The sequence below is a fragment of the Neoarius graeffei genome, chromosome 14 (assembly GCF_027579695.1).
Source record: "Neoarius graeffei isolate fNeoGra1 chromosome 14, fNeoGra1.pri, whole genome shotgun sequence".
NCBI lineage: Eukaryota > Metazoa > Chordata > Actinopteri > Siluriformes > Ariidae > Neoarius > Neoarius graeffei.
Window position 1 is genome coordinate 5,242,199 of NC_083582.1, and position 72,089 is coordinate 5,314,287.

Below are 72,089 nucleotides of genomic sequence, written 5' to 3' on the forward strand. Positions count from 1 at the left end.
AGTACTTAGCAGTGTCCACCGGGGGGTCATGATTATTATTTCATACCCAAAGGCCAACAGCATATCCTGAAGGAGGAGATAAAACACACAGATTGGTCTAATATTCTTGAAAATAACAACATTAAGACTAGCTCAGATAGTTTTATCAAGAAAGTCAATGACATTATAATACATTTTACAAAAAAAGGTAAATCCAAGAAACAGAGAAATAATCTGCCTTGGCTGAATAGTGAGATTTTAAAATTAATGAAAAGTAGAGATAATGCTTTAAAGCAATCTCTAAAAACAAAAACTATGAGTGACAGACAGATCTTCACATCACTATGAAATAAAGTCCTAAGGATGACCCATAAATCAAAAGCAGAATTTTACATTGAGACAATTAAAGAGGCAAATGGTAATGGAAAGCTAATATGGAACAAATCTAAATAAGCTATTGGGGACAATTTTAATTATCTTAGTGATTTACAACTCCAAGTACATGGCAAGCTAACTGACAACCTAGACATCATTGTGAATGACTTTAACAGATTTTTTATTGAGTCAATACAGGAACTCACAAAACACTTAAAATGCTCACACATTCCTTATAATCCTGTCGATACAAGTAAACCAGTATTTATCATAGAAGTAACTGTCCCAGAGGTAATAAAAATAATATCTTTTAAAAGTTCAAAGGCCAAAGACACATTTGGTCTTACTAGTGATTTTTTTAAAGACCCACAAGGAGGCGCTTGCTGACCCAATTGCACATCTTGTAAATCTATCCATAAAGCATGGTATAGTACCATCAACGTGGAAGATTGCTCGGGTCACCCCAGTCTTTAAATCGGGGGATAAGACTAAATCTGAGAATTACCGACCAATAAGTATTTTACCCATCATTTCCAAAGTAGTGGAGAGATGGGTTACTACAAAACTGACAAAACATTTAAATAAAGGTTATGCCACTCTCCATCCAATGCAATTTGGGTTTAGGAAATTTCATTCCACAGAGACAGCTACTGTACCTGCTATTTCCTAGACAACTTAAAGAGCATGTTGGATCAGGGTGGCTATGTTGCCAGCGCATTTCTTGATTTAAAACGTGCTTTTGCCACAATTAAATCATGATTTGCTTATTGCAAAATTAACATATTTCAACTTCTCAAATAGCGCCCTCTGCTGGATGAAGTCATACTGGTCAGACAGAAAACAGGCAGTTCAAATTGGTGACTCATTGTCTTCATATCTTACCTGTTCTGCTGGAGTTCCGCAGGGCTCAATACTGGGTCCTGTTTTATTTAGCTTATATGTCAATGATCTACCTGATGTTTGTAGAAACATAAAAATACAACTACCTATATGCTGATGACACTGTACTATACTGTCATGCAAACTCTATGCAAGAAGCTGCTACCAGACTCACAGAAGCCATGGTGCTGGTGTCCCATTGGCACCAAAATTGTTGCCTACATTTGAATACAAAAAAAAACACTGTTTTTTTTTCACGACAACTAACAGTGGGGCAGCAACCATCAGTTATGGTAGATGGAGAGAGACTTGATGTGGTTGATCATTTTAAATATCTTGGGGTAACCTTTGACTCTTAATTTTAAGCAACATGTTAAAAAAGTAACACAAAAAGTTAAAGCTAGTTTATCTAATTTTAAACACATAAGACCTTTCCTACCCATGGAGGCTGCAAAGACCTATATGCATGCAATGATATTTACTCACATTTCCTACTGTTACACTACATGGTCACACACATCAGAGAACATTTTAAAACCAATTAAGTCTCTCTTCAATAGAACACTTAAAGTTCTTGATAAAAAGCCCATATATCACCATTACTGTAACATTGTTAAGAAATACCAAATACTGGACTTTGATAGCTACCAGTTGTTTCTAGATGTCTGTCTCATTTTTAAAGTTTTGAATGGACTAGCCCCTCCACCATTACAGGATTTCATAAAGAAAAAAATCTCCACGAGTAAATACAAGCGCACTAACAAAAGGGGACTGTGAAGTGAAATGGCGTAGAACTAAATTCAGCCAAATGGTGGTGTCCATTAGAGGAACGCAGTCCCGGAATACACTGCCAGCTTATATCAGACTGTATGACAACATCAGCACCTTCAAAATGACCCTTAAACAGTGGCTGAAAATAAGCCAGACCTGCTCCCATTAATGATCTTAATTTCCAGGTGTATATTGTGAACTTGGTTTTACTTTCTGTACTTTTGTATTTTGTGTTTGTGATGTACGAGTATAATGTCTGCATGTTTTGTGATGTTGTATTGTTTGTTTTTTGTTGCTTGGTTTATGATACCTGCCTTAGGACAACGGATGAAATTTAGCAATTATGCTAACTCCGGCATATTTATATTGATGTTTTTTTACTGATGTATTGATTAATGTGCAATGTCCTAATCAAATTAAAAAAAAAAAAGGCTCAAAACGCCACCTGCTGGTTATAATCCTGAACTGAACTTGCAAGGCTGATGCTGATGTCAATCTTTTGGGATTATTTATTTATTTATTTATTTTTAAATTAAAGTTAACGCCCTCTAACCAGAGGTGGCTGGCCCACCCGCTCCCCCCAGCCCTTGAGTGGGAGTCTGTAAACCTGCACTCTTTTTAAATATATGCTGATCGAGGACCAGGGATATTACTGATTAACTCCTGCCTCATACACCCATGCCCTTCCCTGCCCACTTTTTAGCATCTTTCAGAATGATGCAGTGGGTGGAGTTACACTTTAATTTGTTCCATCAACCTCTCTGCTGCTAAAATATATGTTAATGAACTAAATCCATGCTAATGGAACTGATGCTGCGTTCAAGATGCAGTTGTAACTGGCGCAACGTTAACTGTAAATGAGTTTAGAGCAGAATTACTTTAGATCAGTGCATGTGCAGACACCAGTACTTGGTTAAATCTAGAATACTGATTGTTTTAGACAAGGTTAGAGAAGCAGCCTTGGACCCAAAGGGTTGCTGGTTCAGTTGGGTTCCTTGAGCAAGGCACCTAACCCCAAACTGCTCCGTGTGCGCGCACGCTTGTGTCAGGTTTTGTGAAGATGATCACCATTAGAGTTATCACTAACATTAGCCAGCTAGCTTGTTGCTAATGTTAAGTCCATGAATGCTTGCCGTTTACAACAGTAGAACAGAACCAATAACCAGTCGAATTTCTCACCCTGTAACTGTAGATTTATGATAGCTCTGTCAGAGCATGTAAAGCTTATAAAAAGCTGTGTAACAGCACACGCCATGGCCTCATGATCAGAGAAGCAGCTTTGGGACCAAAAGGTCACTGGTTCAAGTCCCTGGACCAGCAGGAATGGCTGAAGTGCCCTTGAGCAAGGCACCCGGCTGCTCCCCAGGCTGCTCTGGGTCTGTGTACGTCACTCTGGATGACAGCATCTGCTAAATGCCTGTAAAGTAATGTCATGGATTTTTTTTTTCTTTTTATACTTCGCATGTCAAACTTTGAGGTTGAAAGTGACATTATTCCGACTCGCAGACTGAATTAACACTTACGAGGAGCCATGAGGGCAGCTTTATTCTCCAGTTAAAAGGGGTCCTGGCTACAAAAAGTTTAAGAACCACTGATAAAGCATTACACAGAAACAGTAGTAGTGAGGACTGAATTCAGACAACACTGTGATTAGAAAGTGCTCCAGAAACATCGTTAGATTTAAATTTGACAAATTGCGACACAAATACAAAAAAGTGTGGTTTTTTTTCCTTTCTGTATTAGGACACACCAAAACAATTATTTTGAAGTCTGCTTCTCCAGTCAAATGCCAAGCTTTCGAATAAACTACTTTAGAAATCTCTGGATTTCCAGTGCATTATGGGTAAAAACTCGACAGTGACCTATCCGTGGAACACAATACAAAATGGACAGTATTAGGATAATTTTTACTTTTTACAGATGGATTCCAGTGATTTATGGACAATAAAAAAAAAAGTTTATGCATTAGCTGATTTTGTCTAAATTCACAATCGATGGTCGTTCAGTGGCTCAATTATTTAATGTTTAATAAATACATTTTCACAATTAGACTCAAACCCGTTTGGTCTTTTACAGAATGATTCCCCCAGAATAATCCATTTGTCCTGGACAAATATCCACAAAGAATACTTACCAACCCGTTTTAGTTCGTTTTTAGTGACCGTGCACTCAGTGTCTGAACTGTATTACATTAAAATACTGTATTAATTTAAATAAGCAGTAAAACTCAACCCAACCTGAGCATCCAGTTCTTCACTTAACAGCATCCATAAAATATTTTTTAAAAACATTCATTTAGCTTTCCTATGGAAATATATAAGCTCTATAATAAAGCTTTGTTTCCAGATATGACGAGGATCTGTGATTAAAAAAAATAATCCATGTGTATATATATTAAACACTTCAAAATAGCATCGCTATTAACACGTTCTATTCTGAAGGCTTTTTTTTTTTGTCAGTATAAATTGTTCATAAATGTCTCAGTGAAGAGAACACCGTCCTTCATGAAATACCTGCACGGTGAGAGACAATGCTTTGGGAAAATTTAGACCATTATCATCACATTAAGCACATGCCCTTTGTGTTATTACATCATAAAATATAAAAGCCAATCATGTATGCAAATTAAGACATGTAAATTAGTAGAGAAATGTACAGCTGGAGGTGTGTGTGTGTGTGTGTGTGTGTGTACACACTCTAATCTGTAAAAGCGCATTGTTCCGTGACCTGTGAAATCACATCAAGTCTTGGGAAACTTCTGTCCATCTCCCACCATCCAGAGCCTTTAGTTCACGAAGGTAAAATACTCCAGTCTGGGCCCTCGGACCTCATCCCTCCTGTATCCTTCCGTAGCGCACAGAGAAGGCTATGAGTCGTCTGTACATCGCTGTGAGGAGAACGATGGCTGCCAGGACAAGCCCACAGATCAGACTGAAGGCCCAGCGAGGACCCAGGATGGTATAGACCTGAGAGACAAATACAGGACCCAGGGTCCGAGCGCCGCTGCCTGAGGCCGTCAGCCAGCCCATGTACACACCCTGCATGCGCGCGCACACACACACACGTTTATGGAAAGAGAGAAATGACTCCTTTGCTGTAAAGCACTATTCGAAAACTTCAACACTGTTTCGTGCACTGAGCAATAAAGCAACAATACTAAATTCACTGAATCTGCATCATCACCACACCTGTGGTTTGGGTCCCAGGATCTTCGAGTACAGCGTGTAGGACATGACGTTGCAGGCGGGGTAACCGACTCCTATGAGGATATAAGATGTTAGGTATTGTGCCAGGTGGATGGCGGGGGTGAACTGGCACCAAATCTGATCTGAAGGGCATCCGGTCGGTTCCACACTACTGTTCGAGACCGGAGCACGACCCAAAACTGGCATGGAGCGGTTCTGAAGATCTGTGGAGCCCAGAAAGCAACACCGTGATGTTACGACATGAAAAATATGTGCAATAACTTTAGAAATGTTATGAATGTTTCAAATATTATACATTTCGTTGTTTTATTAAATCTAGGAGGTACGTAAAGGCGGACTGGCGGGCGTTACTGATCCCCAAGGGAAAATTCAGGGAAATATTCAGATCAGATATCACAGTCACAGCCAGTTCATTTCTGAAATTCTAAAAATCAAACTTGTTTTTGATGTATTTTTTAATTGCATCCTTTTGTGTCAATGAGGCTCAAATTAAATACAGGGATGAGAATGAGAAATTGTATTTTCAGCTGAAAATTTAATTGGGGGTCTGGGGGCCATTGGCCCCCAGCCAGGTCCAGGGCGGAGCCTGGTCGGGGGTCCAGGGGGCCGAAGGCCCCCAGAAGCTAATGAGTTTTATACATTTTAGACCACTAGAAATGGTCTCAGACTGCTCAGTTGAATAATATTTTCAGTCCAAAGAAGCTTGAGTTTTGGACACTAATAAACAAAAATAGTCTCAATAATGCTCAGCTAAAAATAATTTTTAACTTCATGCTAGAATGAAAGGAATGATGAATATAAATTAAACACAAAGACAGAATATTTGACATAATCCTGTAAATGTTTCAGTTACTTTATTAAAGAATGCAGTTACCTCTTTTGCAGTGAACTTCTCAACAGAAACACAATTTCCCTGTTGAACAGTTCTCTCAGCTCCCAAAGTCACAATCACATAACTAGCAACACTACTCTAAGTTTTCAACATATTTACAAAGTACTTGTTCTTTTTCTAGGAATGCTTCATTGCAGAGATGTTTTTTTCCTTTTAGCAGCTAATCTGAATAAGCGATTCGTTTTCTTTTGTGATAATTTTCACCATTTTGAAGCTCTTATTTGCTGTTACATCCTCAATCTCCGGCCTCGTAGAGCGCCATGTTGAATGAGTAAAAAAGCGAAATGCGAAGAACCAATCAGAACGAAGCTTACATGTGACATTTTGGCCTTTCCTATCAATGCTCGTTTACCATTGGTCAAATCGCGATATTTCTCTTTCAACGGGCAATCAAATACAGTGTACGTTCTGAACTGCCGATGTAAACAGAGCCTTGTTCCCGATGGTTGACCGGGTCAACACATACCTAACCCCCCCCTAAATATTTTCTCCTCGGATTTAGACGATTCACAAAAATGACCCCTGGGTTGATAAAATCCGCGGAATTCCGCGGATCTGCAGAAAATTCCCATCCCTGTAAATATGCCTCAATTTGAATAATAATAAATATGTCAAAGCATTTCACAGTCTCAATGCTCTAACAAAAAAAAATATGAACAAATTATAAAAATAAAAGCATATTTGTTTACATATATTACAACTATGAAAAATTAAAATGAAGATTAGCATTCAAATTGTCAGGAAGTTATAATAATGGTGTAATGTAATATAATAAAAAGCGATAAATGTTCAAAATTAATAATATTGCTCAAAAAGTAGTAATGTCTTTAGACCAGTCTTGAATATGTAATTAAAATGTTTATTTCACTCTAAAGACACCTTACAAAGAAAGAGCATTGCAAAATGTTATTATTCCATCAGAACATTATATTTTAAATATTTAACAATTGTTTCTCTCTGACTGTGTTGTATAAAATCGAACACGACTCCAGCACTGATCAACAGTTGGAGAAATCCCTCGGGAATATCTTTCAAATTAGGAACAGGAATGAACATGTAAAAATCCATGAACGATAGAAATCTATAAACAGAAGAAAATGTTTGCGGAGTCTAACGGGCTTTTACAGATACACAGGGTTCCACAGGAGAGAAGCTTTTCAGGGATGCAGTTAATGGAATGATTGTGCTAAGTGGGCGGAGCTTAAAGCCTTAACTCACCGATAATACACCAAACACAGAAATAAACAATTTAGTGGCATTAACATTTTTTGACTACAGTGCAAGACAAAATACAAAAATTTCTCTGCAATGATAAAAATGTTAAGCATGAACAAAATCCTTTCTACCTGTAGAGTCTCAGCGTAATAAACTAAATGAAGGGAATTGAAATTAAAATGAGAGACAGGAGGAATTCCTCACCTGCCCACTGAATTTTTGGATACTGGTTTCCCCAAGGGAGCATGATAAAGAAGCCGATAAATATGATGGCGAGGCCACTGAAGAGCACCGGACGATCACCAAACCTGATGAAAGAGGGAAAAAGAATGAACTGCACGATCCTGTTTAACAATTAAAGAGCGCGTGCCGTCATTAAGCTTCTCTCCGGATCGTTCATGATCATTCTTTCCTAATACACACAGAGGAGCCTGCTGATGAGTGAGATGGAAAGAAATGAAAAGCAGACTTGTGTGAGAGTACATTTAATCAGTGGGACTGCAAAAAATCTGAAGGAACCACTTCCTGAACATACCGCATGGAGATCACCTTCACCAGGAGGAACACGATAATCGACTCAAAGCCAATGGCTGCCAGAATGATCCCGTTGTACAGGACAGCTTCTTTCCTTGTCCACGCAAACATGTCCATTGATAAAGGAGTGGCTATACTGTGGAGAAAAATTTCATCATGATTGACATGATTATATTACAGAGTGTGCAACTAACTGAAATCTGTAAAACCACCAGGGCTTTAAGTGATCAAAGTGTCCTGAGAACAACTTCTAAATTTATCCACAAGAACTGTACGCAATGGCTACTGATCAATCTGGTCCAAGTCCAAAGATGCTCGAGTCCAAGTCAAAATGAGTCCCAAGAGGTTCAAGTCCAAAGAGGTTTGTGTCCAAGTCAAGACAGAGTTCAAGAGGTTCAAGTCCAAGTCCCAAGAGGTTCAAGTCTATGTCAAGACAGAGTCCAAGTCCAAAGATGCTTGAGTCCAAGTCAAGACTGAGTACAAGAAGTCCAAGTCCAAAGAGGTTTGAGTCCAAGTCAAGAGGTTCAAGTCCACGTCCAAAGATGCTCGAATCCAAGTCAAGACTGAGTACAAGAAGTCCAAGTCCAAAGAGGTTTGAGTCCAAGTCAAGAGGTTCAAGTCCACGTCCAAAGATGCTCGAGTCCAAGTCAAGACTGAGTACAAGAAGTCCAAGTCCAAAGAGGTTTGAGTCCAAGTCAAGAGGTTCAAGTCCACGTCCAAAGATGCTCGAATCCAAGTCAAGACTGAGTACAAGAAGTCCAAGTCCAAAGAGGTTTGAGTCCAAGTCAAGAGGTTCAAGTCCACGTCCAAAGATGCTCGAGTCCAAGTCAAGACTGAGTACAAGAAGTCCAAGTCCAAAGAGGTTTGAGTCCAAGTCAAGAGGTTCAAGTCCACGTCCAAAGATGCTCGAATCCAAGTCAAAACTAAGCCCAAAGAGGTTGGAGTCCAAATCCAAAGATGCTCAAGCCCAAGTCAAAACCGAGTCCAAAGAGATTTGAGGACAAGTCCAAAGATGCTCGAGTCCAAAGAGTGTTGAGTCCAAGTCAAGACCGAGAAACACTCTTGGTTACCAGGCAGCCAATGTCAATGCCCATTCCAATTGGATTTTGAATGAATTAAACCAATACCAGTTTTCTGAACATGCTCAATTAATGAATTTGCTTTGAAGGAGGAGTTTCTTGAGGGGGGAAGAAGAAAAAAAAAAAAAAACACACACCACAATATTTTTTTAAAGGCAGCTGGACTCAGTCAAGATGAAGTGGAAGATCTGGTGAGACTAATGGCCAAGACAGAGACAAGCCCGAGACGATAGAAAAACCGTCTCGAGTCCAGACTCGAGTACTACAGCCCTAATGAAAACTCTACAGAGAAATATTTTACAGAAAAAAAAAATCATTTATAGTTTAATTGATGAAACAGCATGTACTGTTAATGTTTTTAAAATAATTTTGTAGTGTAAAATCTAACCCAAATCCAACAACATTTGCTGAAGTCTATGATCAATATGATGGCCTTTTTTTTTAATCAACTAACTGATATCCAAATTATTTCTTGGCTAGAATACAACCTTGAGTAAGATCTTACTTGGTTTCTAATTTACTGTTCAAAAACAAAAAAAACCCTTACGTTTCAAACACAGCAAAAATGAAGAGGACGACGAAGAAAAGGATGTTGGATGTCAGCACTGCGATCTGGTCGATATCTCCTTCCACTTCAGGAGGCACGATGAGTTGCTCTGTAAAGGTAAAAAACCACAGATTTTAGTCATGAATGACAAACGCTTTTCTAACAATCTTCCCGAAAGTCATTCTAATTTAAACACTGAGTGCAAACCCATGGTTTATGAATTAATGAAAAAGAATCCACAATGATGATGTGAGTGTATCCTGCAACAACACTGCTCAAATCATGAGTCTGAAGAAATTCTGTGTTTTATATAATGCTTCATCACCCTCTCAGTCTCCAGACCACCAGGAGGCAGTATGTATTATAATAGACAAGTTATTTGAATATGATTTATCGGTCGAGCCCATATTTGTCCAATAGATAAGCCACATGAACAGATTAACAAACATTCATGGACATGGTGAAGTTTTCTGTAAAGAAACATTTCTTTAGGAGTCTCCAGAAGGAGTCTCCAGAAGGAGTCTCCAGAAGGAGTCTCCAGAAGGAGTCTCCAGAAGGAGTCTCCAGAAGGAGTCTCCAGAAGGAGTCTCCAGTGCTTTGTACCATGAGAAAGTCTTTTGTGGGGTTTCTTGGTAACATGAAAAGCTATGTATTTTTTTTTTTTTTTTTTTTTTTAAGTCTTATAAACTTCCAAAGAGATTTAAAAAAAGAAAAAGGGAGAGGTTGGTGGGGGGGGATGACTGTTTATAACTCCGATAACAAAAGAACACATGTATGTTCCACAACATTAAATGTACAGTTGAGGTCAGAAGTTTACATACATGGACATGAGAGTGAATGTCATGGTGATATCGAGATTTCAGTGATTTCTTTGAGCCGTTCTTTTTCTGTGGCAGAATAATTGTACATCATCCATCTTTAATAGAAAAAAACAATAATTTAATGCACAAGTTTTAATTCGTTTAGGGTTTTCTAAATAAGGGTCAAAAATTTAGATCCACCCACTTAAATTATTAATTCAGTGGTGCTGAAAGTTCCAAAACATCTTAACTTGCCAAGGTCTGTTAACTTCCTGTTAGTGATTGATTGATGACATCTGGTAGCTTCTCTGTGCACAACATAAAAAGGGTTTGTTTGACAGTTTGTTTGGATTGACCAACACACAGTACAATGGGAAAGTCCAAGGAGCTCAGTGCAGATCTGAGAAAGAGGATCACAGATTTACACACTCAGGAACATCTCCTGGAACCATTTCTAAACAACTGTAGATTCCATGATCATCAGTTCAAACAACTGTACGCAAGTACAAGTTATTGTCCAGCCACTTTGCTGGAAGAAGATCCAAACTGAGCTCAAACCTCAGCTGAGAGGAAATCGGTTCAGATGGTCAGGAGCAACCCGGGAACCACCAAAACACAGACCTGCCATGAAGTAGAAGCTGCTGGAACACTACAGACCTACAGTCAAGCAAGTTTTACATCATCATGGATTGAGAGGCTGCCATTCAAGAAAAAGCCTCTGCTCCAAAATTGACACCTTCAAGTTCAACAGAAGTTCACAGCTGACCACATGGACAAAGAAAAAGCCTTCTGGAGGCAAGTTTTATTGTCAGATGAGACAAAGATTGAGTTGTTTGGCCACAATGACCAGAGGTACAGAGGAACACTGTATCAACTGTTAAACATGGTGGTGGTAGCATCAGGCTTTGGGGCTGTTTTCCTGCCAGTGGAACTGGTTCACTGCACAAAGTGGATGGAGTGTCAGCACAAACCTCAAACCATCAGAAACTTCGACAACTTGGTGTTCCAACAGGACAATGACCCCAAACACACATCAGAGCTGGTTGTGGAAGATAAAGCAGGGGAACATGAAGCTTAAAACAAGTTCTGACTGTGCTTAAAAGTAGGGTCCATGCCTGGAAACACATAAATTTAATTCAACTCGACCAATTCTGCCAAGAAGTGCAGTCAGATATCCAACCAGAATTCGACAGAAGCTCAGTGATGGAGACCAAAAGTGTCTGGTGAAGGTGAAACATTCTCAGGGACGTTTAACCAAATATTAGATGGCTATATGAATATTTTGACCCTGTGTTGATTTCAGGAAGCCCAAAATAAATTAAAATGTGTGCACCAACTTTTTTTTTTAAAGATGTTGTACAATCATTCTGATGCAAAAAAATAAATAAATAAAATAAATCTCAATATTGCCATGACATTCATATCCATGTATGTAAACTTCTGACTGCAACTATACCTACAAATGGATAAAAAAAAGGACATGTTGCTCTTTAATACATAAAATGAAATTAAATCAGGGATCCCAGCAGTAATTGAAAAAAATAAAGGAATGTAAGAAACTATCAGCAGGGGTCAAGGGCGCTGCAAGCCCCCTGAAGCTGTTGAGATTTTAACATTTAAAGAGGTTATAGAACACATTTTTTACATAGATTTAACATAGAAAAGCAACAGAATGTAACAATAATGTGTATCTATTTGATGGCATATTTTGTAATCAATGACATAAGTGGCAAAAAAAATTGTTATTTATAAAAATTAGATGAAAATGTAGCTTTGAAGAATATACTTCTTCTAACCCGGACACTGTTCCGCTATCTCTTTTATGGACGATATCTTTTTTCCACGACATATTCAGGGCTGTGAAATTGTAAATAAGAAATCCGAGGAAAAGGGGGGGTATGGGGGGCACAGCCCCCCAGCATAAGCCGGGGGTCTGGGGCCTGCAGGGCCCCAGACACCAAGCCATTTTAGGTGTTATATGGTGTATTCTGAGCATTTCCTGCAAGTAAAAAATTGATCTCAACAAGTAAATATTTGACTAGTCTTGGTCTTCATTTTGCCATATAAAATACCCATCAACAGTTTTCTCTTTTAAAATGAAAGATCCATGTAAAATATCTTGAAATATCTAATAAGTGCCTATGTATTTTATCTCTTAATCAAAAATAAAAGTAAAAAAAAAAAATGTGTAAATAACAATTTAAAGAAATGTTAATAAAAGAAAACTTTGATAGGCCTTTCAAAATGACTTTGTGAAAAATCATGCTCAATATTTAAGTGAGAGATTCCTGTTGTCTTCCAAATTACACTTAATTCTTGTATTATGTCCTGGCTTTTTCCAAGAGTCTGTCACAATGTCTCTTGTCTACAGAGCAAAAAGTTTAAAAAAACTAATGTTTCTTATCTAATATATTATTTACATCTTTTCTTTTACTTCTGGCTCCTTCTATTCCTCTTTGCATCACTCCCAGCTATTTCTTTCAATTCATCTTTCAGTAAGGCTATTGGTTATTAGTTCTATAGTATTTGCATTCCTCTATCAAAGCTATTTACAAAATGTTCATAGTCTGTCAAACAGCATCTAATGAAAGTCTTTTAATTTTCTTTTCTTTAACTCCATCTCTTTCAGTTTTGCAAACTTGTTCTTTTTCATCTTTTCCTTCAGTCTGTCTGTGTGTTCTTTTCTAGCCCTCTTTGCATCTCTCTCAAACACCTCCTTAGCTTTCCTTTTTGATGGCATCTTATCTATGTCTGTTCTTGCACCCTATAAGTACAAAATTCACGTACGCGGTGCCAGGTCACGCAATAGCTATTTTTAGCTCTGTCATGCACGAGTCGCAGTCAAGACGTGTTCCACGCTCAGCTGGCATAAAACTCCGCGAGTCCGGCTGTATTAAGCCGCCGGTCTCGTGCAAGGCGATTAAAACCGACTAGACCCCCCCCCAATGATTTAATGCAAAAATAGACGTTTTGTGAAGATATTTTTCGCGACAGAATCCGCGGAAATTTCACAGCTCTGCATATTGAATTAAGTTCAACGCATTAGAAACAAAAGCACGAACGGAGTTAAAACACATTTTCTAGCAAATGGGCGCAGCCTTATTGTTTTCTCGTTCTATCGCGTACAGTCTCGCGGTATTTACATCAATTTAACTTCCGAGTGTTCCCGAATGTCAACAAGAACAAACGAAGCTGACAAAAACATCGCTAAACAAGCAAACCAAATCAGAACGTATTCTGCTGGTCATTTTACTTAAACATATTTTTAATGGATATACAAGAGATTTAAAAAATAAATAAATAAATAAAAAAAACCACCGCTTTGGCTAGAAAAATAGCGGAATTCCGCTAAATAGCGGACGTCTGGGATCCCTGATAACTGCATAAATTGTTGAGGAATAAACAATGGTAACAGTAACTTCATTACACAGTCCATCACTGATTACTTTCCTCCAACAGCACAACACTGAGTGTTTAAGTCCTGACATATCACACTGAGAAAGGGAGGGGTAGCAAACATGTGAACTCGAACATTCACTTTATTATTTGTGATATTAAAAAAAAGCATCTGTGAATCCGAACACTAAATATCTTGGATTATAATTTATACTTTTAGTGTCTGAAAGTACTTTGCAGTCAGCTGTATTACAAAATATGAGAAATAAATCAGTCCCACAATTCCACTCATGTTAGAGTTCTCTTGCTCTGGAAAATGAGATGAACATATGTGTGTGTGTGTGTGTGTTTGCCATAAATCAAACTGGTACACTACCTTCTGAGACGTAGTTAATCGCTCTGATCTGGTTGCCATGGTCATCTACACAATGCTCCCTGTTAGAAATAAGCAAAATAAAACAAATAAATACAAACCCCATTTCCAGAAAAGTTGGGATATTTTCCAAAATACAAGAAAAACAAAATTCTGTGATTTGTTCTTTCACATGAACCTTTCTTTAACTGACAAAATTACAAAGAAAAGATTGTCAGTCGTTTTACTGACCAACTTAATTGTATGTTGTAAATATAAACGAAGTTAGAATCTGATTCCTGCAACACACTTTGAAAAAAAAAAAAAAGTTGGGATAGAGGCAAAATAATACTGAAAAGTTTGGAGAATATTCAAGTAACACCATTCTGGAAGATTCCACAATAAGCAGGTTAATTGGTAACATGATTGGGTTTAAAAGGAGCAGCTCCAAAGGCTCAGTCTTTGCAAGTAAGAATGGGGCGTGGCTCACTGATTTGTGCCAAAATTCCTGAGAGAATTGTTCAGTTCAAAAAGAACATTTCTCAATGCAAGATTTTAGGTCTTTCAAAACCTACAGTCCATAATATTCAGGGAATTCAGAGACATCTCAGTGTGTAAAGGGCGAGGTCGGAAACCACTGTTGAATGGGCATGACCTTCGAGCCCTCAGGCGGCACTGCCTGAGAAACAGTCATGCTGATGTGACAAATATAGCAACATGGGCTCGGGAGGACTTCGGAAAATCGTTATCACTGAACACAGTCTGCTGCTGCATCCAGAAACGCAACCTGAAACTGTATTACACAAGGAGCAAGCCATTTATCAATTCTATACAGAAACACTGCTGATTTCTCTGGGCCTGAACTCATCTCAGATGGACCGAAACACAGTGGAAACGTGTGCTGTAGTCAGATGAGTCACATTTCGGCTTGTTTTCAGGAAAACCAGACATCGAGTTCTCAGTGGCAAAGATGAACACAATTTTATCATCAGAGAAAGGTGTAGGACCAACATCTGTGACGGTATGGAGGGAGCTACATGCGTGTGAAGGTACATATTCATTTAGAGACATATTCATCAAGACAATGTCTCTTCCTGGGAAGTCCATGCTTATTTGAGCAGGACAATGCCACGCCTCATTCTGCACAGGCTACAACAGCATGGCTTTGTAGACACAGAGTGAGTGCGCTTGACTGGCCTGCTGCCAGTCCAGATCTGTCTCCTATCGAGAATGTATGGAGCATCATGAAGAGGAGACTCAGACAACGGAGACCACGGACTGTTGAGCAGCTGAAGTCTTGTATCAAGCAAAAATGGACAATAATCCCAACTGCAAAGCTGCAACGATTTGTATTCTCAGATCCTATACGATTAAAAAGTGTTATTAAAAGGAAAGGTGATGTCACACAATGGTAATAATTCCTCGGTCCCAAATTTTTTGCGTGTGTTTTGCAAGCATCAAATTCTAACTTCGTTTATATTTACAAAATACAATTAAGTTGGTCAGTAAAACTACAGAAAATATTTTCTTTGTACTTTTGTCAGTTAAGTCAAGGTTCATGCGAATTAAGAAATTGCAGATTTTTGTTTTTATTGCATTTTGGAAAATATCCCAACTTTTCTGGAAATGGGACTAGTACATAAATAAACAAAAACAGAAGTGTGTTTAAGACTGAGAAGCTTTTATCTAAAACCTTTCTTCCATTAACATGACTGCACTCAGATCAAATGCGCAGTGTTACCTCAGGACGATAAAAACCAGCAGGATGTTGATGACGCCGAAGCAGGCTGCGAGCAGCGCCGGAGCCGTGTACATGTTAAACTTCAGGTAAATGATGTCCATGGTGAAGCCTTTCTCACCGATAAACGACAGACCTGCCTGAAGAGCTACAAACACACACCGTCCTTTTAAACTTCTCTCAACCTTCAGTATGCTTTTCATTCAACATAAAAAAAAAAAGGCTCATCATACCAGATCCATCATGTGCTTTACCGTCCCAATCCAGAATATCTTACTCATACTGTACATATTTACTTGAGTGATTTCTTGGTACCTGGGCCAAGGATGAAGCCCAGAGCCTGGCAGGCGCTCATGTTCGCCATCGCGCTGGTTCTCTCCTTCAGCGATGTGGCTCCTGCTAAATAGGACCTCACGACAGCTACATTACCTGCAGGACATTCCTGCAGAGGTCAGTATCGAGCACAGTGCATCAGTTATGTCGCAATTCTTCTCTTTGTCATTTCTTTACCTGCTCCAAATCCAATGAGCGCTCGAGCCATGAGCATGTGGTATTTGTTGTAAGACGGAGGCAGGTACACGTAGGAGTAGTACACATTAGCCGCAACGTTGATAGCTATGGAACACACCAGCGGCTCCTTTCGAGGCCTGTGATTGGACCAAAGTCCAAACAGGGGCGACGCCACCATCTGTCCCAGGCTATACGCAGCCACGACCCAACCCAGAAAACTAGCGTCTGCGCTGTCGTCAATCTATAAATCACAAAATAACACAACGTCTAAAACAATCTGAAGAATCGGAGAGGTATTTAATTTAATTCTATTGAACAACAGTGAGGATTTAGTTTCACACATTAGTAGTTCTGGAGTGCAGAACCATTTTAAAATATTTTCTACAAAAAAAAGTGGGCGTAACCACCAATAAGACAATGATTAAGAAAATGTTTTTAGAGAATATTTATCACATTCAAAAAACAGAAAGGCAAACTGTGGCAGCGGGGGCGTGGTCAAGCATTGGTCTGTGACCAGAAGGCGGAGTCAGGGAAGGTAAGTAGCAGAATCACTGCACCTGAGGTCTATTAACCTGTGTGTGTGTGTGTGTGTCTTCCCCAGTGACCGCACCCTACTTAAAGAGAGAGCGAGAGCAGAGGGAGAGCTCTCTCCCCAACCAGACGACTTGTGTGCGTGTGTGGCTGGGAGAATTAGAGTGCGACTGAAAAGTGCACAATAAAAGGAGATTTTTTTTTTTTTTTTAAACTTAATTCTGGCCTGACGTCCTTCTGTGCTCCACCCACTCATACAAACTGCCACAGTGGTGCTGAAACCCGGGAGCGGAGCACAAGAAAAGAACAGCCCCATGGAGTCCTCCCCCTTCGCAGACCTGGTCCACGCCCTCGCCACGGCCCAGCAGAGCCAGCAACAGGCGCTAGTCGCCCTCCGGAAGGAGCAAGAGCACCGGTTCGAGGCCCTGGTGTTGGTGCAGCAGGAAGATCGACAGGCGTTCCGGCACCTCCTCACGTCGGCGGGATCCACCACCTCCACGGACCCTTCTCCCCTCACCCTAACTAAGATGGACCCGCATGACAACCCCGAGGCCTTCCTCACGCTCTTTGAGCAGGCAGCAGAGGCCTCGGGCTGGCCGGTGGAATAGCGCGCGGTGAGGCGTAGCTGGCCACACTACAGCTCCCCACCGACCGCGGGCTGGTCTACACGGACCTTTACCGGGCCGTCCTCCAGTGGGTGGGGCACACCCCCAAACAACAGCGACAGCACTTTCGCGCTCTGTGCCTGGAGGAAGTCGGCCGGCCGTTCGAGTTTAGCCAGCAGCTCCGGGACGCCTGCTGGCGGTGGTTGAGGGCCAACAACCGTGACACGAAGAGAATCATAGATCAGGTGGTACTGGAGCAGTTCATCGCCCGCCTACCAGAGGGGACCACGGAGTGGGTCCAGTGCCACCACCCAGCGTCACTGGATCAGGCCATCGAGCTGGCGGAGGACCATTTGGCGGCTGTTCCGACAGCAGGACAGCGGACATCCTCTTCTCTCTCTCCCTCCTCTCCTCCTGTGTCTCATCCTCACCCCGTTCCCCCACTGTGGAGACGGGTGCCGGTCCCACCCCAGCCGGACTGTCGCACCCTCCCGTTTTTCCCTTCTGTGTCTGTCTCTTCCCCCCCTCAGGTGAGTGAGCCCCAGAGCGCCGGTGCAGAGAGGAAGCCCGGGTCGGTTTGTTGGCGCTGCGGGGAGCCAGGCCACCTCCAACAGCAGTGCTTGGCAATGGAAGCGGGCATGGTGGTTCGGATCCCCGACGTGCCAGGAGCCGCCCTCAATCGGGCCGGAGCGTATCGCATACCGGTGAGTATCCAAGGGGATACATATCAGGCGTTGGTGGACTCTGGCTGTAATCAGACCTCAATTCACCAAAGCCTGGTGCAAGACGAGGCATTGGGGGGAGCACAATTGGTGAAGGTGTTGTGTGTGCACGGGGATGTTCACAGCTACCCTTTAGTGTCGGTCCACATTCTTTTACGAGGGAAAAAATTTAGAGTAAAGGCGGCGGTTAATCCTCGCCTCACCCACTTGATAATTTTGGGAACTGATTGGCCGGGATTCGGGGAGTTAATGAGCCATTTAGTGAAGAGTGGGTCCTGCCGTAGTTCAGCAGCGGGAGGTCCCAGTGTCGCATTGGCGGGAGCAGAGCCGTCTGTGTCATCTCCGCGTCAGAGTGAGGAGCAGCAGGCTCCTCCTCCCTCTCTCGGGGAATCCCTCGCGGATTTCCTGTTAGAGCAGTCGCGAGACGAGACTCTGCGGCATGCGTCTGACCAAGTGAGAGTAATCGATGGTCAAACGCTCCAGCCAAATGCCACCCCGTCCTTCCCCTTTTTCTATTATGAAGGATAGATTATACCGAGTGACGCAGGACACTCAGACTAAAGAGCAAGTCACGCAGCTTTTGATTCCGAAGAGCCGCCGGGAATTGGTATTCCAGGCAGCTCACTTTAATCCCATGGCTGGACACTTGGGGCAGGATAAGACACTAGCCCAAATAATGGCCCGGTTCTATTGGCCAGGGATTCGCGGCAATGTCCGTAGGTGGTGTACGGCGTGCCACGAATGCCAGTTAGTAAATCCAGCGGCCATTCCAAAAGCGCCTTTGCGCCTTCTCCCATTAATCGAGACCCCATTCGAAAGAATTGGGATGGATCTCGTCAGGCCATTAGATGGGCCACATGAGGGTACCGCTTTATTTTAGTTCTGGTGGACTATGTAATGCGATACCCGGAAGCAGCGCCTCTTTGCAATATCTCAGCACGCAGTATTGCCGAAGCGCTCTTCCGCGTCATCTCCCGAGTCTGAATCCCGAAAGAGATTCTGACTGACCAAGGCACCTCGTTTGTGTCATGTACACTGAACGAACTGTATGGGTTATTAGGAATTAAGCCGATCCACACCAGCATTTATCACCCACAAACGGATGGTTTAGTTGAACGGTTTAATCGCACCCTCAAATATAATTAAAAAATTTGTAAGCGAGGATGCACGTAATTGGGATAAATGGCTCGAACCCTTGTTATTTGCAGTGCGAGAGGTCCCACAAGCCTCCACGGGGTTCTCCCCGTTTTAATTGTTATATGGGCGTAAGCCGCGCGGCATTCTAGATGTGCTGCGAGAAAATTGGGAGGAGGGACCTTCAAGTAAAAATGAAATTCAAAACGTTATTGACCTGCCCGCAAAACTCCACACACTCACACACCTAACCCAGGAGAATTTGCGGCAGGCCCAAGAACGGCAAACCCGCCTGTACGACAGGGGTACGCACCTTAGGGAGTTCACACCGGGAGATAAAGTACTCGTACTGTTGCCCACATCGAGCTCCAAATTGATTGCCAAGTGGCAAGGACCCTTTGAGGTCACACGGTGAGTCGGGGATATCGACTACGAGGTGAGGCGAACGGACAGGGGTGGGGCACTACAGATTTACCACCTCAATCTGCTCAAACTCTGGAATGAGGAGGTCCCCGTGGCGTTGGTGTCAGTGGTTCCGGAGAAGGCGGAGCTGGGGCTGGAGGTTCAAAAGGAAGCATTGGCATCACGTACCTCTCCGGTCCCCTGTGGAGACCACCTCTCCCCGACCCAACTCGCGGAGGTTGCCCAGTTGCAGACCGAGTTTTCGGACGTGTTCTCGCCCCTACCCGGCCGCACCGACCTCATAGAGCACCACACTGAGACGCCCCCGGGGGGTGGTAGTGCACAGCCGCCCTTACAGGCTACCCGAACACAAGAAAAAAAGTGGTTCAGGAAGAACTCAAGGCCATGCTCGAAATGGGCATCGTCGAGGAGTCCCACAGTGACTGAAGCAGCCTGGTGGTCTTGGTACCCAAGGCCGACGGGTCGGTCCAGTTCTGTGTAGACTATTAAAAAAAAAAAAGTCAACACGGTGTCTAAATTCAACGCGTACCCAATGCCTCGTATTGAGTTGCTCGATCGACTAGACACGGCTCACTTTTACTTGACACTGGATTTGACAAAGGGTTATTGGCAGATCCCCATGACTCCGTTATCCTGAGAAAAAACGGCCTTTTCCACACTGTTCGGCTTACACCAGTTTGTCACACTTCCTTTTGGGCTGTTTGGGGCGCCCGCTACATTCCAGCAGCTGATGGATAGGGTCCTCCGCCCCCACGCCACCTATGCGGCTGCGTACCTCGATGATATCATTATAGTAATGACTTGCCACAGCACCTGCAACACCCGAGGGCCGTCCTTAGGTCGCTGAGGCGAGCGGGTCTCACAGCCAACCCGAAGAAGTGTGCGATTGGGCGGGAGGAAGTATGGTATCTGGGCTTCCACTTGGGCAACAGGCAGGTGCGTCCCCAAATTAACAAGACCGCAGCAATTGCGGCCTGCCCGAGGCCCAAGACCAAAAAGGGGGTGAGACAGTTCCTGGGGCTGGCTGGCTACTATCGTAGGTTTATACCTAATTATTCGGACATCACCAGCCCGCTGGCTGATCTCACTAAAAAGGGGGCACCAGATCCGGTCCAGTGGATGGAGCAATGCCAGCAGTCTTTCTCTGAGGTGAAGGCTGCACTGTGTGGGGGGGCCACTGTTACACTCCCCTGACTTTTCTCTCCCCTTTATGTTACAGACAGATGCGTCAGACAGGGGGCTGTTTTGTCCCAGGAGGTGGAGGGGGAGGACCGTCCAGTGCTGTACATCAGCAGGAAGCTGTCGGTGCATGAGGGGCGCTACAGCACCATCGAAAAAGAGTGCCTCGCGATCAAGTGGGCGGTCCTTGCCCTCCGCTACTACATGCTGGGGCGCCCTTTCACCCTCTGTTCGGACCACGCGCCCCTCCAGTGGCTCCACCGCATGAAGGATGCCAACGCGCGGATCACCCGTTGGTATCTGGCACTCCAACCCTTTAACTTCAAGGTAATCCACAGGCCAGGGGCGCAGATGGTCATGGCGGACTTCCTCGGCTGCAGGCCGGTCGGCCGGACGGCCGCCCGGCCTGAGTCGGGCAGTGGGGGTATGTGGCAGCAGGGGCGTGGTCAAGCGGCGGTCTGTGACCGGAAGGCGGAGTCAGGGAAGGTAAGTGGCAGAATCACTGCACCTGAGGTCTATTAACGTGTGTTTGTGTGTCTTCCCCAGTGACCGCGCCCTACTTAAAGAGAGAGCGAGAGCAGAGGGAGAGCTCTCTCCCCAACCAGACGACTTGTGGGTGTGGCTGGGAGAATTAGAGTGCGACTGAAAAGTGCACAATAAAAGGGTTTGTTTTTGTTTTTTTAAACTTAATTCTGGCCTGCCATCCTTCTGTGCTCCACCCACTCATACGAACTGCCACACAAACTTTCCTAACTTTTGAGATCAGGACTCAACAAATACGCGATTTGACCATTTTTATTACATGTAATATTCATGACAGTTTTTCATAGACATTATTTCTCTTCAACACATTTTGTTTAAACAGAAATGTAATTTCCTACACTTAACATTTTTTTTTTATTTCTGCTACATCTGCATTCTTTGCATCTTCATATTTTAAAAGAGCAGTGAAAACTTCCTTCATAGTAAATAATTAGGCTTTGTTCCTTTTGTTTTATTTTTTAAATTTTATTATTTTTTTAATGTTTATTTTTTTCAACATTATTGTTATTTTGTCATTGTCATTCTTTTTCATATTATTTATTAGAATGTCTTACCAACTGTTTATTTAAATGTAGTTTTTCTGATATATGTATTTTATTACAATATGTGTATTATTTACATTTTTCCAGAGCCATACTGAAAATCATATTGTATGATGCAGGTCTTCTGAATAAAGATCTGTTCTACTTCATACTCATTCTAAGGGTGTGCAAACTTTTGCACTCAGGTATCTGATGGAATTACCAATAGCAAATGCTTAAAAAAAATTCACAAGAACAAACACCTGATAATTTCTCTTTTACTTTTTCCTTCACTTCATCTTTTTTTGAGCAGAATTTGTAAACACTAAATTTTATTAAGAATCAATCCTCGATTATTACACACACACACACTCTTTACCTTACGTAGATAAGGCCATATGGACGTGATGACGATTGAGAAACCTGGAGAGAATATTACACTCGTTAAATAAACAGCTGAAATTTAAATATGTAAATTTAACATTAATAATCAGTTTAATATCCTGAAAGGTGAGCAATAATCTTCAAAACTAGCATTGTGTTTATTTTTTTAAATCCATCACTGCTAAAAAAAAAAAAGGCTGTGTTTAAAAAAATAAAAAAACAAATTTTATATAAAAACATACTATGCACATTACTAATGCTACATGCTTGGGCAAAAGTTTTTGGCACCCCAGCAGACTGTGAATTCAGTCCTCTACTAATTCCGACCCACCTGCTAGTTCTCAGTGTTATACGGTAGCTAGTTTCCGAGACATGTAAAGCCAGCCAAGTGCTTCTTTTCAAGCCACTGAGTCACGGGGCGGTGTAACACACTCGCAGGAAAGTGCTATCTACCCTCTTCTACATACACAAGCTCACAAATGCCTGTGATTGAAGATGAGAGATAAAATATGCCCCTTCTGCCCAGACAACATGGTAAATTTTTTGCTCTCTTCCATGGTATTGTGATTTCCCATTTGAAATTTGGCGTGTGGAAAAGTTTTGGCACCCTATCGGTCACTATTTAGCAGATATCACAGCCTCTAAATGTTTCCTGTAGCCTGTTAACAGTCTTTAGGTTCTTGCTTGAGAAAATTTTGCCCACTCTTCCTTAGAGAACGCTTGTAGTTCAGAAATATCAGATTAATGGGGGGGGACTACATTCTAAACAGATAAACACTATGATGTGGAGTATTCCCCTTTTCTTTTGTGAAACGAGTCTGAGATTTGAGATTAGACATGTGCGCATAGGATGGAACAAAAAAAATTGCTGAGTCGTAGCTCCTTCTAACTAGTTTGTTTAAATATATTGGAAAAACAGGCAAGTAAATTTGTTCAGAAATATGACAGTTCCACGGAGACGTCTTTATTTATGAACTGGGTGATGTAGTGCTGACCATGCTGACATTAGGCCACGCCTACTTTCATATAACTCTGGATATACATAAAAATATTTATGGAGTACTAAACGCGTACAGATAGGAGCATAACCTTACAGTCTGAGTGTAAACTGGTGCAGTAGAATATCTCTGTGTATAGAGCCGTTTCTGTTACAGTGACATCAGAGTTCATGAGAACAGGAATAAGTTCACACTCTCACCCATGCTGCTGAGGAACATGGTGAAGTACATGACCCTGATGGACCTCCACCGGCTCCTCTCGACATCCTGTATGCTATAACAAGATGAAACACTATCGTTACATTATTATACACTCACAACTTCTTCATTCAGCCCAGATTACAAACACACCCAATCGATCCTGATCTAACCCGGACTCCAGACACATCAGTACTTCCCCTTTGTGTCATCCAAGCTGTGGTGTGTTAATCCACATTATGTCCACACTTGAAGCATAAAACACGTCGTAAAGGAAATTTCAAACCAGTATCGGATTAACCCCTTCACTCGGCATCATGCCTGTGCATCTCTAAAATCAGACTGCTGAGAAAATCCAGCAGCAAAAATGGCATTTTCTGCATATAATCAGTGAAGCATCCAAACAATTAGGATTGTTTGGACGCTTCACTGATTATATGCAGAAAACGCCATTTTTGCTGCTGGATTTTAACAATTTCTCAGGGAGTTCTCAGACTTCGAAACGTGAAGTGTCAGCCAGGTGTCAGTGCCGCCATTTTAAAAACTGTTTTCCAAACGAAGTATTGCACAAAAACACGTTTAAATGCCGATTACTGCCTACTTTTCCAAACTTTCCTGATTGCCATCAAAACAAACAAAACTTACGGCTTGATTACATCAGCATTCGAAAGAGGGCGTGTGCGTCTTTTGACAACGTTGGCAGATGTTGGTCACTTTGATTTCCGCTGTAAATTTTACTTCCGTCCTACGATGTCTTGCACAGGTCTCAACGAATCTCGTTTACGGCCATTGCTTTGACATATGGACTGATATATTACAGAGCATATTTCAAACACTCAGAACTTGCTATAGCAGCAACAAAGTAGTGATCAAAAATGCATTCCTATATTTAATAACATGAGACAAATAGAATTTTGATAATTAAAAAACTGCCTTCAGTTCTCCTTTAATCGACTTGTCCAGTCGGAGCAGCAGGGAAATTGTTCACTCGTCCTAACCACAACCTTTTTATTCCAATGTATTTACTAGTTCAATAAAAGGAATGTGATTAAAACACTATCAAAAAGCAGGTATAGTTTTGACAATCAAGATGCGCTAATAATTTATAATTTTTCAATAAAACTCAAACTTTAACTGTAACAATAAACAGAAACTATCCAAAGCCCCATTATGGTGCGTGTGCTGTTAGAACCCATTACCTGATCTGCAGGTGAGTTGGGATTGTTGTGTTTTTCACTTTCTTTCAATGAAATGAAACAGAAAGAAAACGAGTTGGACATGATAACAGGGACAATCATGTTGTGAATGAAAACAAACCGTAAGAGTTCATCTTTTACTGTCGTAAAATTCCCCTGAAATATTTTACCACGTGTGATGGTTAATGTGAACTATACAAAAGAAAAATACAATGAAAGTCCAAAAGAAATGAAATGTTCACCACAGATATTTATTTTATTGAGCTTGCCATTTCTCCTATTTCGATGAAAGTCTAATAACCTATAATTAGATATTACACCGTGGTTATTTTTATACACGCACTTGCTGTATTCGGCTTCCCCAGAATTTCGTAAATAATAACACGGCCAGAACGCTGAGGGGATTCAACTGGTTTTATTGGAACTTTGATATAACTCGTGAATAATTCCTATAAAAATGCTGATTTTCAACTAAAGGCCCGTCACACTTATTCGGAATTAGCAGGAATCAAGCAGAACCAGCCAGAATGAAAAATTTTTCAAAATTCGTGCCATGTTCGGGCGGGAATTTCAAACTGACCAACGTTCTTACAGCCTTATAAGAATGCCGTTCGAAAACTTAGAATGTGCTTCGAACCCACCTCGAATGATTCTTGCACATTCCGGGTGTATTAGCTTTCGAATGCAGTTCAAATGTAGTTGGAACACAGTAGGAATACCTAGAATGCTGTTAGAAGGCAGTAAGAATATTAAGAATGCGCTTCGAATGCCGTATGAGTGCGGTTCGATTGCCGCCTAAATACCACCTGAAGTCTGGTTGGAAGGTGCCTCAAATGCTGTACGAATTCACCTCAAATACAGTCAGAACGCTCCCGGAATAGCCGCCGAATACGTTTCGAATATCTAAGAATTCAAAGAGAATGCAGCTTGAATACTTAGAATGTACTTCAAATATCCCGGAATATACCAAGAATTTTCGTTCTGATGGCATTCCGGCTCATTCGAGGCCCATTTGGGACATTCTGGCAGGATTTGAAATGGCTTGCCATTTCGATTTTTCCCTCAAACACGATCAGAATGTTTCGAATGCTGGTGGAATGCCGCAAGAATATTTAGAATGCAGTTAGAATACACTTCAAATGCCGTTCGATATTTCTCCTCTTGGAATACACCTCGAATGTTTTGAGCATGAGCAAAACATTCGGGCCAGCCACAAGAATGGGCCCCAATGTTTGGAACGCACTCGGAATTTTTAGAATGCACTTCGAATATCCCGGAATAGCCGAAGAATTTTCATTCTGACGGCATTCCGGCTCATTCCGCCTCTAGTGTGACTACCCTATAATATTCAACTCAGACAAGCAGATGCGGATTTGATCAAACATTTGGTTGTCTCGGACAGTCGGACTACCATTAATGTGGAGCCCTGAATAAGATTTGCTCCACCAGAAAATTGAGCTTACTCTAAATTACAAACAAAATATAAAACAATTTCACCGTCAACCAGAGGCACCGCTAGAAATCTTGGGCCCTATGAAAGATTACAATTTAGGGCCCCCCCGGTAAAATTTTTCAAGCGCAAGCAACTGAATTTGAAGTCTGTTTTTGGCTGGCACTTCTACTTTACTATGCATGTGATCAGCTCCCTAGCAAGTTTAGGTGATACAATTATTTGGTATATGAACATTTTCAATGCAGAACTGTCAGAATGAGACTGAATAGACTGTTGCCTTAAAATGAAAATTCCATGATATACAGTATAAGGAAGATGTATATATAAATTTTTTCTTTTATGAGCAACTATTATTAGGCCACTCAGTAGCCTATGGAGTTCATTCAATCCAAATGTTTGTGTTGAGAGAAACTGCATGCATCACTGTATCAGTATGGATTTATAACATTCTGTATGCACATTAGGCCACCCATTTTTTATCTTTAGGTTCACGGATTTTTTCAACATATTTTTGATGATGTCGGTCGAAATAAAAATACAAGTGTCCTTGTCCAATTTTTTTTTTTTTTTGCATGGCAAAATTTCAATGTCGGATTAAGATGATAAAATAATTTAAATTCAAGAGACACACTTTACATACATACATACATACATACATACATACATACATACATACATACATACATACGTGTGTGTGTTCTTGTGTACAAGTTTATAACACGGACTAGCATTCCAATACTTACTTCTCTGAAGGTATGTGGTCATATGACCGTTGCGCTCTCATAAGCACATCGAAGGCTGATACGTTCGTGCTACTTGATTCGATAGGACTCTCTGCGGCACCATCCTCTTCTAATTCCAAAGTCAGATACTTGCAGCCAAAATCGTGAACTAACGTTATCGCAGGCATATTCAGCATCGTGCTCGTTCCATCACCGCCTTCTTTCTGAGAACCAAAGATCGTTTTGATCTTTTCATTGTTTACTTTCAACGCTTGAGAGACGAAATCGCCCACGTTTTGGTTAGTGAGAGTGAAAATACTTTTCTTGAGCACACTTTATGCTTACATACAGTTGAGGCAATAGCTCGGAATCCATGCTGTCAGTGTCAGTCATGGTCAGCACGAGGTTGACACTGTCGTAAAGCGGTCGTAAATACCATAAAAACATTCAAGTGAATACTCAATGTCGTAAATAGTTTCGTTTTCGGACTCGGCTGAAGTGGATATATACACAACACACATTGTCGTTTGTATTTGCGATTCTAATACTTTTTATTTAAATAAATATGACCTAGTACCAGAGATACAGTGCTGTTACAAGAAAAATGTGTGACTATTTTTTTTTTACATTTCTTTTTGTACATTTCGGCAGTAAAAATAAAAATACGCGCAGGCTTTTTATTTTTCTAGCGGTAGTATTTAACTGCCGTCGGCGGATCCGTGATCCGAAAAATCTAAAATGAGTCGCCTTATGGATACTCCAGCGCCCTCCAGCAAACATCAATAATCAGGATTACAAAATGCATTCCTTTGTTTCCTCCATTTATTGACTTATTGTATGTAAATCAGCCAATCCCTTTTCATTTTTTCTCTGCCATTTGCTGCTTTGGTGTACTTCAGATAATCTGGAAATGGCTTTCCCTCTGAATCTTTGGGCATTTGTTTTTCATTAGTAAAAGCTCATTTTCTGACAATAGTTGCCCTGTCACTATCACTTAAATTAGCTGGCCACAACCCTGGATCAGCAGACCGTCTGATTCTGCATGCAGCTCAGTCTCTGCAGTGTCCCTCAACTCAGCCTGTTCCTTACTCTTCACTTCTGCTGCTGCTTCCTGTAGGTGCAACTGGTCTTAAGTGATCAATCTAATTCAGGGTCTCTGCACATTTCTGACCAGCAAAAATAATACTTTTTAAGACCATTTTAAGACCACTGAGTATAAAAAATAAGACCACTACCGCGGAACAAATACGTACAGTAAAAAAAAAAAAAAAAGCACACTCTAGGTTAAGTTCAAAGCATTTTTTTTTTTATAAAAAATGTGCATCTTCAGTTTACAAAACAGAACATTAGCTGCCTTCTCGATATTTTAATAGTAGGGTACTGCTGTAAACAAACAGTGAGGAAACAAATTGATCTTCAGTTAACAAAACAGAACATTAACTGCTTTCTCAATATTTTAATAGTAGGGTACTGCCATGAACAAACAGTGAGGAAGCAAGGAAGTTTGACTACTGATCGAACTGCCTCTGGGGACTGTTGTTGCCCGACTAGCAGCATAGCGCATATGCTTTTCCCCTTTCGAGTGAGCGTCAAGGGCTTTACAGCCCATTGTTGTTAACTTGATGTCTTTCCGACATACCTTACATCTCGCTTCATATTCTGAAGTTGCTGTTGTTAGCCAACTTTTGTATTTTGGCTCCTCAAGCCACTTGTTACTAGACTTACACTTCCCCATCTCCGTTCATGTTCAAGTTCAACCACTTCTTCCTCGTCTGCTCTACTCTCAATGGTTCTACTACCAGTGTTGGGCACGTTACTTTCAAAAAGTAATTAGTTATAGTTACTAGTTACTTTTCCCAAAAAGTAACTGAGTTAGTAACGGAGTTACTTTGTCATAAAAGTAACTAATTACAGGGAAAGTAATTATTCGGTTACATTTTGTTCCCCTCAAAAAAAATATCAAATTCAATTAGTGTAATCATAATAAAAGTGAATGTTAAATGTGTTTAATGACTGAAATGGACACTTAACAGAACCAATTAGTAACGTTATCTACACTATATTAATATTTTTGTGGGACAATGTGAGATAAGACATCTATCAAATGTAATATATTTCTGTAGTTATTAAAATTGTTACTAATTACTGGCCACTGACGAGGACAAACGCTTTGTTCCTCGACATAATGTGCATTGCACGTAAACACTCTTGCCTTTTATTTCAAGTAATGAAAAGTCCTGGCTGTATTTCCAGTGTGAAAGCGCAGTGCTGGGCTGACCGCGCTGGGTCTTCCGATTGAAAGAGCGCGCAGTAGTGCAGTAGGCGTGGCCTACCTACGTATGTTGTCCAAATCTACTCTGATTGGCTTACTGTGCCGTTGTCTCGTGTCTCCCCGCCCCACACGAAAGCAGAGTAAAGAGAGGCTGAACGAGCAGCGTGCCAGATGAGAACAGCTTTAATAAAGTAACGCAGAGCATTTTATTGTAAGTAACGGGAACGGCGTTATAACGATGTAAAAAGTAATTAGTTAGATTACTCGTTACTAAAAAAAGTAACGCCGTTAGTAACGCCGTTTATTTCTAACGCCGTTATTCCCATCACTGTCTACTACATGGATAAAAGAACACACTGCCCCCAGTGGCGTGGTTCCTGCGCTATTAGAACTAGTGCTAGACACACAACGGCTCTTGTGCTACTTGTTCAGCATCTTGATAACAAACGACGCTGGTTGAATAAATAACGTTAGCGCGGAAAAAAAAATCCAGACATATGTTTTTTTTTTCATTTACCGTAGGCTACCCGGATGAAATTTAATACTTCCCATGTGAAATTTAATACCATAGCTCAAAAAATAGCGAAATATAATGCTTTTTAAGACCTTAAAAAACACATATTAAAAATAAGACTTTTTAAGACTTTTTAAGGATCCGCGGAGACCCTGTAATTAAATCAGTCTCATTAAATCAGTCTCATTAATTAATACCATTAATTTTGGTGCTTAATAAATTACCAAACAGCTAAATTACGGTGTATTCCAAATTATTACAATTACTTACCGTATTACACAACTCGTATGCACCTTGGAATTCTTTTGAGATTGAATGACTTCAAAGAATATTGGGCACAACAAATACACAGTTTCAATAATAACTGAATTTATTATAACAAAGATAAAAATGAATAATAGCAGTTGAAATCTTCAGCAAACAGTGAGGTGTGTGTGTGCGTGTGTGTGAGAGAGACCTTATGGCCTAAACAAAAAGGTTAGCCTAGCTTGCGAACGAGACAAAAGAATTAGCCGTGTGTGGCTCGCTAAGGCCCAAGAATCCTACCTCGTGGAGTTAAGAACAAAAGGTGTGTGTGTGTGGAGGAGGGGCCACCACATGTTCCCTTGAGACAATACAATTAGCCCTGGATGCTAAAGGCCTCTGCATGCTCTTGCGACAAGGCTTTCGCAGATAGCTTTTCGCAGACAGTTGTAATTTATTGTTGAGCAGGGATAATAGGCGTGCGCGATGTTATTCACCGCCACAACGCAAGGGGGCGCGAAGTCGCTAGGAGTAGTTGGTGGGTGTGGTTAGTGGAGTGTTTATCCTCCGGTTACTTATAATGACTAGAACTTTTCTTTTTTTTTTTTTTTATAATGACTAGAACTGGAGTCGTATAGATGTACGTACTTCCTGAATCAACCGCTCTTCATGCTGCTCCATCTTCGCTCGTGTTTTTAAAAATGCCGGTCGTGAAAACAAACCAAACCGGGAAAGTAGGGAAGCGGAAGTGCGTGTACAGCGGATGTAGAGTGGACCAATCAGAGCCCTCTTGTCTGCGGCGCTGTCTGCGAGGCTTCTGCGGTGGTCACAATTTTTGGGAGGTGCGCGCAGAGCGTCTGCGAAGGTGGGGGGGCTACGCAGACACTGTCTGCGACGCTATCTGCGAGGACTGGGTTGTCAGCATAAATTGGCCTTAATGAGACAAAAGAATTAGCCGTAGCAGCTAATTCCACTGAAATATTGATGAGGTCAAAATATGTGTAATAATGAAATTAAAGTGTTAGAAAGGAATAGAGAGAGAGAATGCAACCTATCTATTAAGCAATTGAGAGATCTACACAAATAGAACAATAATCAATTCAACACCGAGTGTCTACAGTGTACACAAACCGTTCCTGAGTTTAAATTCACACTACTTAATAAAACTAATTCCTAAGACTAGTCTTTATGCCCAAAATGCCAATCTTACATCAGTATCTTGCCTTGACGCAAGATTATGAGGATGTTCCGAAACTTTCGGAGTCCACAGGAGCACATGAGTCACTTCCGTGAAGACGCAGAGAATTTCTTGGTCCGACGCTTCATCGTTAGTGAAAAGTCTCTGATCAAACAATGTGCACAGCGCTTTAGTTAGAAGGAATCCGGTCACTTCTAACTTTAAATGAACTGCTTTGGGCAGCAGTCGTGACATCACTTCTAATACGAATAAAACCGGTTATAATTCAGCCAAGAAAAGAGCGCAGCTCAAGTACCGTATTTTTCGGACTATAAGCCGCACTTTTTTTCATGGTTCGGCTGGCCATGCGACTTATACTCCGGTGCGACGTATATGTTTTTTTTTTTTTTCACCGCGGAATAACTGGAGCTGATGCCGAGTCTGACGACAGCCACGCAGAAGAAGAGGAAACGGCGCTTCATCTGCTGCTGGAGTTGGCAGAGTTGTTCAGAAGCGACACCGAGGATGAGGAATTCAATGGATTTGCTGATTTAGAGTGAAATCATCAGCTTGATAAACTTGATTGACCTGTGTTTTATTATTAATGATAGGCCTATAGTTATTTAAATAAGTTATGTAGTGATTTTAGGCAGTGCTTAATTTGTGAAGTGGGAGGTCCCAGAACGCAGGAGGTGGGTGGGTCCGGCGACTCAAAAAAAAAAAAAAGGCGGGGGATGGTTTACTATAACTTTACGCACATGCGCTTATTGTGTGTGTAAAATAATAATAATAATAATAATAATAATAATAATATCAGACATTATGATCTTAGAAAACGCTTTAGTGACAAACAGTTACGGACAGTAATATGTCGTGATATTATATTATAAAATATTAATTTTTATTAGTCTATATATTAAATATTACATTTATCTTCTAAAATAACAGACTGTATTCATCACAACCGGTTTATTTCACCATTGGAGATCAGATCACACAAGACATGAGTTAAATGACTCATTTTAAGGATTTAAGTAGGGGATTTAAAAGCGGTTGTTGTTGTTTTTTTTTTCACTAGGCGGTTGTTTTTACTACCGTACCTGTCTTTGGAGATGATATACTTATAGTCTACTTGACCTCTGATTTGATGAAATAAAATTCGACAAAAATGAAGAATGACACTCCTCGATGATGACTACAGCTTTAATAACACAGATGAAAGAGCCATGGGGCGATAATAAGCCCTACCGGTAAAAATATTCTAAACGCAAACTGATTAATGCATCAGTAATAGGCTACTAATATTAGTTATAATAATAATATAGGCTATTAGTAATAACGATAGTGATAGTATTAAAGATAGTAGTAGATATTTAAAATAATCAGACTAGGCTACTTACAGGGCAAAGGGCGCGTTATCACTGCTCAGCTGTTCGTTTATTAAATAAACAATGCAGTCGCGCAGTAACCACGCGCCGCTTATCAGATACAATCACAGATTCTATGGATAGAATAACCCTTCAAAAAAGTGCGACTTATAGTCCGGTGCGACGTATATATGTTTTTTTCGTCTTCATAATGCATTTTTTTGGCTGATGCGACTTAAACTCCGGAGCAACGTATAGTCCGGAAAATACGGTAGTTCTACCGTGGCCAATGGCAAACAAAAGAGAGCACGCTAAATTTTCTTCTTGCAAGGCAGAAGTCGTGATTTCGGACGGTCCGATGAGAGACTGCCTCTTTATGTCTGTTCCCGCGTGGTTACAGAAGCCAAAGAGAAAGTATGGCGGATTTCCGGGTCACTTATGGGATCGTGGAGGAAGTGACATAGGTGATCCCGCCCAGGCGTGACGTAGGTCAACGCGGAAGTTGGTTGATGGGATCTGTAGTTTCTTAAAGGGACTGTGGCATTGTACTTACATTCCTCCTCATCATCACCTGAGCTACTGTTACTCGCCCTCTCCTCTGCCTGCCTTTGAACACCTCTGGCCTCCTCTCTGGCTGCTGCATCATGGCCTGAGGAGGGCGCTGGCTCTGAACTATCCATAATGTGCATAATGCAGAATCTGTTATAAATCCACTGAGATACTACTGAGACAGTAATGCATGCAAGTTCTCTCAACACATGAACATTTTGATTGAATGAACTCCATACTAAGTTACCTAAGAATAGTTGCTCATAAAAGAAACGTCTTTTCATTTTAATGTAAGTCTTAATAGTCTAATGCTGCTTACTGTAGCCTAGCAATTAAAATAGTTTTTAACCCTAAATCCTTTATTCGTGGATTGTATTGCTCACCTCCCTCTCCTTCAACTGGGATTTGGGTTGAGGGCTGGGGTCCTATTCCTGAGGCTGAATCTGTGTATGTTGAGGGCACCTCATTAGTTTTGATACCAGTTATTAGCACCAGTATCATGTAGGCGAGCCTAATATTTTCTCTCACGTATTAGCCCAGTAGGCCAGTTTATTGCACAAGTTTAGCTAGTTCTGTGCAGACCTTCTACATTACATTCATCTGATCTTCCATGGCAATAAACGTGAAGTATTTAAATAAAAGGACACTGCACTGCTGATTGAAAACTGTTGTCTTGATATTCAAAATGAAATCTGCTAGTCTGTCATTAGCTAGCATGCTGTAATGGCATCGAGTGTCAGTGAACGATAGGCTAGCTTTCTCTGGGAAAAACTGAGTCACCAATTGTCGACCCTTTTTCTCCCTTTCTGCTGCTTCTCCTTCCGTTTTTGATACCCGGACTTCATAATTTATCTCACCACCATCACACCTGCTCCTGCTTAGCAACTTCTAGAATGTACACCTCTGTTGCGCGCGGAGAAAAACTGCCAGCTGACGTGAGCTGCATTTCACTGTCCCCGCCCACAATCAGACTGTACCATTAGTAAAAAGGGTGGAGGAGTGAAATGACAATATCATAAATAATTCAAGGAAAATGTTATAGCAAATCATAAAATATGCAAATTATACATGGTTAACAGATGAAATGAAATATTTTATTTCAAAAACTTACACAAGGCAATACTATTAAAATAATATTAAAGGTGTCATTGCATCGTTTTTTCATTAATTGTGCGGTGGTCTCTAGTATGAATGAACGCCCTGTGAGCCGGTTTTGGTGAAAAAAAAAAAAAATGCTGTAGTTCTCCTGTTTCAGGCTGTTCTAGTTTGCTGGAGGAGTGGGTGGTGGGAGAACGACAGGATTTCAGCTCTTACTCATTAATATTCATGACCTGTAAACGTGTTACCTCTGATTGGCTAACAGCACTGTGACACTACCTCCAGTGGGTCAGAACAAGCGGATGTGGGTGTCTTTGTAAAAACTGTTTTGATTGGCTATTATGGTCTTGACCAATAATGTAGATAACACAAATTTTACATTACATTCAACGAGATTTAAACGAGACTAAAGATGGCGACTTACAAATAATGTGTAAACTTCGTTGGAGTTAATAAAGTTTGAACAGCATGAAGGAACATACCCCAACCCCCCGAAATTAATAGAAAAAAAATTCTCAACGGATTTGGCGTAATATCAAAAGCTCGTTTTTTACTCAGAAAAAGCGGAAAACTCTCATCCCTGCCGAGCTTGTGACCGTGTCATGCATGCTAACGTGGAGAATATGAACATGCTATTTTGTAAAAAGTTCATGTTTTAGTTAGTTTTTTTTTTTTTCTTTTTTTTTTTTTTTTTTTTATCAGACATCTAATTTTTGGGTTTGTTTACCTGACATGTTTCGACGTACAACTTCCGTCTTCCTCAGAGTGTCACCGGATGTTAATTGGTGACGCATCTTTTATCAGCTGCTGTTTCTGAAGGCGTGGCCTTCCTGTCTGGTTTGACAGGTCGGTCACGCCTTATACTGTCTGTTCGTCCCCTGCAAGATGTGACTCCAGGTATGGGAGAGCATGTATGCTCCCTCATCCCGGTTGATGGTCCTCGGGCTTCGCTTACGGATCTCTATGGCCTCCCTGATCCAGCGCTGATGTTTGTTATCTTCTGTGCGGATGACTCTGGCATTCCCCCAGTCCATAATGTGGTTTTCCCTTTTACAGTGATCTGTTATAGCTGACATAATTTTCCTGTTGTGCCTTTTCTTTTATTGTTCGGGTTTGTCTTGTAGCTGTCTCCTTTTCGCACTCTTTCTTATGTTCATGTTTTCTTGTGTTGAAACTCCTTCCTGTCTCCCCAATATAAGTTTTATTGCATAATTTACATGGAATCTCATACATGGTGTTGCATCTGTTGTCCGGATGTATTCTGTCTTTGGGATGAACCAGGATCTGACGGAGTGTTGTGTGTGGTTTGACAGGTGTGTTAATGTTGTATTTCCTCATTACTCTTTGAATGCGTTCCGTTATTCCTCTGATGTATGGTAATGTAACTACTCCCCTGTGTTCTTGTTTGTTAGTTTGTTTTTTCTCTTTCTTTTGTGTTTTGTTGTTCTTAACCTGTTCCGCCCCTTTGGATATTGCCCATTGTGGATATTGACATGCCTTCAGTGCGTGTTGTATATGTTGTTCCTCCTGTTCTTTGTCCTGTGGATCTGTAATTATTGCTGTGTGTTCATGTAATGTTCTAACTACGGATATTTTGTGCATTATGGGGTGTTCGGAAGTCCAGTTTAAATATTGGTCGGTATGTGTGGGTTTTCTGTGTACTTTTATTTTGATGTCCCCATCTTCTGTGTGTTGTATTTTTAAATCCAAAAATGCTATTGACTGCTCCGTTTCTTCTTCATGTGTGAATTTTATATTTCCGGTATTGTCTATGGTGTTGAGATGGTCGGTGAGTTGTTGAGTGTGTCCCCTCTTTACTTTTTCCAATATGTCGTCCACATACCGTTTCCAGAGTGTTGGTCTGTATTCCGCTGGTATTGTAGTGAGTGCTTTCTGCTCCAGATCCTCCATGAAAAAGCCGCACATGATGGCTGATAGTGGGTCTCCCATGGCAAAACCTTCCTTCTGTCTGTAGATTGTATTCCTGAACTGAAAGTATGTGGATGTGGCGATGAATTGAAGGAGCTGAGTGATGTCTTGTACGGTGAGGTTTGTGCGTTTCCTGAGCGTCCTGTCTGTTTTTAATTTGTCTTGTACTCCCTGTATGGTGGCTTCCGTGGGTGTTCTGGTGAAAAGAGATATGACATCGTGTGAAATGAAAACTTCGTCTTGTTGCATTTTTATGTTTTTTAGTTCTTCTGCCAGATGTTTTGAGTTTTTGCAGTGTTGGTCTGTGAGTCCTAGTAATGGTTTAATTATTTCGGTGAGTGCTTTTGATAAGTTGTATGTGACTGAACCAATGCTATCTACTATGGGGCGTAATGGTGTTCCTGGTTTGTGTATTTTTGGTGTACCGTAAATCCTGGGGATGACATTGGCTGTGGGTACTAAATGATTGTAATCCTGCTTATCTATTTTATTTTCATCGAGTAGTGGTTTTAGTAGTGCTTTAAGTTTCTTTTTCTTGTCTTCTGTTGGGTCTTTTTTTAATATTTCAAATGCGTTGTCGCTGAGTAATTCATTCATTTTTCGTTCATATTCATCAGTGTCCATAATCACTGTTGTTCTGCCTTTATCTGCTGGGAGGATTGTGATATCTTTATTTTTAGCTAATGTTTTCATGGCTTTGGCTTCCTGTTTGGTGATGTTACTGGGTGGTGGTTTGGCCGTTTTCAAAATACCAGCTATTGCGTTTCTTAGTGCTGCTTTTTGTCCGTGATCCTGTATTTTCTCACATGCTAATTCAGTTGCCAGAATGAATTCGTCGTGTGGTATATGGTTCGGTGTGACAGCGTAGTTGAGTCCTTTTGCTAGTATACTGCGTTCTGCTTGTGAGAGTTTGTACCTTGATATGTTATGAATCCATTTGTCGTTGATGTGTGCGTGCTCCGGTTCTGCCTTCTTTTTCTGTGCGATGAGTTTGTCCAGTTTTCGTATTTGTCGGGTTTTTGTCTCTGTGAATTCCTGTTCGTGTATGTCTGCCAAGTGTCCGTGTATTGCCATTTCCATTTCCTTGTTTTGGGGAAACCGGCGTTTGAAAGTTTCCGTCTCTCTGTGTAGTTCGCTGTTGATGTTATTTAGTTTATCCGTTGTGCACCGTATCCGTTCTTTTACCAGAGTCATCCGCACTTTCCTGATCATCTTTTCCGCGTTTCTGGTTGGAATCGGGTTCTTGATGTTCAGGCTGGCCGGTACGACTTCCTCATCCCGGCAGCGCAGATTGAATCTCAGGTGATTCCTGTAGCGTGCCCGTTTCCGTGTCAATCGCTCTAGGCGGCGAAACTCCTTGATGCTTTCGTCTCCGTAACTAATTCTTAATCTTTCGATTACGTTCATTATGTCTTATATTAAATATAGTTAGTTTTTTTTTTTTCTTTTTTTTTTTTTTTATCAGACATCTAATTTTTGGGTTTGTTTACCTGACATGTTTCGACGTACAACTTCCGTCTTCCTCAGAGTGTCACCGGATGTTAATTGGTGACGCATCTTTTATCAGCTGCTGTTTCTGAAGGCGTGGCCTTCCTGTCTGGTTTGACAGGTCGGTCACGCCTTATACTGTCTATATATTGGGGAGACAGGAAGGAGTTTCAACACAAGAAAACATGAACATAAGAAAGAGTGCGAAAAGGAGACAGCTACAAGACAAACCCGAACAATAAAAGAAAAGGCACAACAGGAAAATTATGTCAGCTATAACAGATCACTGTAAAAGGGAAAACCACATTATGGACTGGGGGAATGCCAGAGTCATCCGCACAGAAGATAACAAACATCAGCGCTGGATCAGGGAGGCCATAGAGATCCGTAAGCGAAGCCCGAGGACCATCAACCGGGATGAGGGAGCATACATGCTCTCCCATACCTGGAGTCACATCTTGCAGGGGACGAACAGACAGTATAAGGCGTGACCGACCTGTCAAACCAGACAGGAAGGCCACGCCTTCAGAAACAGCAGCTGATAAAAGATGCGTCACCAATTAACATCCGGTGACACTCTGAGGAAGACGGAAGTTGTACGTCGAAACATGTCAGGTAAACAAACCCAAAAATTAGATGTCTGATAAAAAAAAAAAAAAAGAAAAAAAAAAAACTAACTATATTTAATATAAGACATAATGAACGTAATCGAAAGAAGTTCATGTTTTATTTACAGCTTGTGAGCTGGTGGTCGATCGTCTTGACGGTACAGATCCAGGGATCAAAAACAACCTCGAAGCAAAACCACTACTGAAGGCACCGAAGTTTGGAAAGTCACTGTGGTTGAAATGATCAGAACACAGTACTAACGCTGCATTATACTTCGCTGGTGGTGTTCCAAAGATAAATTCCAACCATTTCTTCTTCGGCTCTTCTATCTTGGGCAAGAAATGCAACGCTGATGTGTTACTGCCACAGATAACACAGGCACGAACTTGTTCAGACATGTTTTCAACTTGCTGTTAGGTCCTCTTCGTTAGCTACTGACGAGATGGGCTCTGCTCTCTCTCCTCGCGCTTAAATCCGAACTTCCTTCCTGTGGGCGGTCGCAAGCCAAGGTGGGCGAGGCCATGAATACTAATTTTCGAAGTGATGCAAGATCATATGGCTTTTTCAGATTTGCTCGTTTTTCCGACTATTTTCTTTCATAAGCTAATACAGGGAATGGGAGTAGAATTACATTTTCACATGCAGCATGCATATGCAACTCAGAGTGAACTATGGTATTTCAAAAAGAGCCAGTATTAAACGTTTTTAGTGGAAGGGCACCTTTAATATCCCTCACAGGCCCCCCTGTCAGTTCCAGGCCCTTAGAATCGTCCTCACTTCCCCCCCAGCGGCGCCCCCTGCCGTCAACACATCAAATGACATTTATCCATCTCGCCTTCATCATAAAGTAAACAACTATGACTTTTGAGACAGAAAGAGAGGTCTGGGGTGGTTTAACTGGAAGAAACAAAACAATTTGATGTTTCTTCCAGTTAAACCACCCCAGACCTCTCTTTATGTCTCAAACCAACTTCTAATTTGAACACCTGTTATTTAAAAGTTCTGAGCTCAGATTAATTATGACCTCTGACCTCCCAAGGCTCTAAAATTGTATTAAGTCATTGTTACTTATTGTGAATATTAGGTTATGATGTCTATGTCTTTCTATGTTATCTATTGTGAAGTTTGGTTCCATAAGTATGTTTGATATGTGCTTTTTTTTTTAAATGTATTGTGTTACTTTGAAATTGGAACTCTGAGTGTAAGCAAGTTCTTTGTCTTCAATAAATTAACTGCCTTCTTGATATCAAACAGCTGTTTTGATAACTTTCAGTCAGGATTTCGTGCCAATCATAGCACTGAAACAGCACTGATTAAAGTTATAAATGGCCAGGCATGCAAACTGGTCAGGGGTGAAAAAGGTGAGAAGGGTGCACGGACACACGGCACGCGCGCAAAAGTACATTTCGTAGTCTATGTTACAAAAAAAATTGCAACCAGTGACATCTTGAATTTAATACAATACAAAATAACTTTCCGGGCGGCACGGTGTAGTGGTTAGCGCCGTTGCCTCACAGCAAGAAGGTCCGGGTTCGAGCCCCGTGGCCGGCGAGGGCCTTTCTGTGCGGAGTTTGCATGTTCTCCCCGTGTCCGCATGGGTTTCCTCCGGGTGCTCCGGTTTCCCCCACAGTCCAAAGACATGCAGGTTAGGTTAACTGGTGACTCTAAATTGACCGTAGGTGTGAATGTGAGTGTGAATGGTTGTCTGCGTCTATGTGTCAGCCCTGTGATGACCTGGCGACTTGTCCAGGGTGTACCCCGCCTTTCGCCCGTAGTCAGCTGGGATAGGCTCCAGCTTGCCTGCGACCCTGTAGAACAGGATAAAGCGGCTACAGATAATGAGATGAGATAACTTTCCATAAACATGTCTTAATAAGTTACTGTTGAGTGGCCGGTAAATTGTACCATTTATTTGTCAGTGGCCGGTAAATTGTACCATTTATTTGTCAGTGGCCGGTAAAGTTTGAGATTTTGTAAAGTTAATTTTCACCCCTATGTACAACACAGTGGGCTATTTACAAAAAGGTATATATTGCTGCCTGTGCTATCTAACAGACCTACCCCAGAGGACACACCTGGCCAATCCCTGTCTGTCAATTTTCTTAAAGACATCACCTATGTGAAATCAGGGGCGGATCTAGAAAAATATTTATGGGGTGGCAAGAGGGGGGCAGGAATATACTGAATTTAATCACAGTTTGACGAAAAATAGTATGTACACACTACAAAAGGGCACAGGCTGCCATTTACAAACTCATACAGACAAACTTAATCATGCTTTTATTGTTTACGAAGAACACACATTCTCAGATGAGGTCTATACCGTTTCTGGACAGTTTTATACTGTATATGCAAAAGAACAGACACTAAAAAACAACAACATGATTACACAGCAAGTCTAACATAGAAAGAAAAATACCCTTTTTTTTCAGAGTCAAGAGACTCCCTGTGACCCTGCTGTGCTATGTTTTCTGTGGCTGTTAGAACTAAAATTTCAGCTAATGTTTTAACGTAGTATTGATTTTAACAAAGTTATCACGTTTTTACAATATATTTATCATGTAATATAACATCATGTAATTTCATGATACAAAATTATTACGTTATTTCATGATATTTTCATGTAATAACGTGAAAACACCTTATCAAGAAATAACGTGAAAATATGGTTTAACGTCCTAGGCTAGGCTACTTCATTAAAAGCAGACGGCCTAGCCTACTGTAGAACTTGGGTCAAGTAAAAACACCGAGCATAAACATGGCTGAATCCTGAATGACTCCTATTTGTATAAGGGCAATTCCATGTAAATGTCAACCTCACCATGCAAAAATAAAGCAACATGTAATACATCAAAACCACTCCCAGAGATATCACCTAGGCCTGTATTTTACAGATGTGAATAAGTTGAACCAATTTGTAACCAACCTAATATGTCACTGTCAGTCTTTCTTTCTTATAATGTAAAACCCAAGCTAAAATCAACTTTGATCATGTACAATTCTATATTATTGCCACAAGCCACAGAAATGTATGCTAAAATCCACAAAACAGCAAAACAATAGCCATCCTAAATATTATTTAAGAACTTTGATAGTTTTAGCTGATATTTAGAGAGTTTTTCAAAGGGTTATGGTGGTTAAATTGCTGATTTTCTAAACATATGCCATGTCTATTTCAGACGCGTCACATCCATAACGGAATTTCGTCACATCCATAACGCTGACTTTTCCTTCCGAAACTCTGCATGAAATACAAAATATTTTAAACAAAGATTTTTTAATATTCACCTTGGACCCCTCTATCAAATGGATATCTCCATTTCGACATTAGGTTTACAATTTCACAGAGTTTGATAAAAATGTACAGTCACCCAAGAAAAGTGATACTTTTTCTGTCACATCCATAACGCATCTTTTATTGGCATTTTCTGGCATGCCCTAGATGTACTATGGGAATTGTTCTTGTTCTATCACTTCTCCAGTATGGTACAGCCTTAAAATATGCAACACCTGTTTAAATACTGGGAGACAATAAAACATGCACTGGGTCATTTGTTGCCATTTTGAGTTCAAGTGTCACGTCCATAACGCTGGAATTGCTCATAAATAGGGGACTACATAGGCGGCAAAACAGTGTTTTTCCTGCCATGGAAGTGCACTTGTATACTGAAGAGGAAGCAATTTGCATTACAGCCTTGAATGAGGATTCAAAATGGCGGCTCGGCTCAGTTTTCCTTTCCCCCTTCAGTACAAGTGCGCTTCCATGTTTATGCAGGAGGGCTGATAGAAGTGGCAAAACATTTAACTTTTTATAGTTTCTTTCACAACTTGAATGCGTTGAAACAAAAAATTATGACAAACTAACGCCGCTTACACTAAAATATCGAGGGAAATTTGTAATAAAAACTTTACGGTCTGCAATTTCGACGCGGAAATTCTCGATCGGTCGGGTTACCGGAAACACACTTTTTTGGCCTTACATGTATAGTTAGCTAAATAATGTTCTCCAACCTGATTTTTATCCTCTCAAAATCAGCATCGCAACTATGCTAGCACTGTTCATTCATTATAATTTCATTTCTTGATAGACAGTTAATCAGCTTTTACCTCTGTCCACCCGTGTCTCCTTTCCTCGTGACTCCTGCCTCCCTCGCTTCGCGCCTCTCAATTTTCCAAAATAACCAATCTCTGGCGTTATCTCGTGCTGCATTCGCCGCAGTCGGACATTGGAAATTCGCGCACGTAAATGTCAAATTGGTCGTAATTTTTCTTTGAATTCGTCGCTGCCAACTGGGGTGGCAAGACTTTCTTTTAGGGTGGCATTTGCCACCCCGGTAGAGCCGCCCATGGTTATTCACCCCCGAGTGCGCTGGAAACTGCTCCATTGGTATGTTCAGATCCAGTCGCGAGATGAGGTTGCCAGATCTCTCTATAAAATGGTGACTTTGCGGTCTGAATCTGTGGGATATTCGCAAGCGAGGACTGGCAACCAGCAGTGGGTTGCGCACCAGCTGATCAGAACTCCAATGGAAAAGAAGTGCGTGTTACTGTTTATCTCGATTGGCTGTAACCTTGTAAGTGAAATGTTTGGCAACAATAACGTTGTAGCCTGCCTACCCCCCCCCAAAAAAAAAAAAAACCTCTTCGGATCTACACGATTCACACAAGTGACCTATTTTGGGACCAAAACGGCGAATTTCGCCGAAAGGTGAGGAGTTTGCATGTGTGATGGCATACGTCTTAATACCGGTGCAGGCAAAACATCGGTCCTGGTGTTACTGGACCTCAGTGCAGCTTTTGATACTGTTGATCACAACATACTGCTATATCGACTTGAACACTGGTGTAGAGGCTCGTTCGTAGTGAGACCTTGAGAAAAGTGCTATAGCTTACACTGACGAAGTCTCTGTCCCAAAGTAACTGTTTCCACTCTCAGTGTCCGTGTGCCTTGTAATAAATCCACTTGAAACGTCTTGAAAGTTAAACTTTAATCCTCGTTTAACAATTACAAAGGTTCTAAGATACAGAGTCGGTGAGTCAGAGAGTCAGATAAGAAAAACTGTTCGCTTCCACGGCTTCTCGAGATCTACCCTGAGAAGCGCGAGACCGTTCTTATATAGCTGAATGAATTCTAATTCTTGAGAAGAGTGAGACAGTTCTAATTCTTGTTCTAATTCTTCACATATGAATTCTTAAGAAGCGTGAGACAGTTCTAATTCTTAACATATGAATTCTGATTCTAATTCTTTTAACCTTGCCACATATTATTCATCATCTTAATCATGAAATAAACTACTTATATGAAATTACACACTCAAATGAAATTATTTATACCTTTTAACATAAATTGTAATTCACATCTATATGAATTCTACTTTGGCTGCTACAACTGGGTTGGGTTCACTGGTAAAGTTATCAATTGGTTAAAATCATACTTAAAAAAGATAGAAGCTTCTTTGTTACCATGGGAAATTGTTCCTCAACGTCAATGCCCTTGACCTGTGGTGTCCCCCAGGGGTCGATTCTTGGACCATTACTATTCAACCTTTATATGCTCCCACTTGGACAAATTATCAAGAACAATTCAAGTTTGTATCACTGCTATGCAGATGACAACCAAATTTATTTTGCTCTATCACCTAATGATTATGCCCCCCTTGAATGTCTCTACCAGTGTATTGATCAAATCAACAACTGGATGTTACAACATTTTCTTCAGCTGAACACAGATAAAACAGAAGTAATTCTATTTGGGGAAAAAAAGATGAAAGACTCAGGATTACCACTATTCTTGACACAAAAGGGATATTAAAACTAAAGAAATGGTTAAAAATCTTGGTGTTTTCATTGACAGCGAGCTAAACTTTGACAGGCACATGAAAGCAATCACTAAAACGGCATTTTATCACCTAAAAAACATTTCCAAACTAAGAGGACTTATGTCAAAAAATGATCTGGAAAAACTGATACATGCCTTCATCTCTAGTAGGGTTGATTACTGCAATGGCCTTTTCACAGGCCTGCCAAAAAAGACCATCAAACGACTTCAGCTGGTTCAAAATGCAGCGGCAAGGGTTCTCACACGAACAAAAAGGACAGAGCACATTACTCCAATTCTAAGGTCCCTTCACTGGCTTCCAGTAAGCTACAGAATTGACTTTAAAGCATTGCTGCTGGTGTACAAATCTCTAAATGGTACAGGGCCCAATTACCTCTCTGATATGTTGCAGCGGCCTAACCCAATCAGATCTACCAGATCGCAACAGAAAAATTTACTATTAAAACCAGTTGTTAAAACAAAGTATGGTGAAGCAGCTTTTAGCTACTATGCAGTACAGCTATGGAACCAACTGCCAGAGGACATCAAAAATGCTCCTGCTGTTGGCAGCTTCAAATCTAGACTAAAGACCAAGCTGTTCTCAGATGCTTTCTGCTAACTGATTAATATTGTCATCTTTACATGTTTTAAACTTTAACTTTTATTCTGCTGTTTTTTAATGAACTTTTACTTCATTTTATAATTTTATTTCTACTATTGTTTAATTCTTATTTTTCTTCCCCATTTATTTTATATTGTTTACTGTTTTGCTTTTACTTCTGTAAAGCACATTGAACTGCCACTGTGTATGAAATGTGCTATAGAAATAAACTTGCCTTGCCTTAAAGTACAAGTTAATGTTGACCCGATGTATGTTTACGGCACCCGAAATCAGCGTCGCTGCCTGGGCTGTCCATTGTATTGTACTGTTGCAATTCAATAAATAAATAAATAAATAAATAAAGTTAACGACTGCTTAAGCGTGTTATAACAGGAATGATGTTATCCGTGTTAACTATACATGGATAAAAACTTTCTTGGCATGAACTCACTGGCAGACTGCTGTTGTATAAGAGGAATAGAACACTGAGGGATGTGCTGTTACAGGAAGTTAATCAACCTGAGGCTGGTGACAGTGTCTCTGCTGCATCACACCACCCTGCCGTTGATGAGTTTTCTCTAACAGCACATCACCAAAGTGTTTTATTCCTTACTTGTGATATCCAGTGCTGTGCAAAGTCCTATTTTCCCACCTTATAAGCCAGACTGTTCACTTGTGTAACTGGTTTTGTTTTATTGTGTTATCATCACAATCAGTCATGTGAAATACTTTCATAAGTAATGTCACTTGCTCTTATTTACTGTTAATACTGCATGTGTTTCGGTTGAAAAAGCAGAAATAAATCCTTTCCTCAGGTGTGTGTGATGGTCTCAGCTCCCTTCACTCACCTGTCGGCGTCTCCTTTGAGCAGCGGCCGACTTTCTTCTGATTCAACAAGAGACATTTTGGTGTTCAGGCTTTTCCTAGCAAACTGACCCTATTTACTGCTAATCAAACTAGCTTCCGGTTTCATTGTTGACAGCAGAAATGTCCTCAAACTGTGACACAACACCGCCATTGCCGCTGCCACGCAGTGTTTTGTTTGAGTTTGTGTTATAAATTAACGCCGAACAGTCTGAAGTCCGACAGTGTTATTGGTTTCAAACAACTTCCGGATGTGAAAACAGCAACGTCAGAGATATATATACAGGAAATGGCCGCCATGTTGGTCGCTGCGTTGGCGCGTCCGCCATATTGGAAAGGGACAGATTCGATTATGAGACAATGCAAGTCTATGGAGAGATGCGGTATACTCTGATAAAATCAGTTATAACTCGTTTTATATGATACATTTACATTCAAAACAGTTGCGTTATAGATTTACAGAGTGTTCTAGTCAAGACCACCTAAACTGAGACCAGATCATGTCCAACACCAAAGTGTATCAAGACCAAAACTTTGACAGGTTGAGATCAAGTCAAGACCAAGAACAAGGCAGGCTGAGACCGAGTCAAGATTTTTGTTATCTCACAGGTTTTTCTATCATTATTTAGGTCTAGTCTATATTCTAAGTATATTATTATTTAAATATTTTTGTTATTTTTTGTATTATTATTATTATTATTATTATTATTATTATTATTTACAGTATATATATATATATATATATATATATATATATATATATATATATATATATATATATTTATTTTTCCCGTCAGTATTATTATTATTATTATTATTATTATTATATACATATTGCCACGTGATTAATAGGACCACATTGGAAATAAGCAATTTTGCTTTCATGTGTTATCCTGGTTTTTAATTGTCATATTTACATGTATAGTGTTTGTATGATTATTATTTACTGAATAAACAAATCAAAAATCAAATCAAAAGAACCAGACCAGTTTGGGGAGAGGCAACAGCTGTTAACAGGAAGAAAAGTTTCAAATTATCAATATGTCGCATTATTGTCCACATTTGAAGCAGGCAGTTTTATATCCAACCATGGTAACAAAGAGGTAACCTGATAATCACTTTTTTTTTTTGCTAATCAGGCACAAGGGCACTTCAGCCAGCCCTGCTGATCGAGGGAATCAAACCAGTAACCCTTTGGTCCCAAAGCTGCTTCTCTAACCATTAGGCCATAGTTTCTCCAAGCTCACACTCTTAACAAATAAATCAGACAATGCACAGGCAGTGTAGTGAAATCCCCACAGTTGTGGTCTTGACCGGTCTTGAAATAAAATCCCAAATCCTCTACTGTATGTCTGAGACTAAGAAAAGACAGAGTAAAAATATGGTTGATTCCAAGATGAGACCAAGACCTTCAAAAAGTGATCTTGAAACTGGTCTTGAGTGCAATACTAGATTTACACATATCAAATATATGTTCCAATCTGATATTTAGATTGGATTTTATTGCAAACTGTCAAAAAATAAGTTAAATGTATATATGGTTGGATAAAAGGGCACATCGGTTCCAGAAAATAATCAGAAAATGCATTTTTATTATCTTGAGAAAGCTTTTTCCCCCGATCAATTTGTTTAACTCCATTCATTATACATTATACACTATACACATATAACTAACCTACAATAATAGCATTACAACACCTTAAAGATCACAAAGGTCCTGTGTCCCTCAATATGTTAACTCGTATTTGGTTTTCTTTTTCTCCAGTGAGAGACCAAATTCTGCAGAACAACAGGTTCATGTACTGCATCAGATTCACTCCCATTGAGAGACCAGAGATGGCTCAATATCACTTTTCCTTTTCCAATACTGATAACAGTACTGAAAACATGAGTATGAGCCAAAATCTATAAGCATCCTTTTTTTTTGTTGTTAAAAACTACTCGTCGATTATCAATAAAAAAAAAAAATTGTAACTGAAGCACTTACAAAATACTGGAAAAAAAATACAGATCAAAAACCTGACTTTCACAGAAAAATCAATGAGATGAAATATAAAGCATTACCAAGCCTAACAAAAAGAAAATACAATCAAATCTCTTCACCCTTCAACCTCGACACAGTTCCTGGTACCCTGCTGAAAAAGTCACAGATGCGGATTTTGCTGATGGACACAGTGCAGGAGACGGAAACTCTGATGTTTCATCTTGAAGAGGCAACAAACTCCATCAGGCTGCACCTCAACGAGTCAAAGACCAAATACATGGGAGTCAACACCCACCCAAATGATCTACAAATTCTAAGAGCATGGAGTGTTCAAGAGCTGGAGAGAGTACAGGACTTTGTCTACCTTTGATCCTGAATTAATACAAAATAGTCTCTGGAAACATACCCAGAGATATCACCAAAATCTAAGAGAGGACGAGGAAGCTCGCAGGCCACATAAGACAACATGACAACATACTGGTGCACAAGTTGCTGTTCTGGTACCCGAAGCATGGAAAGCGAGGACGTGGGTGTCCCCACTTTACATTCCTTGACATGCTTTACAGAGACACTGAACTTGATAGTGTTGCTGAGATAGAGAGCCTGATGCTAGACAGACATGCGTGGCGGTGTACTATAGCATCTTGGATGATGAAGCTGCCTACGTAAGTTACAATTCCTAAAACTCATTTCCAAACCCAGTTACAATTTTCTCCATTTGATACAGGACTGGATCAGTTTCTGGTCTCTGATACAACATTTCATTGCTGGATTCCAGTGTCAAATGTCCTTTTTCTTTGTTTTGAATATGAAGGTATGCCTAAAGATGATGATTAAGGTTTTACATAGTGAACCATAATGGTATTAACATAACAATGACTAGTCCTTAAACTGAACATAAACTTATACTATGATGCTCACAGTGTCATAATTTCTTTACCCCTTAAGCAGAACAATACATCAGTGTCAAATTACGTCATAACAAAATCTCCAAACTTTGCTGGTTTTCTCCTTGTCCTGACTGGACGCCTCAACTCAGATCCAGCTGTATTATCTTTCCTTTGATCACTTTGACAAGCATCATTTTGACTGTTGTCAATCTGACCAGAGTCTTGACCACAGTTGTTTTGACCAGAAGTAGATACAGAATCTCTCATCTCATCTCATTATCTGTAGCCGCTTTATCCTGTTCTACAGGGTCGCAGGCAAGCTGGAGCCTATCCCAGCTGACTACGGGCGAAAGGCGGGGTACACCCTGGACAAGTTGCCAGGTCATCACAGGGCTGACACATAGACACAGACAACCATTCACACTCACATTCACACCTACGCTCAATTTAGAGTCACCAGTTAACCTAACCTGCATGTCTTTGGACTGTGGGGGAAACCGGAGCACCCGGAGGAAACCCACGCGGACACGGGGAGAACATGCAAACTCCGGACAGAAAGGCCCTCGCCGGCCACGGGGATCGAACCCGGACCTTCTTGCTGTGAGGCGACAGCGCTAACCACTACACCACCGTGCCGCCCCAGATACAGAATCATTGCTACAATTATACTTACTAGAAGATACACAGTTTTGACTAGAACCTTGCATCAACTTTGACTCTTCACTTTCTTCTACAACAGTATTGGGTTCAACAAACTTCTTTACATGAGTAACATTCCTCTTGTAAGTTACACCCTAATCTGACTGAACAACATCACTGTTACCATCCTTCTTTTGTACAAGAAGTGTAGTTGGACTGAAAACAGTGGAAACTTGTTAACTTTGTCTTGCTGTACCAAAACTTTGTTGCCAGCTTGAATGTCGGCTACGGATGTGCTGCATTTCTTATCAGCATACATCTCTCCCTTTTCTTTTATCTCAGAGTCACGGTCTCTGAGTTCGAGACCATCAACAACAATGTCATTTAACTGTGGCAACTTTGTCCGAAACGGCCTATTGTACAGCAGCTCAGCCGGACTGATTCTAGTTGTGCTGTGTAATGTATTATGGTACTTTATCAAATAGTTCTGAAGGTCGGCCCTCCAGTCATGTTTCTGACTTTGAGCAATACGAATGCATTTCATGATAGAACGATTCTGCCGTTCAACTTCACCATTGGCCTGCGGCCATAAAGGTGTTGTTTTCCTGTGCGTGATACCATTTTCTACAAGATAATCTTCAAATTATTTGCTTACAAACTGAGGACCATTATCAGTTTGTAGACTCAAAGGTAACCCATGTGTCGCAAAAATCTTTGTCAAGCAAGAAATAATTTTGTCTGCATTAGCAGACTTTGTCATTTCAATTTCAAAGAATCGACTGTAATAGTCAACTACAATGAAAATGAATTCTCCTGGCAGCAAAGGCCCTAAAAGATCAGCAGTTAAGTCTTGCCAAGGACCCGATGGTAAGTCTGTTCTCATCATATGGTAGGCTCAGGTTTAGTTTCTTGTGAGACTAACTGACAGCCATGACAGCTTTTGCGGAATATTTCAACTTGCTTATCTATACCTGGCCACCAAACTTTGATACGTAACTGTGGCAGCGGGGACATGGTCAAGCATCGGTCTGTGAATGGAGGGTGGAGTCAGGGAAGGTAAGTGGTAGTATCACTGTACTTGATGTGAATTTAGCTGTTTTTTTGTGTGTCTCCTCTAGTGACCGTGCCCCATAAAAGGAGAGAGAGAGCAGAGAAAGGGAGCTCTCTCCCGACCTGAATCTGAATACATGTGTGTGTATGAGAGAGTAAGCTGAAAAGCTATATGTGCAAAATAAAACATTCGTGAGAACTCAGTTCTGGCCTGCTGTACTTCTATGCTCCACCCACCTGCTCTGATTCTACAGTGGTGCTGAAACCCAGGACAGAGCACAGAAGGAGACAGCCCCATGGAGTCCTCCCCCTTCAAGGACCTGGTCCATGCCCTCGTCACGGCCCAAGAGAGCCAGCACCAGGCGCTGATCGCCCTCCGGAAGGTGCAGGAACAATGGTTTGAAGCCCTGGTGCTGGCTCAGCAGGAAGATTGCTAGGCATTCCGGCACCTGCTCACGTCAGCGGGGTCCACAACCACCACCGCCTGCGCCTGGAGGAAGTCAGCTGGCCGTTCGCATTTGATCAGCAACTCCGGGACGCGGCGGCGGCTGAGGGCTGACAACCGTGATGCCGAGGGAATCATCGACCTGGTGGCGCTGGAACAATTCGTCGCCCGACTTCCAGAAGGAACAGCGAAGTGGGTCCAGTGCCATCGCCCGGCGTTGCTGGATCAGGCAATTGAGCTGGCGGAGGACCATATGGTGGCCATCCCGACAGCAGGACAGCATGTCTCCTCTTCTCACCTCTCTTCTCTCTCTCCCTCTCCCTCTGCTCCCCATCCTCGCCCCATTCCCCCACCATGGAGGCAGGGTGGCCAGCCGCACCTGCGGTGCCCTCCCATTTCCTACTTCCTTGTCTGTGTCTTCTCCCCCTCAGGTGAGTGGTGTCCGGAACACCATTGCAGAGGGAGAGTCTGGGCCAGTATGCTGGTGCTGCGGGGAACCGGGGGACCTCCAGCATCAGTGCTTGGCGATGGAGGTGGGCATGGTGGTCTGGATCCCCGACGTGCCAGGGACCGTCCTTGATCGGGCTGGAGCGTATCGCATACTGGTGAGTATCCAAGGGGATACGTATCATACCAGTCAAATAAGACTTAAACCAGTCACAAGCCAAGTCATCCATGCCATAGCATTTCAGTTTTAGCAGCAGTATATTGTGATCTAGCATATCAAAAGCTCTTGATTGATCACAAAATACTACACCAGTTAGCTCCTTCTTATCGATGGATTGAATCCAGTCTTCCACCACAGAGTGTAAAGCAGTCTCGCATGAATATAGTTTTCTAAATCCAGACTGAGAAGGTGTTAATAGCCTGTGATGGCTAAGGTATTCATACAGTTGGTTGTACACTACCCTTTCAAGAATCTTTGATACACCCGATAGAAGGGACACCGGACTGTAATTGTTCGGGTTTGTCTTGTCCCCTTTTTTGTGGATAGGCATGATTTTTGATTGTTTCCATTTTATCGGGAACTCTCCAGTACTCAGCGAGCAGTTGAACAGTTTGGTGAGGGGAGGGCCAAGAATATGTGCACCTACTTTCAAGAGCTTGTTGTCAATAGTATCTAGTCCAGTTGCTTTTTAACTTCAAGTCTGGACAATAGACTTATGACAGACTCCTCAGTGATTGGAGTAAAAGAGAAAGTGCTGTCGGCATTGTTGATAAACTGAAAAGGGCTGAAGTAGGGAACAGTATTTGAGACGGATTTATACAAATCATCTTTGACTTTGTGGAAAAACGTATTCAAGCATTCCATTATTCCTACCGTGTCAGTAATATTCTGATCATCATGCTGAATACAATTGATGGTGTTCGGTGTCTTACTTGGAAGTAAGTTCCGAATGGCTTTCCACAGTCCAACCTGTCCCTCTTCAGACCCTTGGATGACGACATCTCTTTAGGGTTGCCTGATCTTTTGGTCACCTTGTACAATTGATCCCTGAGGGCAATAAGCTGTTTCAGGTCATTGGTAAGCCATGGGGTTGGCATACCTCTGACCTTGAGCCTCTTAATGGGAGCATGTATTTGCAACACCAATGAGCAGGTTTTCCCATACCTCCAGCTGTTCATCAATAGTCGAAAAATTCTCTATGATGTTCCATGGTACCTGAGCTACGTCGTGAAGGTATTTTTCTTCACTAAAATTTTTATAGTTCCTTTTATTAATTACATTTGACTGTGTTCTAGGACTTTTAACACTATGGTAAGCAAACGTCATGGTATGGTCGCTAAACCCCCCTTCGTAGGTGCCATGGTTATACAGATGGGATTTCTCATTTGTTAGGATTACATCTATGGACGTGCTGGTAGTGTCTGTGATTCTTGTTGGTGAAGTTATGATATTTTCGAGTTGATACAGCATGCAGGAGAATCTAAGTTTGCCTATAGAACCTAAGTTGTCAGTAATCAATGAGTCACAGTTTAAATCCCCCATAATTATGATCTCCTTGTGCTCATCACATACTTTGTCCATAGGTGTAAGTGGTTAGTACGGTCACCTCACAGCAAGAAGGTTCTGGGTTTGAGCCCAGCGCAGGGACGTGCACAGGATTATAGAGGGGCAGGGGCTCAAAGTCAGAAAAAGGGCAGCAAGTGCATGATTTTTTTTTTCCTGGTCCTTTCCAAAATATGGAAATGTAGAATTAAAATTAACGTACTCATGCAAACATGACTCATGTTTGATGAGACATGTTCTTTTATCTTGGGGTAGATTTATACTCAGTGTCAAAGTTTACAAGTCTACAATGTAGCACAAGTTGAGTGCTAGGACTGGGACAATTGGGTCTCATTAGTTTGCATTTACTTGGTCCTGTTGGAAGGGATTTGATGCTGGTACAGTTTAAATAAAACAAATATTTTGAATGTATATGTTGCATCTGGCGGCACGGTGGTGTAGTGGTTAGCGCTGTCGCCTCACAGCAAGAAGGTCCTGGGTTCGAGCCCCGGGGCTGGCGAGGGCCTTTCTGTGTGGAGTTTGCATGTTCTCCCCGTGTCCGCGTGGGTTTCCTCCGGGTGCTCCGGTTTCCCCCACAGTCCAAAGACATGCAGGTTAGGTTAACTGGTGACTCTAAATTGACCGTAGGTGTGAATGTGAGTGTGAATGGTTGTCTGTGTCTATGTGTCAGCCCTGTGATGAGCTGGCGACTTGTCCAGGGTGTACCCCGCCTTTCGCCCATAGTCAGCTGGGATAGGCTCCAGCTTGCCTGCGACCCTGTAGAAGGATAAAGCGGCTAGAGATAATGAGATGAGATGAGATGAGATGTTGCATCTGTAATTATTTATACATTTGATTAGAAGTTATTGGTTCTAAATTATAAAGTTAAGTTACATTATTAACTATTGCAGTGTGGAATTTTTAATTCCTTTTAAATTATTCTGCTTTGCTAACTTAACCAAATTAAAGTGGATTCTCTGTGTAAAAATTCAGTTATTACAATGTAAAATTATAAGTTAGTACAATTTACGGTTGAGTTGACAAAAATCAGAATTCAGAAGCAAAACTTAAAATATTTAGTGTAATTGCCCAACTTAAAATTTTATCGAAGTTTGTTGCCTTGAAATTTCGAGTTCACCCAACTTTTTTTTTTTTGCAGTGTAAGCCAATGAGATAAACACTTCTCTATTACTTGATCCCTTATTTGTTCCTCTTTATTCTCTGTATTGCCGAAGTCACATGTCTTGGCTTTCGCTTTCAACTGTGTCACAAACTGATCAACAGTTTCTGATTGCATCTGTGCCATGCTCCTAAAGATGTGTCTCTCGTACGGAACATTTGACTTCGGCATGAAATATTCTGACAGAGCTTTCTTTGCTTTCTCATACACATCTCCATCTCCCTCTATCTCTGGTAGCATAAAGAAAATATCCTGTGTTTCCATTCCGGCCGTGTGAAGCAATAATGGCTTCTTTTGTTCGGCATCAGCCACGCCCTTTTACATATAAGTCAAATGCATGGAGCCATTGCTTTCATCGAGCAGAAATATTGTCCATATCTGCACAGTTGAACGTCGGCAAAGCTTTGACGTCCATCCTTGTGGACACCAGTTGTAGTATTTTACCACCAAAATATGTCGGAGTTAACCAAAACAACAGCGTGTTTCTCCATTACCTTTATTTTCCCCCTGGAAGTAACAATGCGCAAGTGCAAACACATAGGGAGTTAACATCACTTTGATAGGTACAGGGAGCAGTTATTATTTATGACATGGTATTACAGACACTACAAAAATTGTTAGCCAGTTCAAAAAGAACATTTCTCAATGCAAGAATTTAGGTATTTCAAAATCTACAGAACATAATATTGTGAAAAAGATTCAGGGGATTCGGAGACATTTCAGTGCATAAAGAGCGAGGTCGGAAACCACTGTTGAATGGGCGTGACCTTCGAGCCCTCAGGCGGCACTGCCTGAGAAACATCATGCTAATGTGACAAATATAGCCACATGGGCTCGGAAGGACTTTGGAAAACCGCTGTCACTTAACATAGTCCGCTGCAGCATCTGGAAATACAGTACAATTAAAAAGTGTTATTAAAGGAACTGTGATGTCACACAGTGGTAATAATGCCTCTGTTCCAACTTTTTTTTGAGTGTGTTGCAGACATCAAATTCTATCTTTTTTTATATTTACAAAATACAATTAAGTTGGCCCGTAAAACTATTGAAAATCTTTTCTTTGTACTTTTGTCAGTTAAATAAAGGCTCACATGAATTAAGAAATCACAGATTTTTGTTTTTATTGCATTTTGGAAACTATCCCAACGTTTCTGGAAGTGGGGTTAGTAATATCTAGGTGGATTTGTTTTCCAAAACATGAACAAATGAAGGATTTACCTGTAATCATGATAACAAGAGGATGCTCCTTCTACATTAATGACCGTGATCTTTCTTTGTTCTGCGAGCTTCATATCTGACCTGACTTTATAGTTGGCTCTCGGACACGCTCCTCTAACACACAGGGTTCATGATGATCAATTACACCTAAAGAACTGAAGAGACAGGAGGTGGGACGGAACAATACATTTTCGTCGGAGTGCAGTTCAGTGAGCTTTGCTTTATTGGAAAAGGTGGATTATTGCATTAATCTCTTCACAGATTCATGGCTCTTGAGACACAAGTGCACAGAGTGGATGACTCAGAGAAAACAGTTAGGGGGTTTTGTGTGTGCTTTAGTAAATGCATTGTTGTTCCAAAATGTCAAAGGGGAAAACCTAGACTGTTTTCTCATAATGTTAATGAGAGATTAAATGAAAGTGAAAGTTTTCTGGTTATAAAAAGATGAGATATAATGGTTCTGGACTACCACTCAAACTATCAGTGAGGTGAATGATTCACTGGAGAGACGTGCGGTAAGAATCAACACAACTACTTTGTAGCAACAATAATCAGATTAAAATGTATTTTTTAAATAGAATGCTGTAATTTAATGAAATAAATGATATTATTTAGTGTAAAGCATTCACAGTCTATGATATAAAGTATAAAACTCTGTGTGTGTGTGTGTATGTGTTGATGTCACATTAAACTACTTCATGATGTGGTGGTGTGATAAAGATTTTCTAACACAGCGGTCCCCAAACTCCTCAGTACCGTATGTGTAACGTAAGTGACAGCTGAATACAGAAGAAATATTCCTTGCCTAGTTTTAACAGTCTAGAGGGAAGCGTGAGCTAATACACCATTTCTTCACACAGTAGAATTACTGCTCCATTCCCAAAGTGGATTATTATTCCACTTTGATCTGTTACGTGTGATTTATTGCAGTAAATGTCACCAGGAATAAAGTTTGTTGTCGAGGTTGATGCTTATTTATTATTTTATGTCACTTGGATTCTCATAAGTTACATTTACTGAAGTGTGTCCATGGTATTTTATTCTTTTTTGACCCAGTGGAAGAATAGAAGTCAAGAAAAAAATACCCCCAAACTTATTTTTGACTATCATTTATAAATCTGACGCTCAATAAAAAGTGAAAATGAAAGTAAACTGTGTCATTTGTGTCAGAGTTTTGGTCCACTGCAAAGTCAGAGAAGGCAGATATTTATCTACATGCACTGAAAATGACCTTTAATTTTAAAGCTGCTATCAGGGTTGAGCTAAATTCAGCGCTCTAAGAGGAATAACACACACCAGACCATCATGGGATAAGATGAATAACACACTGCAGTACATGCTGTGATAGGAAAATAATCATATAACTGTGTTAGTTTTGAGCCACATCACATTCCAGATGAGTTTCCTATAACACCACACCCCGCTGTGACTCATGCCTTATGTATTGTTAAAATAAGATGCACCTTTCCAGCCAATCAGAATCCAGAATGAAACAGAGATGTGATATACCAAAGATGATTCATTTATTTAATTTAGTATATAATCTACAGTTTTATTAGCAAACTAATTTGTTGAGTGACCCCTGATATTTTTCTGCTTTGTAGTCGACATGAACAGTACCAACGGCAAACAGTGGGTTCTCCTGGCAGCGGGTTCTAAAGGCTGGGAGAACTACGGTAACCAGGTGAGAACATTAGCATCAGTAGCCTGATTTTTACTGTTAGACACTGCTAACAAGCAATTCAATATTATTGAATATAAGAATATTTCAGTACAAAGGAATGTGCAGTGTATTGAATATACTGTAGTATACCATATTTATACCATTTTATAAATTGTTTAAAAAATTTTTTATTAAATATTTTATATTTGAAGCTCAGGAAAGTCATTTTTAAAGTGCATCCATGCTTCTTAGTCTAAATTGACCTTTTCTGTTACAGGCCAATGTGTGTCACGCTTACCAGGTTGCACGCCGGAATGGGATTCCCGATAAACAGATAGTGGTGATGATGTATGATGATATTGCTAATAATGAAAAGTGAGTATGACAGAGTTCATCTTATTTTATTGCTCTTTAGCAGACAGAGGTACTGTATGAACATTTCATACACTTCCTACTTTCATTATTACATCACATTACAAGCACTTAGTAGACGCTCTTATCCACAGCGACGTACAACATACCCAGAGCAGCCTGGGGAACAGTTGGGTGTTCGGTGCCTTGCTCAAGGGCACTTCAGCCATTCCTGCTGGTCCAGGGAATCAAATCAGTAACCTTTTGGTCCCAAAGCTGCTTCTCTAACCAATTAGGCCATGGCTTCCCCATGTCATTTCAACTAACATAAAAAATTTGTTAACTCACCTCAGGCAACAATCTCATACTTATAGCAGATCCCCATACTTAAGAGACTATGGTAATGCATCAACCTGATTTTTGATGGCTTTGACCGTGTGACATTCATACAAACAACAAATGTATCCTACCACAGGGAACCCGATTGTAAGTGCAAGGCAATGTATCTCATAAATACTTGACCATGGGACAATGAAATTTGCATCTTTATTTCCATGAGATAGATGGGGTTTTATCCAGTATTTTTATTTTTTATTTGCTTTTAAAAAATAATGTGGAATTATTTACTAACACATTTTACAGAAAATATTCAAACAGTTTCATATAAAATGAGTTAAAACAGTTTTATTAGTCCAGTAGCTTGTTGACACAACTGCCAGTTTGTGTTATGTAAGGGTGATAGACGGATATAAGTGCAGGAAGAGTTTTATTGAAAACATGCTATCAAACAGATCCAAAATGGAGACAAAGGCAGAGTCAAAAAACAGGCAGTGGTCAAGCAAGGCACAGACAGGATATCAGAGGGATACAATATTCACAGTCCAAACACAGAAACAGGGTCAAAACCAGAAAAGCGACACAAAATACAAGGCTTTCACAAAGTCTCTGTGTTACTGAGAGTCCTTATATGTATGTGCTACAATTGAACTCTAATCAGGAACAGGTGCATGGGGATTAGTCCTAATGGCATGCACATGCCTTGCAGTCTGCGGCTGCGCTCCGAGCTCCAATGCACATGGACATGAAAGATGTAACCAGACAACTGTTTGACATATCAAGTGTGATATTGGATGGTAACTCTACAGTAGTGGTCTAAAGTGAAAATGTTGGTTCACTGCTGTCCACCAGGCACCCAGCAGAGTCACACCATAATAAATGTGGTGGTGTTGTTCTTGGTGCATAGCATATGGTGTCAAAGAAAGGAATAAATATGTATCGTTACTGCGATACGTATCTCATTATTGGGATCACTGTCACAAGACAATACAGCAATTTATCAACATGAAGTACATGACATGACACAATTCGATGGTTTGTATGCTATCATATTATTATTCTATTCAGCTTAATTTTGTGTCCTTGCAAATATTTTGCTCATACACTCATCAGGAGCTCCGCTTTTAGGCAGTGCCTAAATATCTATATTAAATTTCACAAGTTGCTTATATCTCTGGATAATGGTGTCTGCTAAACGCTAGGGATGTGCATTTCCATCACTGAAGCTGAGGCGATTGTCAGATATGCAGGCGACAGATGGATGTAAATGCGTAAGAGCTTTAATCACTAAGCTGGTAGACAAATCCAAATCATAATCCAAAATCAATAATGAGGTGTAGCAAGGGTCAGGCAATGCACAGACAGAATATCAGAGGCAGGGCAGAAGACAAAGTCCAACATACACAAAAATAATCAAACCAGAATAGCAATGCAGAAATATATAAGGCTAGGTAAGTCAGGCAATAATACTGAGCATTACTTTGCAATGAGTCGAATGAATGAGTCCTTTAGTCGTAAATGGTGATTGGTATGAAGTGTGGAACAGGTGTAGCATTGATCAGAATTCTGGAGAGAGAGGGTGGTGCAGTGCTTGTTGGGGATTGTAGTCCACGGCGGCCATGTTTAAAGGCTGACGTGAATTCTGGGCTTTGACAGATGTGACAGAATCCCACTGAGGTATTCACTCTGGGAGCACTATTTTTTCTGTGGTGGCCTCGAGTGTGAGGAGTTGGCTTGTCGGGGTTTTTTGAATGAAACTCCTGACAGAGTAGTGGGTCCAGGATGTCTTTGACCAGGACCCAACTGCATTCTTCAGGGCCATAGCCCTCCTATTCCACCAGGTATTCAAGATTCCCCCACCTGCAATGAGAGTTGAGGATCTCATGTACCAAGTACACTGGCTGTCCCTCCAGATTGAGGAGTACCAGGGATAATGTGATTGTGGAGTTAGAGGCCAAGGGACCTGGAATGGCAGGTTTTAGATAGGAGACATGAAAGGTAGACAAGAGACAGCAGTGTTGGGGATGAGATGAGATTATTGCAACATGGCAGATTCCAACAAGGGATGAAGAACAATGTGTGGAAGCTTTAATAAAAACACACAGGCAAACACAGCTCAAAACAAGTTAAGAAAACAACATACAGTGGTCATGGCACAAGCAGTAATAAAAAAAAGTGTTTGAAAAGGTGCATCTGTTTGCATCTCTTTGCAGGAGCAGTATTATTCACATACTCTGTGTATCTGTATGTACATTATACCTGGAGGAATAAAAATGACATCCAAGTCCTTCAGGTTTCTAAGTTGAACTGCAAATTGTTGAGTGATTTCATGTACAGTGGTGTTGAACACTTTGTTGCGCTCTATCACTCTTTCAAAACTTTCCTGACCTCTGCTGGCAGGGAGTGGAAATGTCCAGAATCCTCATTATAATTGTATCATATTTTTGTGCAGAAATCCCTTTCCTGGAAATATCATCAACATACCAAATGGCCCAAATGTTTACCCTGGAGTTCTAAAGGACTACACTGGAGCGGTAATGGGTTCTGTAACATGTAATAAATAAACACCATTATTGGACTTACTGACTTACTGGTTTATTTAAAACTGGAATTAATCTTTTTACATTGTCCATTATCAGGATGTATCAGCTGAAAACTTTCTGGCTGTACTGCGTGGAGATTCATCTGCTGTCAAGAAAAAAGGGCCAAAAAAAGTAATACAAAGGTAGAAACCATCTCCTTTAGCTTTATTTGCCAAATTCCATATCTAATTCACATGACTTTTTACTACATATTCTATTCTAAGGTGTTCACTCAGGAACAGTAATGAGTTTTTCTCTGTACTTGACTCAGCTTACACCATAACACTGTTGAATTCTAGATTTGGATTGGTCCAATAGGTGTTTAAATCTCTGTAACAGCAGCTCTGACTTTAGTGCAGCTACAAATCACAGGGTTATATTAGCTTGTTTTATGGACCTTCCACAATGTGACAATAACATTGTGTTCTCTTTCAGTAGTGAAAATGATTCTATCTTCATCTACTTAACAGACCATGGAAGTTCTGGCGAGTTCTCTTTTCCTCATTCCACAGTAAGTTTAATAAATTTTCTGCTTCTTCTGTTATTCACATCCCTGTAACTGGAAAAATGCATTGTAATAATAGAAATAATGATTAGTGAAATAAAAAGTTGCCAAAAACATCAGTCAAGCACCAGTTTTCTGGCATCTGCTAGCTAAATAAAGTGTGAAGGAACTGGCACCAAGAACTTGGTGAGAAGGTTGTTAGTTTCTTTGGGCCCATCAACTGCATAACACAGAAGTCATGAAATGTAATAATCAATTGTTTTCTGTTACAGCTTTACGCACATGACCTCATTGACACAGTGAATATGATGTCAAGGAATGGCAAATTTTCAAAGGTGCATTTTATATTTTAATACATTCCTGTGTTCATGTCCTTTCTCTCTTCCATTTTCTATCTCCCTTTCTTAAATAAAATGGCATACAATAGGTCAAGATTATATCACAGAACTGTCGAATTCTTGAAATACCAGCACTTTGTGACAGTCAGAGTTAAAGCTATAACTCAGTTTTCCGACATCTTCAGGACAGAAAACTTTACACTTTGTGATTTCACAGTAAAATTACAAGCTGCATTTCATTTTTCTCTTAATAACTTCAAGAGAGAAAAAAGAGAAGCTGGTGAGGGAACAACTGTTTATAGCTGCTATAACATAAATGAGGACAGGAACTAACTTGTTTCACAGACATTCAACAACATAAAATGCAATAATAAACAAATACAAAATTTGATGTTTATTAATAAATTGTAATCTTTGGCAAATTGCTGTGCTATAAGACACTTGGGTTTGCTGTTAGAGGGGAATAATTGCCTTTGGGGTACGTCAGAGTGCAGGCACTTACGGACACATCAGCAGGGGACAGCAGGTGTTGTAAACTGGTAAACAAATCCAAATCTTGAGATGAGAATCAGAGTCAGGTTCATGCTTTGGGTCAGTCAATCAGCAAACAGGATGTCAAAGGTAAACAACAGTCTCAGAGTCAAAAGAATAATATAGCATGGGTCAGAATCACTAAGAATCAAGTCAAAACAACAAAGGCTTGGTATGATCAGGTACACAAATGTAGAACGATACTTCACAACATGCTGGAGTGTTTGGCATGCTTATGTAACCGAGCGTTGGTACTTATCTTATAAACAGAGTTTTGTAATAACTGAGGAGACACACGTTCGGAGGGAGACACAGATCTTCATCCGTTTATTAGAACACTTTCCCACCATTCCAACTCACACACCCAGATCTCGCGAGAGCATTAATACATTGCAGTCCTATGGAAAGTCCCCGAGGGGATAACATGCATTTTAAAGCTCATATTAAATCTGCTACACTTATATTGGGAGTAGGATGTGGAATGGGTGTGCTCCCAATTAATACTCGGGAGAGGGAGGGCGCTGTGGCACTTGGGAGTTGTAGTCCATGGCAGTCATGCTTGAAGGCTGCCACAAACTCTCGCAGTCACTGACAGATCCCCCCAAGGTGCTCACTCCAGGAGTGCTATCCTTCCTGGGGCATCCACACTTTTTCTGTGCTGGTTTTTCAGGGTGCTGACTGTGATATTCCTAAGTTAATAAGGGGTCTAGAATGTCCCTGGCAGGTACCCAACTGCGCTTCTCTGAACCGTAATCCTCCCAGTCCACCAAGTATTCCAGGTTTCCTTGTCTGTGTCGGGAGTTGAAGATCTTATGTACCTGGTACACCAATCCTCCTTCTCTTTCCACTGGAGCTGGGAGTTCACTGGCAGGCATGTTTTCAACTAATGGTCCCCGGGATGGTAGGTTTGAGGCAGGATATGTGAAATGTTTGATTTAAGTGGCAGTGTGGTGGCAGCTCCAGTTTGTAGGATACTTTGTTGACCTAGTGAAGGACCTTGAAGGGGCCAATGTACCTTGCACTGAGCTTCTTGCAACCACTGGGGTTATGTAGGTCTCTGTTGGACACCCATACTCTGTCCTGTGGTGTGTATCCAGGAGTCTCGCCTCTCCGCCTATCCGCATATTGTTTGTATTTGCTGGCCACGAGCTCAAAACATTGGTGAACGCTTTCCCATACCTGTTTGCTCCTCTTGAACCAGGCATTGACCACAAAGATATGTGTGGGTGAGTCGTCCCAAGGAAACAGTAGAGGTTGGTATCCAAGAATGCATTGAAACAGCATGAATTGAGTGGCTGAGGGTTGGAGGGAGTTTAGAGTGTATTCTGCCCACAGAAAAAAAACTGGGACCAGTCCTAGGTGTTTTCAAGGCAGAATACCCTCAGGAAGCAATCTATTTCTTAGTTGGCATGTTTCAATTGGCCATTAGACTGAGGATGGTGTCCTGACATCAGACTCACCAAAACTCCAAGCTTATTCATGAAACTCTCCCACAATCTGGATGACCGGGGTCCCCGATCGCTCATGATGTCCTCAGAGATCCTGAAGTACTTGAACACCTGGTCAAATAAGAGCTTTGCCATTTTGAGGGCTGTGGCAGGCAGAGGAATGAGTCTGAGCACCTTGGAAAACTTGTCTACCACCACCATAATGACTGTATTGCCTTGTGATCTGGGTAAACCTGTGATAAAGTTGATAGCCAAGGGGGACCATGGTCTCTGGGGTATGGGCAATGGTATGAGTTTACCTGCGGGTAGAGCTCTAGGGACTTTAGCTTGTGCGCAAACTGAGCAGGATGATATTAACTGGTTGATATCTGTTCTCATGTTCTCCCACCAATACTTGGTTCTGATGAGTTGGTATGTGCACCTGCTATTCAAGTGTCCCATGGCGGGAGATGAGTGAGCCCAGGTGATCAGGTGATCTCAGTACTGAGGTGGGATGAACATGAGCCCTGGGGGACAGTTTCCGGGCAGATGGTGGAGTTGGTTATGAGCCAGTTCCTTATCAATCTCCCAGGAGAGAGTGTTCACAAAGCACTTGGGTGGCAGTATGGGTGTGGACTCAGGACTAGTCATGGTGGAGGCATACAAGCGAGATAGAGCATCTGTTTTAGTGTTTCAGGAACCTGGACAGTATGCAATGGTGAAGTTGAACCTGGTGAAGAATAGTGCTCATCATGCCTATCGTGTATTCAGGTGTTTTGCAGATTTGAGATACTCCATGTTCTTATGGTCCGTGAGTATGATGAATGGGTGAGTGGCCCCCTCCAGCCAATGTCTCCACACCTCTAAGGCTAACTTTATAGCCAACAGTTCTCAGTTCCTGATGTTGTAGTTCTGCTCAGTAGGTGTCACTTTTCTGGAAAAGATTGCTACTGGATACAGCTTGGATTTCTCTCCAAAGCTCTGGCAGAGGACTCCACTGGCTCTAGTCTTGGAAGCGTCCACCTCAATAGAATAGAATAGAATAGAATAGAATAGAATAGAATAGAATATCTTCATTGTCATTGTAACATGCACAATGAAACTGGAGTGCAATCCTCATCAGTGCAAAACAAACTATTAAAAGGATTTAAATTAAGCTAAAACTTAAACTATATAAAAATGATAAAAACAGTCACAGTCACAGAGACAACCAGTAAACTAATGAACTAATAAACTAACAAACTAATCTTAAAAACAAATAAACAAACAAAAAAAACCCCTAAAACTTAAAAACACAAAAAATTATAAAAACAGTCAAACACACACACAACTACATTCAACCGGAAACATTGCACAAATCCCTTATTGCACAGTATAAAAATACATGGACACTAAGAGCAAGTTAGTGAACCCTGACCTGATGTGTTGAATTTAGAGCTCGTATGGCAGTTGGGTAGAAGCTGTTCTTGAGTCTATTTGTTCTAGCTTCTCTGATATGTTGCAGCAGCCTAACCCAATCAGATCTACCAGATCACAGCAGCAAAATTTACTGGTAAAACCTGTTGTTAAAACAAAGTGTGGTGAAGCAGCTTTTAGCTACTATGCAGTACAGCTATGGAACCAACTCCCAGAGGACATCAAAAATGCTCCTGCTGTTGGCAGCTTCAAATCTAGACTAAAGACCAAGCTGTTTTCAGATGCTTTCTGCTAACTGATTAATATTGTCATCTTTACATGTTTTAAACTTTCTTAACTTTTACAGTCTCTGCATGTTTTAAACTTTAGCCTTTTTTAACTTTTATTCTATTTTATTCTGCTGTTTTTTTTTACTGAACTTTTACTTCATTTTATTATTTTATTTCTACTATTGTTTAATTCTTATTATTTTTCTTCCCCATTTATTTTATGTAATTTTATTTTCTATTGTTTACTGTTTTGCTTTTACTTCTGTAAAGCACATTGAACTGCCACTGTGTATGAAATGTGCTATATAAATAAACTTGCCTTGCCTTGCCTTGCCTTGATAGCCCTATACCATCTGCCTGATGGTAGTAGCTCAAACAGAGAGTGACCAGGGTGAGATGTGTCCTTTAGGATGTTATCGGCTCTCCTGAGGCAGGGGAAACTGTGTGGCTCCTCCAGAGTGGGTAGAGGGCATCCGATGATTTTCTTGTCCATTTGGATGACCCTCTGGAACTCCCTCTTGTTTGCCACAGTGCAGCTGTCATACCACACACAGAGGCAGTAAGTGAGGATGCTCTCTATGGTGGCGTGGTAGAAGGACACTAGCAGTCTCTGGCTGATGTTGTTCTTTCTGAGAACCCTCAGATAGTAGAGTCTTTGCTGTGCCTTCTTTACCAGCACTGTGGTATTCACATCCCAGGTCAGTTTCTCCTCAATGTGAACTCCCAGGAAGCGGAAGTCCATGACCCTTTCCACACAGACCCCACCAATGATTATGGGTTGTATGTCCGTTTTGTCCTTTCTTAAGTTGATAACCAGCTCCTTTGTTTTAGTAGTGTTTAGGAGCAGGTTGATGTCTCTGCACCACACTGTCAGCTGCTCCACCTCATCTCAGGAGGTGGACTCGTCGCCCCCTGAGATGCTCCCCACCACTGTGGTGTCGTCGGCAAATTTGACGAATGTGTTGCTAGAGCGAACAGGAGTGCAGTCAGATGTATAGAGGGTATAAAGCAGGGGGCTCAGCACACAGCCCTGAGGGGAGCCAGTGCTGAGGCTGAGAGGTCTAGAGATGTGGGGGCCTACTCTGACCCTCTGTGTGCGCTCTGACAAGTCCTTGATACAGAGACATATTGAGTTAGGTAGTCCCATGTTCAGCAGTTTGCACAGTAGTCTATGGGAGAGGATGGTGTTAAATGCTGAGCTGTAGTCCACAAAAAAAGTAGCTCCCCTGCTGCTCCAGGTGGGTCAGCACAGTGTGGAGAGCTGTGGCTACAGTGTCCTCCGTACTCCTATTGGTCTTGTATGCATATTGATGTGCATCAGAAGTGGAAGGTAGAAATGTCATAATGTGCCTCCTTACCAGTTTTTCAGAGCACTTCATCACCACCGGCATAAGTGCTACTGGCCGGTAGTTGTTGAGGCTGGTGATGAAGGGTTTTTTAGGTAAAGGAACTATGGTGGAGGTCTTCAGGCAGGGTAGGATGGTAGACTGGGACAAGGACCTATTGAAAATTTTAGTGAAGATCCCAGCAAGGTGGTCTGCACAGTCTTTCAGCACACACCCAGAAATGCCATCAGGGCCCGCTGCCTTCCTTGGGTTAACCGCCCTCAGCATGCGACTCACCTCATGCTCTTCCACTGTGAGGGTTAAGCTGCTGCCAGCTGCTGGTAGTGGTGTGGCTGTTTTTGATGACTCCACCTCAAAACGAACAAAGAAGAGATTCAACTCCTCTGCCAGTGAGGCATCACCCTCAGCAGCCCCAAGGCCTGGCCTATAATTGGTGAGGTGTTGGACTGCCTGCCACACTTGCCTACTGTTGTTGCTCTCCAGGTAGTTGTCCTCCCCTTGTCCCAGGGTTTCTGATTGGCATAGACCCGGATGCGTTTGTCCACTGTGACCATGTTTACACAGTTCTTTATATAGCACAGGACAGTGTCTGTGAACGCCTCCAGGGCCTCATGCTCAAAAGTGTCCCAGTCAGTGCTATTAAAGCAGTCCTGCAGCTGCTGAAAGGCTCCATCAGGCCAGGTTTTAACAGTCTTGATGGTGGTAAGTGCAGTTTTCCGGAGGGAAGTGTATGCAGGGATTAGTAGTAGGGACATGTGGTCTGACTGGCCCAAATGTGGTAGTGGTCTGGCCCTGAAGCCCCGCTTAATGTTTGTGTAGACCTTGTCCAGCTCCTCTGGTAGCACACTCTACATGCTGGTGGAGTTTGGGGAGCACTGTTTTTAAATCCACATAGTTAAAGTCCCCTGCTATGATGTGCACAGCATCCGGATACATGCTCTGCTGTAAGCTAATGCTACTATGTAAAAGTCTGAGAGCCAAGTTCGCATTAGCATCTGGTGGAATGTACACAGCAATAATCATGACCCCAGTAAACTCCCTAGGAAGGTAAAACGGCTGGCATTTAACAGTCATGTGCTCCAGGTCTGGGGAGCAGTGGCTGGCTACCATTGCGGTGTTGGTATACCAGTTACTATGGATGTACACACACAGTCTACCTCCTTTGTTCTTATTGGTGTTGCTGGTCCTGTCATGGTGCTGTGCTGTGCAGCCTGCTAGCTCAATAGCAGATTCTGGAATGGATGAGTGTAGCCAGGTCTCAGTGAGGAGTAACACACAACTGTCCTTACTTAAATTGTTTGAGGCTGCCTGCAGCCTAAGTTCATCCATTTAATTTGCGAGTGATCTTACATTGCTGAGAAAAAGGTTGGGAAGCAGTGGTCTGTGTGGCTACTTCTGTAGCCTTGTTAGCGTGCTGGCCCTGCTGCCTCGCTTCTGCTTTCTCTCCCTGCACCACCTCCACTTCCCTCTTGCGGGGATGGTGATCCATGGAGAGCCGGGACTCCTCATTATTTCGTCCGGAATGTCACGTGAATGGAGAAACTCTGCTGTAACACTCCTCTCACTCAAAACTCCTATTTTTAGGAGATCATGCTGACTATAGATGTTGTTAGCCTGACATAATGTAGTTAAAACAAGAAACAATATGTACACAAACAATCAAACAAAAACACTGAAAGTGAGAGCACTGAACCGCTGTGTCTATGTGCACCACCATCTTTTCCAACAGTGAAAGGTGTTGGAGTGGTGGAGGCGTGGTGAGATTAGGATCCAGAAGCAGAACACACAGACAATAATCCAATAAATAATGTGATTTAATCCAGGGAAAGGGTGTGGCAAAAAGGTAAACAAACAGTATAAAAAAACAAATCACAAAAATAGTCCAGGAAAAAAAAGAGACCAAAAATTTGACAAAAAAACGAGGTGGGCAAGGATAAAAACGCTAGTGCAAAAGACATGAAAAATAGTCCAGACAAAAAACTTTGAGACAAAAAATGAGGCAGGCAAGGACAAAAAAACACTAGCACAAAAAACATGAAAAAGACAAAATGTTCGTGCAAAAACCATGACAAGAACAAGCAGGCTAGAGAGCAAAAAAACAAGAAGCATAAAGGGCACAGAAACAGCTAGAAAAACTGACGAGACATTCTGGCGAAGTCCCTGTCTGAGAACAGTGTTTTTATAGACAGCAGAGAAAACCAGAAAGTGAATGCAGGCAAGATGGAATTCCCATCCCGGATCCGGATTAGCGCTGACCTGGGAGATAAGTAATGTCCAGAGTGGAAGTCCGGGGCAGAGCATGACAAAAGGTTTTTAGGGGTCTGGGTGTTTCAAGATGGGTGCTGAGGTGAAGGCCGATTTGAGTCAGGTGAAAGTGTCTTCTGCCCTCTTTTTCCATTGTAGGTACTTGGGACTCATTTTGAGTTGGGATATGAGTGGTACAGCAATGGTACTAAAACCCTTGATGAATCATCGAGAGAAGTTAGCAAATCCGAGGAATCTTTGGAGTTCTTTGACCGAGGTGGGCGTGGACCAGGAGGTGATGGTGGAGACCCTATAGTAGTCCATACTAACAGCATTAGCACTTATGATGTATCCTAGGAACAAGATCTTGGATGCATGGAACTCGTACTTCTCTGCCTTAACGTATAGTTGGTTTTCCAAGAGCCTGCCAAGTACTGCCTTGACATGCATGTGGTGACTGGTTTCATCTGGGGAGTAGATCAGGATGTTGTTGATGTAAGTGATCACAGTGTCCCAGCATGTCCCTGAGCATGTTGTTGATCAGGCACTGGAACACACTGGGTGTGTTAGATAGTCCATATGGCATGACTAAATATTCATAGTGACCAGAGGTTGTGCTGAATGCTGTTTTCCACTTGTCCCCTTCCCATATACACACCAGGTTGTAGGCACTTCTGAGGTCAAGCTTGGTGAAGGTATGCTTGAAGGTAAGATTGAAGTTGTGCCAAGGCTGACGGGACCAGAAGCAAGCGATACGATTATTTCACAGTGATTTGATTGAAACCTCTGTAGTCAATGCAGGGCTGAAGACCTCCCCCTTTCTTGTCCATGAAGAAGAACCCCACGAATGCTGGAGAGGTGGATGGACAGATATATGGCTGCTGTAGAGCCTCCTGTACATACTCCTCCACCGCAGACTGCTCAGTTCTAGAAAGAGGGTAAATGTGTCAGCGTGGAGGGGTTGTATCTGGAAGGAGGTCGATAGCACAGTCATAGGGTCTATGAGGGGGTATTCCTCTAACCTTACCTTTGCTGAAAATTTCACTGAGGTCATGATATCAGGCTGGGACATGTTCAATGCTTCCAGGAGAGGGGCTTTCCATGGAGGTGGAAGCTAGAGTGAGTTGGGGTAGTTGAAGACAGTTCTGATGACATGATGAAGACCACTTCAAAATTTCATTCTGTTGCCAGGAGATTTTGAAACAATCCCTTCTGGTAGGAGGTTTGAATCACTCCCCTCTGGTAGAAGGTTGTCGTTCATTAGAACCAAAGCCTCACATCATAAAGCCAGCTTTTTCCACACTGCAGCTGGCCTCATCAAGAAGATCAGAGACCCCCACTGACTCTAATCTCACACTTCCAATCTGTGACATAAATGCGCCTTGCCTCTGAACTGCAATTTTGCACATTTGAAGATTATGTCATACATCTCCATTCTGTGAACGTTTATTGCATATTCCAGCTCACATTGTGCAGCTTGGTTATTGACTTTGCCCACGACACATATTCTCTTCCTCTCATTGTTGGCGCATGCGCATTCTGTGCAATGTACTTCCTGGTTTCCGAGTTGTTTGTCACGAGTCTTTTTTCCACTTGTGTTGGCATTAATCACTCATCTTTTTTATTTTCTCTACAAATAATTTTCCAGTATCCCTTTCATTTTTTTATTGTACTTTAACTTTCGGTTTCCTTTTTCCACATTTTAATTATTTCAGAAGAACGCCAAGACTGGAAGCTTTCTTTTTTCTCCTCCTGCATAAAGACCACAAGCGGAGGCCAGCTACATCGGACCTGCTTTAATATCAGCAGATCCTCGATTAAGGTACAGTGGTGTTTGAAAGTTTGTGAACCCTTTAGAATTTTCTTTATTTCTGCATAAATATGACCTAAAACATCATCAGATTTTCCCACAAGTCCTAAAAATAGATAAAGAGAACCCAGTTAAACAAATGAGACAAAAATATTATACTTGTTCATTTATTTATTGAGGAAAATGATCCAATAGCACATATCTGTGAGTGGCAAAAATATGTGAACCTTTGCTTTCAGTATCTGGTGTGATCCCCTTGTGCAGCAATAACTGCAACTAAACGTTTGCGGTAACTGTTGATCAATCCTGCACACCGGCTTGGAGGAATTTTAGCCCATTCCTCCGTACAGAACAGCTTCAACTCTGGGATGTTGGTGGGTTTCCTCACATGAACTGCTCGCTTCAGGTCCTTCCACATTTTGATTGGATTAAGGTCAGAACTTTGACTTGGCCATTCCAAAACATTAACTTTATTCTTCTTTAACCATTCTTTGGTAAAGCAACTTGTGTGCTTAGGGTCGTTGTCTTGCTGCATGACCCACCTTCTCTTGAGATTCAGTTCATGGACAGATGTCCTGACATTTTCCTTTAGAATTCGCTGTTATAATTCAGAATTCATTATTCCATCAATGATGGCAAGTCGTCCTGGCCCAGATGCAGCTGAACAGGCCCAAACCATGATACTACCACCACCATGTTTCACAGATGGGATAAGGTTCTTATGCTGGAATGCACTGTTTTCCTTTCTCCAAATATAATGCTTCTCATTTCAACCAAAAAGTTCTATTTTGGTCTCATCTGTCCACAAAACATTCTTCCAATAGCCTTTTGGCTTGTCCACGTGATCTTTAGCAAACCGCAGACAAGCAGCAATGTTCTTTTTGGAGAGCAGTGGCTTTCTCCTTGCAACCCTGCCATGCACACCATTGTTGTTCAGTGTTCCCCTGATGGTGGACTCATGAACATTAACATTAGCCAATGTGAGAGAGGCCTTCAGTTGCTTAGAAGTTACCCTGGGGTCCTTTGTGACCTCGCTAACTATTACACACCTTGCTCTTGGAGTGATCTTTGCTGGTCAACCACTCCTGGGGAGGGTAACAATGGTCTTGAATTTCCTCCATTTGTACACAATCTGTCTGACTGTGGATTGGTGGAGTCCAAACTCTTTAGAGATGGTTTTGTAATCTGCCTGATGAGCATCAACAATGCTTTTTCTGAGGTCCTCAGAAATCTCCTTTGTTCATGCCATGATACACTTCCACAAACATGTGTTGTGAAGATCAGACTTTGATAGATCCCTGTTCTTTAAATAAAACAGGGTGCCCACTCACACCTGATTGTCATCCCATTGATGAAAACACCTGACTATTTTCACCTTCAAATTAACTGCTAATCCTAGAGGTTCACATACTTTTGCCCAGAGGTGGAAAAACCCGGGTGCAGAAAGTAAAAACCCTGCCACATTTTTGCTCCAGCCAATTCAATGAACCAGCTGATCCTAATTACCACATCCCCTAAGCCAGGTTGATGAGCTAATTGGTGAAATCACCTGTGTTGAGAGCACAGGCAGAAGGAAAACCTAAGCAGGACTTTTACTTTGTCAATCCAGTTTTTCCACCTCTGCTTTTGCCACTTACAGATATGTAATATTGGATCATTTTCTTCAATAAATAAATGACCAAGTATAATATTTTTGTCTCATTTGTTTACCTGGATTCTCTTTATCTACTTTTAGGACTCGTGTGAAAATCTGATGATGTTTTAGGTCATATTTATGCAGAAATATAGAAAATTCTAAAGGGTTTGCCAACTTTCAAGCACCACTGTACATGAATCCTTTCATCATGGCACACCTTCAGGTTGTTCAGTGTGCTGAGTGCAGGATGTTTAGTCATTCTTCCTCCATTGCTAGTGATAGTTTTATTTGCTATCAGTGCAAATTAGTTAGCTCTCTGATGGAGAAAATTTCAGCTTTGGAGGAGCGTATCCAGACTTTAGAGAGGGCTAGTGAGAATGAGAACAGTGTAGTTTCTGCAGGGGAAAGTCTGGATGCCCTCGGTTGAGTTAGTAATCCCCCAACTCCGGCATTAGAGCCCTCACAGCGGGGCGAATTGGTAATGACTCTGTGGCATAAGCGTAGAACCAGGGCTACTGCTGAGGCTTGCCCATGGGAGTACCACTCCTCTCCGCTTCATGTGTCGAACAGGTTTGCCCTCCTCAGTGATGCACCTACTAGAAACCTGAAAGAGCTCTGGTTTTGGGGACTCTATCATACAGCACATGAAATTAGATCAGTCTTTAGGGGCACCAGCAGCTTTAGTCAGGTGTATACAGGGAGCCAGGGCACTGGACATAGCAGGTAATATTAGGGTCCTAGGCAAGCACAGCTTCTCATGTAGGAGCTAATGATATATGCTTTTGTCAGTGTGAGGTTACTAAGAGTAACTTTGTAGAGTAACTCTCA

At 41.3% G+C, this 72,089-nt stretch overlaps 2 protein-coding genes across 4 annotated transcripts in view; one reads left to right on the forward strand and one right to left on the reverse strand.

Moving 5' to 3' along the window:
• Window positions 1-4,005: 4,005 nt before the first annotated feature.
• LOC132897910 (major facilitator superfamily domain-containing protein 8-like) lies at window positions 4,006-45,648 on the reverse strand. Of its 3 annotated transcripts, XM_060939180.1 has the most exons (12): window positions 45,396-45,648; window positions 23,514-23,587; window positions 22,311-22,354; window positions 16,274-16,514; window positions 16,079-16,192; window positions 15,767-15,911; window positions 14,050-14,108; window positions 9,478-9,586; window positions 7,853-7,987; window positions 7,522-7,625; window positions 5,193-5,413; window positions 4,006-5,042 (listed from the first exon to the last, which is right to left on the reverse strand). In XM_060939180.1, the coding sequence occupies exons 1-12, from the start codon at window positions 45,449-45,451 to the stop codon at window positions 4,833-4,835; spliced, it is 1,512 nt and encodes a 503-aa protein (XP_060795163.1). In that variant the 5' UTR covers window positions 45,452-45,648; the 3' UTR covers window positions 4,006-4,832. The 3 variants fall into 3 exon arrangements, with proteins under 3 accessions (XP_060795163.1, XP_060795164.1, XP_060795165.1); XM_060939181.1 differs by lacking the exon at window positions 22,311-22,354; XM_060939182.1 differs by lacking the exons at window positions 22,311-22,354; window positions 23,514-23,587.
• Window positions 45,649-56,416: 10,768 nt separating this feature from the next.
• LOC132897445 (legumain-like) overlaps window positions 56,417-72,089 on the forward strand; it is a 24,387-nt gene continuing 8,714 nt past the window's right edge. The window contains exons 1-6 of the mRNA XM_060938717.1: window positions 56,417-56,491; window positions 56,748-56,845; window positions 59,610-59,691; window positions 59,797-59,882; window positions 60,175-60,250; window positions 60,517-60,579. Of these exons, the coding sequence (XP_060794700.1) occupies window positions 56,417-56,491; window positions 56,748-56,845; window positions 59,610-59,691; window positions 59,797-59,882; window positions 60,175-60,250; window positions 60,517-60,579 (480 nt within the window). The remainder of the gene's footprint in view (window positions 56,492-56,747; window positions 56,846-59,609; window positions 59,692-59,796; window positions 59,883-60,174; window positions 60,251-60,516; window positions 60,580-72,089) is intronic.

Bases quoted from the DNA above. Each gene is read 5' to 3' on its own strand.
- LOC132897910 (XM_060939180.1), bottom strand. From the start codon at position 45,451: ATGTCTCTTGTTGAATCAGAAGAAAGTCGGCCGCTGCTCAAAGGAGAC. The intron at 16,515-22,310 runs GTAAAGAGTGTG...TGTGATTTATAG, and splicing joins TATGGCCTTATCTACGTAAG to ATTGACGACAGCGCAGACGC. The intron at 7,988-9,477 runs GTAAGGGTTTTT...TTTTCTCCACAG, and splicing joins ATTTTTGCTGTGTTTGAAAC to TATAGCCACTCCTTTATCAA.